At 36.5% G+C, this 58,266-nt stretch overlaps 6 protein-coding genes across 10 annotated transcripts; 3 read left to right on the top strand and 3 right to left on the bottom strand.

Moving 5' to 3' along the window:
• Positions 1-1,243: 1,243 nt before the first annotated feature.
• LOC113735565 (uncharacterized) lies at positions 1,244-1,983 on the top strand. Its single transcript, XM_072082938.1, has 2 exons — positions 1,244-1,258; positions 1,549-1,983. Exons 1-2 carry the CDS (start codon positions 1,244-1,246, stop codon positions 1,981-1,983), a joined length of 450 nt encoding a protein of 149 aa, XP_071939039.1.
• A 13,004-nt stretch (positions 1,984-14,987) lies between these two features.
• LOC113735563 (UDP-glucose iridoid glucosyltransferase-like) lies at positions 14,988-17,270 on the top strand. The gene is made up of 3 exons (XM_072083231.1): positions 14,988-15,245; positions 15,368-15,983; positions 16,155-17,270. Exons 2-3 carry the CDS (start codon positions 15,488-15,490, stop codon positions 17,024-17,026), a joined length of 1,368 nt encoding a protein of 455 aa, XP_071939332.1. The 5' UTR covers positions 14,988-15,245; positions 15,368-15,487; the 3' UTR covers positions 17,027-17,270.
• A 4,297-nt stretch (positions 17,271-21,567) lies between these two features.
• On the bottom strand, positions 21,568-23,508 carry LOC113735562 (geraniol 8-hydroxylase-like). Its single transcript, XM_072083230.1, has 2 exons — positions 22,600-23,508; positions 21,568-22,325 (listed from the first exon to the last, which is right to left on the bottom strand). The coding sequence occupies exons 1-2, from the start codon at positions 23,167-23,169 to the stop codon at positions 21,714-21,716; spliced, it is 1,182 nt and encodes a 393-aa protein (XP_071939331.1). The 5' UTR covers positions 23,170-23,508; the 3' UTR covers positions 21,568-21,713.
• Positions 23,509-37,164: 13,656 nt separating this feature from the next.
• Positions 37,165-37,867, bottom strand: LOC113736102 (uncharacterized). The gene is made up of 2 exons (XM_027263037.2): positions 37,792-37,867; positions 37,165-37,712 (listed from the first exon to the last, which is right to left on the bottom strand). Exon 2 carries the CDS (start codon positions 37,675-37,677, stop codon positions 37,264-37,266), a length of 414 nt encoding a protein of 137 aa, XP_027118838.1. The 5' UTR covers positions 37,678-37,712; positions 37,792-37,867; the 3' UTR covers positions 37,165-37,263.
• A 2,156-nt stretch (positions 37,868-40,023) lies between these two features.
• On the bottom strand, positions 40,024-44,987 carry LOC113734878 (uncharacterized). Of its 3 annotated transcripts, XM_072082235.1 has the most exons (7): positions 44,590-44,987; positions 44,452-44,527; positions 44,330-44,364; positions 42,647-42,716; positions 42,473-42,564; positions 41,006-41,335; positions 40,024-40,903 (listed from the first exon to the last, which is right to left on the bottom strand). In XM_072082235.1, the coding sequence occupies exons 4-7, from the start codon at positions 42,675-42,677 to the stop codon at positions 40,253-40,255; spliced, it is 1,104 nt and encodes a 367-aa protein (XP_071938336.1). In that variant the 5' UTR covers positions 42,678-42,716; positions 44,330-44,364; positions 44,452-44,527; positions 44,590-44,987; the 3' UTR covers positions 40,024-40,252. The 3 variants fall into 3 exon arrangements, with proteins under 3 accessions (XP_071938336.1, XP_071938335.1, XP_027117440.1); XM_072082234.1 differs by lacking the exon at positions 44,330-44,364; XM_027261639.2 differs by lacking the exons at positions 44,330-44,364; positions 44,452-44,527 and having other exon boundaries at positions 44,590-44,986.
• Positions 44,988-47,018: 2,031 nt separating this feature from the next.
• LOC113734589 (UDP-glucose iridoid glucosyltransferase) lies at positions 47,019-49,313 on the top strand. Of its 3 annotated transcripts, none has more exons than XM_072082233.1 (3): positions 47,019-47,250; positions 47,685-47,987; positions 48,250-49,313. In XM_072082233.1, the coding sequence occupies exons 1-3, from the start codon at positions 47,172-47,174 to the stop codon at positions 49,119-49,121; spliced, it is 1,254 nt and encodes a 417-aa protein (XP_071938334.1). In that variant the 5' UTR covers positions 47,019-47,171; the 3' UTR covers positions 49,122-49,313. The 3 variants fall into 3 exon arrangements, with proteins under 3 accessions (XP_071938334.1, XP_027116990.1, XP_071938333.1); XM_027261189.2 differs by having other exon boundaries at positions 47,091-47,250; positions 47,354-47,987; XM_072082232.1 differs by having other exon boundaries at positions 47,096-47,250; positions 47,372-47,987.
• Positions 49,314-58,266: the final 8,953 nt, after the last annotated feature.

Raw genomic sequence — 58,266 nt, 5'->3', positions numbered from 1 at the left:
ATTTGTCTTTTTACTTTATGTTCAACCTGCTTGATTAGTATTTTGTAGTGATTCCAATTGAATAGTATAATTATTTCTATTTTTGATAAAACAAATTTATTAATTTAGCTACCTATAATTTATTTATTGGGCTTAGTATTGAGCTTGGTGCGGCGTACCTCAACTATCGATCATGGATTTGGAGGGGAACTCTTTAGTTAAGAGAGGTAGTACTACCAACCAAACATGTTAGTGTTAGAGATGGGACTCATACTTCATTTTGATGTGATTATTAGCATATTATAGGTCCCTCATATAAGCATTTTTCTAAGAAGTTGCTACTCTCAAAGGCAACAAAGATCATACAGTGAATAAGTTTATCGTTGATGATTGTCAAAATTGCTTATTGATAGGAAATTCAATACAAATGTAAAGAAATTGAACGAGGCGAGAGGGAAAGTATAAATGAGAGATTCAAGATTTAAGTCATCTTAATGAGTCGTCTTAATTACACTATAAAAAAAATGGAGGCAACTCTAGTTCATAGTTTATAGGCAAACCAAGTATTGACTATTAAGAATGTGGATTGCACGTGACGTTGGCGCTTAGACTATTAAATCTGCAATTACAATCTTGAGACGAGGAAGGCTAGTAGAGTAAATTTGTAGGGTTGTAAATGGACTTCATTCGGGCTCAAAGCCGATTCATTGTTTTGGATACTGAATACCCTCTAGATCTATTTATCCGAATACAACCCAAATCCGATTTATTTTTTATATTCTAAATAGGGTAGAATGTAAGTTTACATTTTTCGACTTGTTTTGGACCTAAATAGAAATATATAAAGAGTTGAAAGCATTAAACTTCCCGTAAACTTTATCCTCAGTTACACTTTATACCTGTCATAGGCAGGCTGAAGTTTGTATGAGTATGACTTATCCTTGAATTATTTCTGTGTAGTTAGGGTTTACGCCGCCATTTCACCGAAATAATAAGCATTCATTATAAACTGTTACTAACCATTTGTGTTTTTTTTTTTGAAAAAAATGCCATATTAATTAAGTAATTATTACTCTCTAGTGTAGGGCTTCACCATTTGTAGGTGCCTTTTCTCTCTAGTGTAGGGACCATCTTACTCGGCTGGGTGTTCTTCTCGAAGAACCCAATTTCACAAACTCAAAGACCTCAAATTCCCGCACCTTTCCTTTTCGTTTTGATTCCCTTTACTAACCGTCTCGATCCACTGTTAGTACGGCGGTAAGCAATGGTGATCTCGTGGGTTTGATGATGCATTGCTCTGCGTTGTATTCTGTGTGTCAAAAGGGGGATACCATGCTCTGCGGGATCGATCGTCACTAGCCAAATTGTAGATCGATTTAATTTCTATTTTGTCGGGTTAAGTCGCAGACTGATCTTTCATTTTTTCTTTTACTTTTGTCCTGGTTTGCGTGTCCAGTTTTCTTTGCTTTTAGTTGTGTGGTAGTGTTAGGTGGTTTCTCCTTTATTCCTGGTTGGCTGCTGTATTTGGTTGGATCTGCGTGTTTTTGTGGCCTCTGCCTCTTTTTACAGGTTCTGCTTGGTAGAGGATTTGATTGGGTGGTTAGTTGGGATTCCCTGCGGATAAGTCAAATGGCCGAGGAGCTGGAACAGATGTTGAGAAGATGTGTTCTAACTGATGAGGAAGCAAAGGATGTTCTGCTCAAGGGTAGAGATGCGTATCAGGAGGTGGCGGAATGTCAGATGAGTATTATAGGGAAGGTGTTTGGAGAAAAGAGTGTGAATCACTCAGGTATTAAAAGCTTTGCTAGCAACTTGTGGCCGTATGTTAAGAATCTGAAGGTGGTTGAGATTGGGATTAACATGTTTCAGTTTATTTTTAGTAATGAAAAAGATATGAATAGAGTGTTGAGTGGCAGACCATGGATTTATGATAATATGTTTCTAGTTCTGGTGCCATGGAAGGAGGGAGTGGAGCAGGATGAAGGGGCTTTTACCAAGACATAGATATGGGTCCAACTATGGAATTTACCAATTCATTGGGTGACAAAGGACGTAGGCAGAAAGATTGGAGGGGTCTTTAACAAGGTTATTGAGATCTTAATTCCGAATGGGGGAGGTAAAGATGGCAAACTCATGAAGATCTTGGTGGAATTGGATTTGAACAAACCTTTATTCAGAGGAACAACAGTGAAATTGAATGGGAATGCCAGGTAGATAGAGTTTAAGTATGAGAAGTGCCCCGATTTTTGTTATTGCTGTGGAATAGTGGGACATAATAAGAGAAACTGTAGCATGAAAGGCATTAGTATGGATAAGGCACCCCAGTATGGGGCCTGGTTGAGGGCGAGCAACCCTAGAAGCCCAGGTAAAAAACAGAACGTTGGGAGGAATTCGAGCCAGACTGAAAATGAGAGAGATGCCTGGAAAAAGGCAATGGAGGAGAGAACTTTAGAGCGTCTATTGTTGACTTGGAGAGTGAATGAGTAGCAGCAAGGTAACCATGAGAGAGAGGCAGAGGTTAGGAAACACGAGGAAACGGGTCAGGGGCCTAAGGGAGGTCAAGAAAAGAATAATATGGGAACTGAGCTAGTGCACTCGAGGAGGGAGCAACAGATTGAGGGGAGGGGTATTGGAAACACAGTGGACAAAACACAAAGCTCTACAACTGGTCAAAGCTTGGAACAGGCCAGGAGCTCTGAGCCACCAGTACATATGACTCCAAATAACGTAAGTTACGATACTATGTGGATTGATGAGGATATGCCAGAAAAGGTGGACCGGAGTGAAGGAGTGGGAAAGTGTACTAGTGGCAGAAAGGAACTTGATAGGACATATAGGAGGAGCAAGACATGGACGAGGTTGGTTTGGGAGGTGGACAAGAGAGTGTCTTTATTTGAGAAAAATGAAGTAATGGAAGTTGCAATTGGGGGGAGTAAAAAGAAACAGATTGCAGCATGAGGGAAGGAGAATGGGAGGGGGTGAGGGAGGAAGGCTTGGAAAGGAGAAAGAAATCTAGGATGATGCAAGGAGAGTTAGTTCTGGAACAGATGATCGAGGTGGTGGAGTCCAACCTTAATGGGGCTCCCCATTCTCAATGAGTGCTCTGGTGTGGAACTGTCGAGGTGTGAGGAGCCCATTGACAGTTCCCCAACTTAAGGAAGTTATTCAACTCCACTCCCCAGAGCTAGTTTTCCTATCCGAGACCAAAAACAGGAAGGATATTCTAAACAAAGTCAAACAGAAAATTGGATATGACAATTTATTTGTTGTTGACCCTGTGGGTAAGTCTGGTGGTATGGCTGTTTTATAGAGGAAAGAGTTACAGGTTCGGAGGGTACTTTTCACAGATTTTACTATTGAAGTGCAAATTCAGGGAGATAGGTGTAAGACTGATTGGTGGCTTATTTGTATATATGCTAGTAATGTTGATCATGTGAGGGCGCAATAGTGGAAAATTATAGAGGTGAGGAAGTGGTTGATAGTCGAGGATATGAATGATATTATGTCAAATGATGAGAAATAGCAAGGACTTAGAAGGCCTGAGAGGAGCTTTGACAGTTTTAGGAATTTTGTGAGCAGCAACCAACTTATATATATTGGCTTTGACGGCACTCAGTGGACCTGGACAAACAACTGGGAAAGAACTGGTGAAATCAAAAAAGAGATTGGATAGAATGCTTTGTAGTAGGCATTGGAGGGAAGAAAACGGGAAGGCAAAATGTACCCACATTCAGAATGAGGCATCTGATCACCTGATGCTCCTTTTAGACACTGAGTCGAGAGAAGGGGGATGGAAGAAACAATTTTATTTTGATAAGCGATGGCTGCAACATCAGGAGGTGGAAAGTATTATCTGCAGAGCTTGGGAGCTACAGCAAGAAGGCTCCAGGTTCTTTCAACTGCACCAGAAGATAAAGACTGTTACGGGGGTTTGATTGGATGGAATAAACAGAAGAATGTAAATGCTAAATGGAAGATTCAAAGAGTAAAAAAAGAGACTGTAGAACAACAGAAAAAGGGGAAAACTAGTAATAGGGGGATAATTAGGGAGTTGAAAAAGGAATTGGCAGAGGTGTACAGACAAGAAGAAATTTACTGGCGGCAAAAAGCAAGAGTAAACTGGCTAAAGGAGGGCGATAAAAATACTAAATATTTCCATGCTGTAGTGGAAGGGAGGAGGAAAAGAAATAATATATCTGGATTATAGAGAGCGGACGGTAGTTGGTGCAGCTCGGGGGTGGAAGTTGAAGGGGAAATATAGAGTTACTTCCAATCACTCTTTACAACGAGTAACCCCCAGCTATCTGACTCCATCTTGCAGGGAATCCCTAGGGTAATCACAGATCTAATGAACACAAGGCTGATCAGACCTGTATCAGATGTGGAGGTCAAGAAGGCTGTTTTTCTTTGCATCCTAATAAAGCTCCGGGACCTGACGGTATGACCCCTATTTTCTTCCGAAAGTATTGGCACATTATTAAAGAAGACCTGATAAGGGCCATATCCAGTTTCTTTCACTTAGGGAATTTACTTAGTGCTGTTAATGAAACAATAATCACCTTAATTCCAAAAGTTGAGTCTCCTGTTTTGGTGTCACAATTCAGACCAATTAGTTTGTATAATATTACTTATAGAATCATATCTAAATTCTCGTTAATCGAATAAAACCTCTACTGAAGCTTTGCATTAGCCATAACCAGTCTACTTTTATCCCCGACAGACAAATCATTGATAATGTCACTATTGCCCATGAGTCCATCCATTGCTTGAATAGTAGGAGAAGTGGATCCAATACTTTTATGGCCTTAAAGCTTGATATGTCTAAGGCTTATGATAGGGTTGAATGGCCTTTTGTTATGACAATAATGGAGAAAATGGGTTTCTATCAACAGTGGAGGGGGTGGATTTGGCGATGTATGTCCTCAGTGGTGTATTCTTTTAACATAAATGGTGAGAAGAGAGGATATGTGCGGCCGACTAGAGGAATTTATCAGGGAGATCCCCTTTCCTCTTATTTGTTCTTCTTGGTCTCTAAAGGTTTATCTAGCCTACTGAAACAAGCTATGTAGGATAAGTGCCTCTCAGGGTTAAAATTTGCTAAGCATAGCCCTACGTTATCCCATGTATTTTTTGCAGATGATACGTTGATTTTCTGCCAAGCTGATGTGTGGGAAGCTGGGCAAATGAGGAGGATCTTGGAGCAGTATGCTGCTGCTTCAGGACAGATTATAAATGCAGAGAAATCTTCTATATTTTTCGGCAAGAATACGGAGGGGCGGCAGAAAGCAAGAATTTTAGGTATGTTGGGTGGTATGAAAGAGGTCAAGCAGAGTACATATCTTGGGCTCCCAATAGTGATTGGTAGGACAAAAAAATAGGTTTTTAGCTATATCAAAGAGAGAGTTATCAGAAGGCTAAGTAACTGGAAGGAGAAATTATTAAGTAATGCAGGTAAGGAGGTACTATTAAAATCAGTGGTACTTGCTTTACCTACTTATGCTATGAGCTGTTGTCGGTTGCCAAAAAGGTTGTGTGTGGATTTATGCAGAGAAATGGCGAAGTTTTGGTGGGGGGATAGTGAGCAAAATAAAAATATTAATTGGATTGATTGGAAGAAGCTCTCAGAGGTTAAAGGCAGAGGGGGTTTGGGTTTTAGAGATCTATAGGAGTTTAATGTGGCTATGCTAGCTAAGCAGCTTTGGAGGGTTTTAACCAAATCCAAACCTATTAGTTAGTCAAATTCTGAGAGGGAAGTACTTCAGGGGAGCTTCAATTTGGAGGCTGGAGGCTAAGGCTGGGGATTCATGGGTATGTAGGAGCCTATTAAGTTCAAAGGAGCTGTTACATGGAGGGATTAGGAAACTTGTGGGTGACGGACGAAACATAAATATTTAGGAGGATAACTGGGTTCCTGATATGGGGAATGGGAGAATTAGGACCAGGATGCCTCAACATTGCCAACTAAAATTTGTCCATGAATTGATAAATGACGGTGGATGGAATGAGGACCTGCTCAGCACCTTATTTGAGGAGGAGGATTGTAGGAGGATTAAGACAATTCCTATTAGTGAACACGGAGCCAAGGATAGGCTGGTGTGGGTGTTCTCAAGTATTGGCTGATATACTGTCAAGAATGGATATGCAGTGGCAAAAGTCATGCGTAGGAGAACAAAGAGGTCTAATCTTCAGAAGGGTAGTAGCAGTAGAAACATGGAGGACTCTGGTGTTTGAAAATTTTTGTGGAGTTTAAGGCTCAAACATAAGTTGAAACACTTTATTTGGAGGTGTCTACATCGAGTTCTAATAGTGAACGAGGCAGTGAAGTATAGGAGGAGGGAGGGAAATGACAGATGTCTGTGTTGTGGTGAAATGCCAAAAACGTTGGAACACATGTTGTTTTTTTGCCAGCATGCAGAGCAAATCTGGAAGGCAGCTCCCATCTGTTGGGACGGTCTCAACATTTATAGGAATAATTTTTGGCATTGGTGGACTACTTTGGTGGCTAAGGCAAGAACGGAGGGTAGGACCCATATTGAACTGATGGTTAATATACTGTGGCAGATTTGAAAATCCAGAAATCAAATTCAGTTTAATAATGATCGGAAATGTCCTAGAATTGTGGTGGGTAAAGCTATGCAGGAGTCGCGGGAATATGCTGAGGTATTCAATAAAGTGGATGGGTAGGAGTATGATGGACAGGAGGAAGTCTATGGAGCTAGGAAGTGGTCACCGCCACCCCAACACTTCATTTGTCTGAACACTGATGCCGCGTTGAGTCATAAGGATGGCAAAATTGGTTGGGGTGTGGTAGCCAGATGTAGCAGGGGTAAGCTACTAAGAGCCTGGGCAGGGAGTGAACAAAGGTGTGGGGATCCTGCGGTGGAGGAAGCTCGAGCTATTAGGAATGGTATGTCCATAGCCATGAAGAGTGGGTGGAGGGACATAATTATACAATCCGATTGTAAAAGTGTGGTTGAGAAGATCAAATTGGAAAGGGTGGAGGATCCTCGGGCCAGTGCTGTGTTATTTGATATCCTGCATCTGAGGGAAGAGTTTCGGAATTGCACTTTTTCTTTTGTCAGACGGAATGCCAATGTGGTGTCTCATTCTTTGGCAAGGTTTGCCTTAAACTTAGTCGCTGATATAGATTGGAGAAATTCTTTTCCTAGCTTGCTGCTTCGGTTAGCCAACATTGATGTAAGGGCAGTTGCTCCGAGTGATGTAAACATTTTATGATTTTAGTGGAATCTGTTATCGGTTGAAAAAAAAAATTAATTAATTATTGAAAATTTTCTCATTGTATTTGTACGCATGCTATTAGCAACTTTTAAAAAAAAAAAAGAAATACTAAAAGTGTTGAAATAATTGTATTGAATTGGTTTTACGAATCATATATATATATATATATAATATATAATGGATCGGAGTCTGAAAAAAATCAGATCGGAAACTGCATATTAAGTCCCGTAGAATACAAGGGTGTGGATATGAAAGAACGCCTACTAACTGGACCGGATTCGGAATTACCAATTCTGCATGAATCTGACTGTTTTTACACCCTATGATAGGTATAAAAAGCGTATACGGAAAAGTTGGTACACGGCGAGGTCCTTTTTCAAACTATGATTTCTTTGTGGGAAAAAGAATTTTTTTTGAGACAAAATTGAAAGCAGAGGCTGATAAATTGGATAAAAGCTGTGCAAGTGAAATGTGGCTCAAAGCAGCAAATTGCAGATTATGCGGTAACACAAAAGAGAAAGCTAAGTACCCATCATTTGACAGTTTTCATTAAATGGAAGAAAAGAAAGGAAAAACGAAAGATTTGGGGAATGCACAGTGCAGCTATATATATAGTGGCTAAAATTTTTTTGAATATGTATTTTAATTTTTATTTTGTCCCGGATAATTAAAATCGCTAGCTATTGTGGCACTTATTCTGAAAATTGTTTGATAAAAAAAAAAAAAAAAAAACCTCAACGGCTATGCGAACTTAATTATAGGAGAAGTCGCAGTTGACCTCAATGTCTTTAAATTTCATACCTCAACGTATTGCAAATTTTAAAGCCAAGTTTTGGAAATGTAAAATTCCAATTTCCGGAAACGCAGCAAGAACCGCGAATCTCTTTAATTTTATTTTTTAGATTAAAACACGTACGCAAATAGTGCCTAAAGTAAGAAAGTATCATGTTGGCCTTTGCTACACAGATACTTAGCCTATTATTAGACTCATTAATTAATTAATTAATACTCGTTACTTCTGCAAAACACACACATTATTGTGCAAAAACGCGTACATGTATACGATTAATCCTCCTACCTCCTCTCCGCTTCTTACGTTCTGCCCCTATCTCGCTGGGAAATAGAATTTTTTTTAAAAAAAAATTTAAGGTGTACATGTGAGTAATTGATACAACACACATATATAGAAAGACAAAAAGAACAAGAAATTCTCTTCATTGAATACAAAGACACACAATCTTGCATAAGCAGCTCAACCAAAAAACAACATGAAAGAAAGCAAGAAAAAACCGAAGAAAAAAGACGAGTACTTGAGCTAGCAAGCTTAATTGCTCTGATATCGGCAAGTTAAAAAAAAATGAAAGTGGAAATTAATGCATAGGCAGGCAAGCTAGGCATATATGTTGGTTGGCAATCACTCTTCACCATGTTCAAACACCCTCACATACCCCCGCTTGGCATATTACTTCTTGGCTATCTTGAAATGTTTATGGTTGCTGCGGAAGGACGCCAGGTTGTTGTTTCGTAAGATCAGAAACGGGAAGTCCTGCAGGTAGCGTTAAATCAGCTGCAGTTTTTTGCAGTCCCTCACCCAAAAGAGCTTATGCAATCTCAAATCTCTGTTTGGGTTGATCATTTTATGAAAATATATACAATACTACAGTAATATATAAACAAAAACAACTTTAAAAATATCAAAAACACAAAAAAAGCAACCTAAAAAATACAAAAAATAACATCAACAACATAACAAACATTAAAAAAAAACTTCAAAAACCACCAAAAACACAAAAAATAACCTAAAAAATAATCTCATCTAGAATAAAAAATTTTCACTTACATTGCTATAGTAAAACATTTCAAAAACACCCTAAAAAATAGTCAATCTAAACAAAGCCTATTATACATGCATGGAAGATAATTCTTTTCCATCTGGGATTAATTAATCATCTTGCCAATGTCATGTCTTAAGCATTATCTAGGCTAAATTGGAAGTGGAGGAGCTAATACGTCTAACGGGCCAGCAATAAATCCAAAACCAATTCGTTTCACTTTTCTTTCATCCTTTGTTTTTTCCGTTATTTTGATGAGTTTTGATGGACTACTACTAGTCAGTCTCCAACTTTGCAAAATGTGATTCCTCCTCTACATGAAACACGCCATGTCCTATTAAAACGAGATGATATACTAAACTTTTAGCTACCTTGTCGTAGATTCGTAAGATCGGAAACGGGAAGTCCTGCAGGAAGCTGCGCAGGATCGGTATCGGGAAGTCCTCCTGGTAGCTGCAGAAGTTTTCGTGGGATTGCTGTCTTGAAAGCTTCCACTGCCTGAGTTGCTTCTGACTTAGGCAATGATACCGCTGCATGCAAATTAATCATTCACTTATTAACGTCCATCCACACACACACACACACACAGAGAAAGAGAGAGAGAGAGAGAGAGAGAGAGAGTTCAAGCTACCAATAGCAAAGACGAAGAGCATCAGGACCAGAATGGGTTGAACTGATGAAGTCTTCACCATTTTTTTCCCCTTGCTGATTGTGATATTATTCTTACCAGAAACCAGTACTTGAATCTATTTGCTGGGATATGAATACGCCGTCGCAGTTGAATGAATGAATTTATAGGCATGAACTCAGAGTTAAATATTCTGTTAAAAAATTAATAAAGCTCAGAAATTAAGCACCATAATTAATATTGTTGCATTATTTCTAAGACAGGTCAGCCCATGTGAATTAGCGGATCTCAATATCTCACATTGTAAGTTCTTGACTAACCTAATTAAACTATTAAAGGCCCGAGCTGCAATAACAAGAGATTAACAAATCCTCGGAGAATCTACTTCCAGGCTGACGAGCTAATTGATATAGTATAATTTGCGTATGTAATTCGACAGACAGTAAATGAATAAGATAAATACTATTAGTTGTTGTTACAAAGCTGTAATATAAAATTTTTTTTATGTGAAGGAATTTACTCATAGTACGCAATTTAGGGTTTGTCTAACGAGTATTCAATGATGTAGTTTAGGTGTTAAATTTATGAAAAAGTAAAGTTAATAGAGAGAGTCTCCTCCTTCTCTCTAGAACTCTTTTCTCCTCCTTCTTTCTAGAACTTTTTCTGTCAAAATCTCCTTCATATTTCGCATAGGAGAGAGACCAAATTTGATTTTTCTCCATGGAAGGGAGCCATTTCTTTAGTTTTTATTTTTTTCTGTTTGAATAAATTCTCTTCTAAAATCACCTAATGAGAATTTTTTCTCTCCTAGATTATTCTAGTGAGAGTTATATTGTTTTCCGGGTTTTCCCTTATGAGAATTTTCTTTTTTAATTTTGGTATTTATTTTTTTATGAAATTTCAGGCTTTGTATATATAGGAGATATGCAATTTCTCCATTATTGTCAGATCTAAATTTCTCATTGGACTTGAATCAGTTTTAATTAGATCTGACCGTCAGAAAACATACACAGATGTATTAGGTTACAATGATTCAATCGGAAAAGAAGATATGTAGGAGTATCAATGTTATTTTTATTTGTATTAATTTCTTAGATCTATCGTATTTATTGATTTCATATCTATATGTATCCGTGTCATATTTGTTTGATGTATGTTCTACAATTAATGCAAATTTATTGAATGAACGATTTTTTCTATCGAAAAAGAGAGTGTGTGTAATTGTAGGAGAGAGTAATAATTGTTAATGTGTGCATTCACATGATAGGTTGGGTACGATTTAAGTATGTTAATGAGTATACCCATGAGAAAAACCCTTTAATTTTAATGCAGTTCACCATATAACCTAATTGAATTAATAATTATATTGTAGATTAATGATTCAAGAATTACGCCTAACATTAAATTTCAAGTAGATCCAAAGTTGGAAAAGTAGCAATTAGTAGATCCAAAGTTGGAAAAGTAGCCCATAACTTGTGTCACAAAATGCCAATTCCAGATGTTATAGCGGTAATTTTGTACAAAATCACATTCATAGGGTACACCAATCGCTTCAAAAAATTGGTAGGCATGAAAATTTCTAGGTATCACTCATATGTTAATCCAGCTCTTGCTTTTTTATAAAAGAATTTATCTAATCGAGCCGCATGGACGGGACCAATGTTAATTAAAGCGCAAAGTGTCAACTTTCTTGAAAATGGGAAATAGAATTTGCAAAGTGACTACAATAGGGAGGGGATCTCGCAATTAAAGCTGCTACTTGACTTACTTAATTAAAAAAATATGAGCAGAAATAATTTGAGATTAATTGCAGAATTATCATTTCATTGACTGGATCTCGTATTAGTGTATCCCAATCCAGCCACTTCCAGTTAAACGAGCGGATTGATTACTAAAAAGACACTTTTTTTGGGTTGTAGCCAACAGGGTAGATAATAAAGTGATGAAGATACTTTATTACTCATAAAGTGGTTGTGGTTTTTGAGTTGTACATAAATTAACAATCCGGAATTGTCTACTTGCTTTACGCGACTTACACAAACATATATTGAAATAGGTCAAAAGTTAAAAAAATAGCCAATACAATGTGTTAAAAATCGTGCATTGCAATTTTACATTGTAATCTCATGCACAATCACATTCATAATGTACTCCAATAGTTCAATTAACTAAAAATTAGTAAGTAAGAAAACTGTCACACATTTATTGATTTTTGTCTTTTGGAATGACTTTTTCTACCATATGTCCTGGCATATAGAAAAATTTGGGGCGGGGGAGGGGAGACCCGTTATTAAAATTTTACACTACTTTCCCATAACATATATTTTTATTTTAAAAATTTAAATGTTTGCAAACAAAAAAAAGTTTTTTTTTTCAAACAAACAAACAAAAATAAGTGAGTCCCCACCTTACATTTAATCAAGGGCAACATGCAGTTTATCCCGTCGTAGTTTAGTGATTTTTTACATAATCCCTATATTATTTCAAAAGTTATGTATAACCCTCTTATAATTTGAATTAAAGTGTTAAAATGACAAAATTGATTATTTGTAACAGAACTCATGAAAATGATCATTGACCTAATGCTGAATGCGAAGGGAAAAGTTTTTTTTTTTTTTTTTTTTTTTTGCATTTGTGAAATTAAATTGGCAAAGTGACTAAATAATATGTAGTGCATATTAATGAGTGTCCATTGAGAAATATCTTCTTAAATTTTTCGATGAAGTGGAGACTCGAGTAGTGCATATTGATAATATGTAGTGCATATTAATGAAGCGGAAAGTCTGGTTGTGAAGACTGATATTTACAACTAATTGATCTCCTTGAGAATTGCCTTATGAATTCAAGCTCTCTGAAAAATTCCAAGAGAGAGAAATTCATCTCAATAGTTTCTGTTTGTTGTTGCATTGTATTTGTAGAAAATGTGGAAATGACACATCCTACTCCAATAGCCACAGTTCTAATATGTATCCTGAGGATTTTGTTCTGTCTATGTGCATTACTGTTTGCTGGTGTTTTACTGCAGAAATTTCCATGTGCATTATACTTCAAATCTGTTCATTCAGTAGAGCATTCAGGTCAAATTTTCAGTACAGAAGACCCTTTGGATTCTTCAGGAAACAGTGCAAGAGCTCTACATTGATTTCAGCACTCATCTTGGAATTGGATTAAGTAAGAAGTGCCTTGAAATTGATGTTCATACATTTCTTTGACAGCTAAGCAATTTTTTCAACACAAGTAAGCCAAGTATTTCATCGTCTTCATTCTGCACAAGACAGATTAGAACAGTTCCAAATTGTTCAAACAAACTCGTGCTTATGTTGATCCAGAAGACTATCCAATTTTACATCCTCATAGATATATCTCCAACGTTCTGTAGTCCTAAGAAATGTGACTCTGCACTAAGGGTCTGGATTCTAGGTAGTCTAGGTAATGAAAAATCCTCAGTGTTCTTCTAAATACTAGCAGGGATTTATTTTTTCTGCTTTCAGCTGATCTGATTTTCAAGTAATTGAAAGGAATCTGCCAGTAAATGAACTCAAAAAATCTTAGTTAGAATCAAGACTATACCGCAAATCCACTTGTTTAAGTCTGCTCTTTTGTTCTTTCTCTGTTTGGCTGTAGTCTGAGGTAGATTAACTTCTAAGAGACAACAAGCACAACTGACCACTAATAAACTTGATTGAAGATTAACTTTGGACGTCTGCATATGAGATTTAACCAAACTAGTGCCCCTTGATATTCTCCAGTCTACTTCAAGAACATATTGCTGAGATTAAGTTTCATAGCTCGCTAGCGTGACATCTTTGCTTAAACAGCCAATTGTTTGCAAACTGTTTGCATATTAACCAGAATACTGAGAGTAATGCTCTTGTTCTTTGATATATAGATCAGAAAGAGGATAAATAATGAATCCATTTAGGGTCAATCATTCTTTCGCTCCTTCTCATCTCAATTATTGAGACTGATTTGTAGTACTATGTATGGTTGTTATTGATAATTTTGCATCTGCTTCGCTTGATTTAAAGTAGATATTGAAGGTGATTTGACAAAATTAGCTACCTTTAATTTTCACAATAAATTTTGTTAGAGGAAGAAAATTCACAAAGCCTACCATTAAAAAAAAAAAAAACCACAGGTTCCTGTTAACATCTTTGAAGCTGTAGGATCAATAGGTCACTATTTTTAAGACGTGGATGATGAGCCGAAAATTTGCAATATTCATATTGACTTTGTTATTGTCCTCATTGCTGAATCATTACAGTGACTATTTATATCTATACATTTAAACACTTTTTTTTAAAAAAAAAAACAAATAAATCCTAGCTTGTTGAGAAATAAAATCAACCTTGCAGAACTGGATATTCAGATCAATTAGATTGTTTTCTTAGTTCTAAAGTTGTAATTGATTTTAAAAGCTGTTTGTTTGAATGATTGTTCCGGACTTCTTGTCCTCATGATCCTGATTCATTTTCTTGACTTGTAGTTGGCTTGTAAATGGCAATGCCATATGGCCATATCCCAGCTATACCTGACAAAAACAATTCAAGACAAGAAGAAAGGTAAGAATCTAAGGTAATTGCACCCTTTTTGGAATTAATCCCATCTCTGTCTCTATCTTTTTTTTTTTTTTTTTTTTTAATGATAAGGACTTCGTAGCAAATAAAACATGACAAACTTCATCAAGTTTGCTTGTATTGGTCAAGCTTGTCGGTTTATGTTTGTCATGTTTCGATCTATTTCCCATTTATATCATTGATGGGAAGCAATTTCCACCTAAAAAACATCAAAATGGAGGCCGGCCAGCCCACTCAATGGGGAATCTTGTATCATCCACATTGGATGCAAGACACAAGCCAAGGGTTCCAAGGATTAAATTTTTGTGATGAGATCTAGAAGATGATTTTCCAATTCTTTTTTTCTAATGATAATCCAATTCAAATAAAATATGACCTTTTTTTTTTCAAGAGCGTCTGAAACAAAATGTAATTGAAATGATTGCTGGATTCTCTGCCAACATAATAGTACATCCAATGATTTGATTCTCTTCTTTCTTCACACGGATAACATTTGTACCCATTTTCTTCATCTTTCAAAAGTGAGAATAAGAGGTTCTTTATGACATTTGTGCTTAATCTTACGAGCAACAATGCACATTTGTACTTGGACCCAAAAAAAAAAAATGCACATTTGAAGTCAAGCACAAGACTGCACATCTCATAGGGGATGAAGTGAATATTTACGCAAAATTATAATTTTATCATATGTGGCTGCGTTTGAGTCGAGTGTAGTAACCTGAAGTTTTTTTTTTTTTTTTTTTTGTCTATTTTCCACTTAATATTACATGTGAATGCATTTGATTCATTAGTGCAGATTTATTAAATGAAATGATTTTTTTTTTGTCAAAAAAAGAGTGCTAATCACTGCTGAAGAATAACAATTCCTGAAAGGAGAACTATTAATATAAAGTCATGAAAAGCCAACCACATCATGTTTCAGAGCATCAAAGAGATGGTGGATGCTATTCTCATGCAGGCAATCAGCTTGTGGATCTAGAAAATTGTCAGGTAAATAATCCAATCCGTAAGTTGTATATTGTCTTACAATATTTCATGTGGATCAAGAAGATTAAGAAGACAAAAAAAAGAACTACTATATTAGTGTTCCAAAGCTAATGCAGCATTAACAGGGACCAGCAAGGCAGCGGTTGGAATATCGTCATCTTTTACAAGCTGTGGTGACATTTTAAGCATTTGAAACTAAGCAAGTCAGAGAACTTCTATCTAGAAAGAAGAAATAGGTCACGGATATGGAGAAGCTACATGCAAAAAAATGTCGTCGCGTGGTGCTAGTTCCATTCCCACTCCAAGGGCACTTGAATCCAATGCTTGATCTAGCCAACATCCTTCATTCCAGGGGCTTCTCAATCACAATTGTGCATACCAAATTCAACTTTCCCAATCCTGCTGACCATCCTGACTTTCAATACGTGCCAATTTCGGATGGTATATCCAACTGGGATATCTCCGCTTCCAATCTTGTTCGTTTAGCATCCACTATCAACACAAATTGTAAAGATTCATTCAGGAAATGCTTAATTCAAATGATGCAGCAGCAGCAGCAGGAAGAGAAACAAAATGATCAGGTTGTGTGCATCATCTATGATTTTCTCATGCATTTTGCAGAAACTGTAGCGAATCAAATGAGTCTTCCCAGTATCATTCAAAGAACAAGCAATGCCGCCGCATTGCTAGCCTTCTGCAAACTTCCCAGGCTTAGAGCAGAGGGCTACAACTGCTTGCAAGGTATGCAATACCAAATAAATTTCTCAATTTAAGGATGAATGCAACATTTATTGATGTTTCCAATGTAGTACTAACAGTAAACAAATTATGCTAGATAATTCTGAACAGAGATAGCAATGTCATATTACTAGTCTCTATCATATCATATTTGACATGATCTCTTTGTCACAGATTCTACATCAGACGAGTTGGTTCCAGGACTTCATCCATTAAGGTTCAAGGATCTACCAACTGCCACCATGGGCAGCTTAGATAACTTTTTACAATTGATTGCAGTTGTATGCAACACAAGAACTTCTAGTGCCATCATTTGGAACACTACCGACTGCCTTGAGCATTCCTCATTGACACAGCTTCAGGAGCATTACAATATTCCATTTTTCACATTAGGCCCTATGCACAAGATGGCTCTTGCAAAATCAAGCAATTTAGTCATCAAGGATGACAACAACTGCATTGAATGGCTTGAAAAGCAAGCTCCACATTCAGTGATTTATGTAAGCTTGGGAAGTATCGCAACATTGGATCAGAAAGAACTAACAGAGATGGCAGGGGGTCTAGCTAACAGTCACCAACCGTTCCTCTGGGTTATCCGGCCTGGCTTAGGCAGTGGCTCAGATGCACATTTGCCCGAGGCGTTTCAAGAGCTTACCGGTGATAGAGGCTGCATAGTGAAATGGGCACCCCAAAAGGATGTCTTAGCTCACCCTGCTGTTGGGGGGTTTTTGAGCCACTGTGGTTGGAATTCAACTTTAGAAAGTATAAGCGAAGGAGTACCAATGATATGCAAGCCATATTTTGTCGACCAAAAGATGAATGCAAGATACCTGACCCATGAATGGGGCATAGGCATAGAACTGGATGAAGTGATGCAGAGAACAGATGTTGCAAAAGCTATAAGAAGAATCCTAGTTGAAGAAGAAGGCTCAAGAATGAGGCAGAAAGTGACTGCTCTCAAGGAACAGATCAAACATTGCATCAAGGAAGGTGGTTCTTCTTACAATTCTTTGAATGAGTTAGTGCAGTTCATATCATCTTTCTGATTTTCATACCAGGGCAGTGATAGCTAATAAAGATTTAAGCCTACTTTGCATTTCTTGATGGGAAGGGGATTTTCATTGGTTTGGCAGGGAGCCAACATTTTACAGATTTATCGAGTTTTGGATTAACAGGATATTGGATTCTCTATTGCACATGAATTGGCATCAGATGCCAAAATTAATTACTGGTTAGAATCCCTATCGAACTCCCTTCTTCAGTTTATTGAGCAATTTGTACTGGACTATCTCAAGCAATTTCAATAAATTTCTGTCTCGTTATCAGAATATAAATTTAAATTGATAAATATGAACTAAATATTAAATAGCAATATAATTGTCACATCATTAGTTTGTCAACCGTTGCTTAACCTATAATAGAGGTTTAAGAAATCCAGAAAGAAAATGAAGTTTAGAGCTTGAAGAATAAAAAATGGGTGCCTCAGTTCCAAAATTTAGAGTCCTTTCCATCGGCTTGAGTATTCAATCTTTTTATTTGTAATTTTCTTTTTGGCATTGTCCATACTATTTTTAATTTTCATCATATTGGATTCTAGAGTGCCCCACCCAAGTGGCACTTAATCCCAGCAAAAACTACACCTCTTTAATTTTATTTTCGAATCGAGACATTTAAGTAAAAAGTGCCTAAATTAAGAGTTATTTGGCTCATTATATGGGGTATATATATATATATATATATATATATATATATATATATATATATATATCACAGCCTAGGGTGTTTAGTAAATTGGTTTCAATCCTTACTACAAATTTCACATTTAATAATACTCATACATGGTGTTAGCTAGGGATTTAGTGATTAACCACCTTTGACTAGTCTATCATATCAATAGTGATGGTGTTTTGTTTATCCAATAGTAAAATAATTTATTAGTATTTAGTAGTAAAAGAAAAGGTGCAACTATGAAAATTAGTGCTAGCTAATATAAATGCTAAATGGGTATAGAAATCAGTGGAACATTTTTCTTATGGATCCCTGTTCAATAGCTTTTGATGTTATTAATGTCATATTGACTTTTATGTTGTATTTTAGGAATTGAATTCTATTAGAGTGAATTTCCAAATTTGATTTAGAACGGAATTGCACATGGATGACCTCTGAAAAATTTAATGTTTTGTTTACCCAATAGTAATGAAAAGAAAGATGCAACTAACCACTGAGCTTGGTTTAGTGGCCGCCAAAAAAGACTTACTCCTCTTTGGACTGTAGGTCAAGGATTCTTCACTTAATCGCAATGTTAAAAATTTAAAAGATGTGTCAAAATACTCCTTTGGTCTAGTAGGTTCTTATACTTATTAGTCCTAGATACATAGCCTAAAAAAAAAGAAAGATGCAACTATGAAAATTAGTGTTAGAGGAACGTTTGCATAAAGATAACTTAGCAAAGTATCGGGGGGCATTTGCCATTCACACATTCAGCCTCTCATTTTTCTCAATTGCTTTCCTTAAAATGTGCTAGATAATTTGCAAAATTCTTTGCAGATGGTTTTTAGTAAGTAAATTGACTCTTTTTTTAATAACTCTTTTGAAAAGAAACTGTATAGCATAAATATATATATTTCTTTTCTGTGGAAATTGTTTTAAGCAAAATGTTGGTTTATCTTGTTCAGATATTGCCACTATTTGGCAACAAAGAGAGAGCAGACCTTTTTAATTTCCATCACCTTTTTTATCTTAGTTCGACACTATATAAAAAACTTCTATCATTTTCAGGTTAAACTTTTCCTACTTAGGCTATTTTATTTTTTCCAAACTTCAACTTACGAGTTCAACATTTAGGTTTAGGACTTCAAAAGTTTAAAGTGGAGCAAATCTTGTGCTCCATCTTTTCATCGATACCATTCAATGTTGAACAAGAGTTTTTGCTACTGCCGCTCTTGGCAAATAGAGTATTTGCTTTTTTTTTTCTCTTAAATTTATTTAGTGTAGTAAATGGTATATTAGGATGCGCTTATGATAAACTGTTATGGTCGTTCATCAATTAAACATTAAACAATTGTTATTTAATTGTTAAAGTAAATCTATATTTGATTAATGTTATACAATATTCCTCGATTGGTTATAAGATACTCAGTGCCATAAAATGTTTTTCAATATAGAAATTCAATATTGATATTACACAGAAATCCTCAATAATGTTAGAAGGGCATCAAATATATATTAATATACATATTATAAAACAAAATTGAAATAAGTATATTTATATATATTTATAAATATATATAAATATATTTTAAACAAAATATTTATATTTATATATAAATATATATATTTATTTCAATTGATATAATATATATAATATACATATTAATATACATAATTGAAATAGACATATTAATATATATATATTAATATACATATTATAAAACAAAATTGAAAAAAAAAATATTATATATATAAATAAATAAATATTAATATATATATTATAAAACGAATTTGAAATCAAAAAATCTGATTCCTATTTCTGATTTCAAAAACTCCATTACCGAATTCGAACCAAATTCGCATAATTCGAAATCAAAAATTCCGATTTCAGTACCGACTTCCGAATTACCGATTTCGAAAATTTCGAATTCAATTTCAATTTCAAATTCGAACGGTAAATCAGAATTTTTTGATTTTGCACACCCCTACCCCCTTACCTCCTTCCCCCCAACCCCAAACCCCTCTCCCGCCCGTGGGTGGTGGCTGCGACTTTAGCCACAACCACGACCGTCTTGGTCACGGCTTTTGGTCGCGAGAAAATTTGATCATGACTAGGAAGGTTGCGGTCAGTCGAGGGAAAGGAAATTGGAGGGCGGGGAAAGGGAAAGAAGAAAGGAGGAAAGAGAAGAAGAGAGAGGAGGAGAGAGGGAGGAATTGGAGTGGGCAAAAAAAGAGAGGAGAGAAAGTCGTGGGTGTTGGGGTGGTGGCAGTAAGGTAGTGGTCATGGTGATGCAGAGTGATGGGTAGTTATATATATATATATATATTTTTTTAGATATTTAGAGTTGTTTTTGATATATTGTATGGATATGATGTTTTTAGAATTGTTTTGGTTTGTGTATTACTGTAGCATTGTAGATGAAAAAATTGTTTTTCAAAAAAGTCTAAATCCAAACAGAGCCATCAATTCACCCTTGATTGTACCACTCTTGCACTGCGCGTGTTGGCGAGTGTGTACCAAATTCTGTCAAGTTCAATGATATCTATCCATATTCCAGAATAGTCCAAAGTATAAGGAAGTTGTGCAGGTGTTTTAAACAATGAGAGCCCCTCAAAAAAAAAAAAACAATGAGAGGGTAACCCGAAACCACAAGTGGAATTTTTCATATTTTACGCTAAAAAGAAAGCAGCGGCAAAAGAAAAACAAAAACTCTAGTACAACCATAACTTTTTTTACGTGGGTGCATAAAAAGTCTATTATTCGCCAACCCCCATTGGCAGGTGTTTTTAGAACCAAACTAGATCAGTCAGTTCTACTAGTTCAACCGCGGGCTTACCAGGGCTTCAGTCTGATTCATCTAGGTAGCCGGAAATAACAAAAAAAGGTAAGATCTAGAAAAAAACCGGTGAATCGTACGAAATCGGTTAAATTGATCAGATCCAGCGTTATGTGATTTTTTATTTGAACCCATCCAATTCTTCATTTTGTGAGTATTGGGCAATTGCATTTGTACTATTGGGCTGCAAAAGCCCAAAATACATGTTAACAGCTTCAATATTTAACTTTGTGGGCCAAAAATAAAAGACCCAAATCAACTACAAAAAAGCAGCGAAACCCTCAAATCTCATCAATTCTTCCATGCTCACTCAGACCACCCACAACATCCAGAAGCCATTCAAAGCCACCTACAATGATCATCTTCTACCTTTATTTTCTTTTCTTCTAAATATTCCTATATTTTATATTTATGTGGTGTTAAAATATACAAAAAATATAGATCTGAAAATTTTTTTTTAGCATAGAAGGCTTGTAGACGATGATAAAGACATGATTGAAAATGGAAAAGAAGATGTTGATGAAAATTGGTACTTTAGAGCTTTGTTCTCTTCCATTTTTTTTCTCTTTTCTTTTTGGAGTGATTATCTTGTCGTTTTGAGCATAAGTTTGAAAAATGTAGACACCAGATTATTGTTCAATTTGTGGTATCGACAAATTTTTTTAAAATTTTTTATAACTCCTCAATTTTTTAGTTATTATACAATGAACCTTTTCTCTTTCTTTTTTGAGATGAATTGCATTTTCCTTGTTTCTTTGAAATCTTCCACTATTTTAAGAATTTCTTTCCGTATTGCATATAGTTTCTCGACGTTCTTAATTTTTTATATTTAAAATAATTAATAAATCAGAGAACCTTTGAGCCAGCCGGTTGAACCGATTGGATAGAAAATAATTAGAACCGGACATTCTACAAGTTCGTTCACCAATCCGAGTTTAAAAACATTACCCATTGCTGAAAATAAAGCTAGAAAATAAATAGCAATCTTTTCCCTGAATAGAAATCAATCTTGATCATTTTATTCACATAAGGCTCTCGTTAGCCATTAAAAGATACAAAGCTAGCTTGCTTAGCAACAAATTGATCTATGATCAACTTCAACACGTACGTTTGAAAGGACATCGACTGGGACACACAGATATACGGGATTCCCCAACCGGACCCCAACAATCCGATAAAGAAAGCTTCAACAATTTGAAACTCTCACAGGAATAGCAGCAAGAGGTTCAGCTTTCTCAAGTGAAAGCCCAAACTTATCTTTCATGTCCATATCTTTTGGTTTCATACCATTAGGAAGTTTCCAATCAGAATTATGTACAAGAGTAGCCAACAACAATTTCACCATTCTCACTGCCAGCGGCAATCCAGGGCAAATTCGCCTTCCAGAGCCAAAAGGGATGAGGGATAAATCCCTTCCCCTGAAATCAATGTCTGAATTCAGAAACCTTTCTGGTAGAAATATGGTGGGATCTTTCCAGTAAGCTGCATCCCTCGTGATCGACCATGCGTTCACCATTACCTGAGTATGTTTTGGAATGACGAAACCACAAAGTTGCACGTCTGTCTCGGCAGAATGGATGAGAAGTGGTGTTGTGGGATGGAGTCTCATTGTTTCTTTTAGGACTGCATCTAGATAATGAAGTTGCATGATGTCTGCCTCCTTGACACTAAACCCTGAGCCAACTTTTTCTACAATTTCTTGCTTTACTTTTGCCATTTTCTCTGGGTTGTGAAGAAGCTCTGCCATTGCCCATTCGATTGTGGCAGTAGTGGCATCTGTACCTCCTATAAACAAATCCTGTTGGCTGCACAGAAATATTGTCAATATTCACAGAACAATAATAGGGAAATGTATGGATTACATAGGAAAGTCAACGTCAAATATATCTAATGTCATATCTCATAGTGATAAATTGTAGATACATAGATAAGAATTATGCATTCAGGGTAACAAAAAAGGCTAGTAGATGAATGCAAGGTGCAATTTAAGTTACTAATCTTGTCAAAGAAGATCAAATAAAAAAAAAAGAAAAAAAAAAACAAGAGTAGTGGATGAATGCATCACTAATTACCATGAGCAGTAGTCTAACTTCGGGGAGATCCAGTTCATCCGGGCCATATTGTTCACTATGATCAAGAAGAGCGTCCAAGAAATCTCCTGATCTTTCTATGCCAGAAGCCCTTTGCTTCATCCGGCGATCAATATTGTTCTCAATTAGCGAGTGCAAACCATCATAAGCAGGCTTAATATCTCTTCTAATTCCCTGAGGATCAAATGGCTTTAGAATAGGAAAAAAATCAGCGAGATTTGGCTTGCCAACAAGCTCCAAAATCCTCAGAATCAAATCTTTTAGTTCTTTAACTTCTTTTGAATTTGGATCAAGTACGTCAGCTGAAAATATCATGTTGGACAATAAGCTCAAAGTTGTACCGAACACTAATCTCCCAATATAAATAGCTTCTCCAGCTTCGAAGACACGTTTAAGCATGTTTTCCATCATTTGGCGCCGTAATTCTTGCAATGCATCCAATCTTTGTGAGGTAAAAACTCGACTGTTCAAAAGCTTCGGAAGCTTTTGCCATTGTGCACCTTGTGAAATCCAAATTATGGAACGTTGGATCAGTTTCTGCAGTTGCTGCATCCACGATTGGCCTCATCCAGAAAGCTTGATCATTCTTTTGGAGAGTTTCTCTAGCCATCTCAGTCGAAGATGCAACTACAGTTGTGACACAGCCAAGTTTGATTGTCATGAGTGGACCGTGAATCTTGGCTAACTTGGTTAAGGACTCGTGGGGTCTGTCACCTAATTTGAGGAGATTCCCAATAATTGGGAGGCCTTTGGGGCCCGGAGGAAGCCTCTTCTGCTTGTTGATTGATCGTTTTGCCATGTAAAGCAAGATGGAGGTAATGCAGAACAAGAGAGGTGACAGGAGAAGTAAACTCTTAATCTCCATGGCCAACTTTGAGGATACTAACTGGAATATTTGGTTATGCTATTGCTAGTTGGGTGTCAAACCAAGGCCTTAAATAAAAGATGACATGAAGTGTTGATTGGTTATTTTTTCCTCAAAGAAAGAAGGGCCTGATCCAACCACCGGGTGCTTGCTTGCCTCATTTCTGGGTCTGAAGGATGCTTTCTAAGACCGGACGAAGACAAAATTAGAGAAGTTTAGCAAGTTAGGTGGGTGATGGCTGTTTCATTAGCTGGGGAACAGCAAAGCAATACGAATGATACCAACAACTATGTACTATAGAACAAGGATGCAAAACTTAAAATACATGAAGTTACAAAACATGCATATAATATAAGGGCTTAAATAATTGGTGACATACTTTTAAGATGATTGTTCAACACTCTTTCAGTGCATATATCTGTAAAATGCACACAAAAAAAATAACAAAATTAATAATGCACTTCAAAATTTACGTTCAGTTTTATCCATTGAAAGAATGAGTGTATAATCAATTGTTTGAACCACCACAAAAAAAAAAAAAAAAAAAAAAGCTCTTACTCCTGTACCCAGAATTTGCAATATTGTAGCACATTAGCCTATGTCTCTATATGTAGCTGGCATCTTTCCTTCTGAGTTCTGGCAAACCGAACAAAGCGTGTTATAAGTTTCATTAGCAGTACTGTGTGTAGTGTGTATATTGTGGTGTTCAGCTCTAGAGTAGTAAAAAGGTGTCAAGGGATTTTTTTTTCTGGGCCGGGGGAGGTGTTGAAGATGATAGAAACCTCATTAGGGACAATTGTACATAGTCTTCAGCACAATAGGGTGATTGATATATTTACAAACATCGTCATTTCCTCATAAGATAAGCAGGGGTCCGATAAAAGATATTGGGATAGAACACATGCGGGCAATATTACACTTAATTTCTCTGCCTAAATTCCAAGTGACAATTGGAGAACATGGCCAGGAGCTCCAAATGTTTTAACAGGCATTTTTGGGGCAAGTCTTGTTTGGGAGTGATTGAATGAAGTGCAAGCCATTTTTTTCCAAAAATTTTATATTTTTCGTGAACATATTTGTCAATCGCATTTTTATTTTACACATATCAAATCATTACAGTATATTTTTTTATAAAAACTTTAGAAACTAGCAGTCCAAACGGGTTCTAAACATCTTAACTAAGCAGCCTTTGTTTCGGTAGGAAAATTTATATTAAAAATTCTCCGCACAAAAGCGAGTTTTTCCTTGGGGGAACCCTTTTTAATTAATGGCGGAGGAAGCATCCTATTTAAATTAGAGCTAAGAGCGGCTATTAGGGATTCATGCCTATTTATTAGTCCTTCTGTCTAGGCATCGAGTCATAGGAAATCTCATCCTGAAAAGGAAAGTTAGGAGTTTCACCAAGGCGTTACTTACTCTTTTTTTTTTTTGTGGGAAAATAGAACTAAAACATAAAGATCCTGGACCTTGGCAAAGTAAATTTCTCAATGATTTAGTGATTTAGTTTTCTCTTTCCAATAATACCCTTATTACATATTTTCTTGACTTCATAGTACCTTTTTTATGGATGCCTGTTCAATATCTTTTGAGGTTATTTATGTAATACCGATTTTGATGCTGTATTTTAGGAATAGAACTCTATTAGAGTGACTTTAACGTTTTGTTTACCCAATAGTAAAGTAATTTATTAATAATAAAAGGAAAGGTGCAACTATGAAAATTAGTACTAGATAACATAAATGCTAGGGGGAGGAATTAATGGGTTAGGTGGTACGGGGGAGGGAGTGTAAGCGTGAGGTCTCGGGTTCGACTTCTCTTACTTACACCATATTAAAAAAAAAAAAGATAACATAAATGCTAAATGGCTGGAGAAATTAGTGGAAAGTTTGCATGAGGACAACTTAGTGAAGTAATCAAGGCCATTTGCCATTTGCCATTCGCATGTTTAGCCCCTCAATTTTCTCAAATGCTTTCCTTATCAGGTGCTAGATAATTTTGCAAATTCTTTACAAATGGTTTTTAGTAAGTAAATTAACTCTTGTTTTAACCTTTTTCAAAGAAACCTTAACGCATAAATATTTACTTCTCTTCTGTGGGATTTTCTTTAGCAAAATATTGGTTTATCTCATTCAGACATTGCCACCGTTTGGCAATAAATAGAGAGCAGGCCTTTTTTTTTTTCTTTTTTATCTCGATCATCTTTTTATCTTGCTTTGATGTTGTATATAAAAATTTTACCATCCTTTTAGGTTAAACTTTTCCTATTTAGGCTATTCTGTTTTTTCCAAACTTTAACTTATGAGTTCAACGTTTAGATTTAGACTATCAAAAGTTTAAAGTGAAGCGAATCTTATGCCGCTCTTGGTAAATAGAGTAGAATTTACTCTTTTTGTTTTTCCTTAAATTTTTTGATGCAGTAAATGATATATTAGAATGCATTTATGATAGACTTTTGTGGTCATTTATTAAATGTTAAACACAGTTGTTATTTTAATTGTTAAAGTAAATTTATTTTTGATTAATATTATTCAATATTCCACGATTGGACATAGTTTAGTGTCATAAATGTTTTTCGAATATAGAACTTCATTATTGATATTACAGAAAAATCCTCAATAATGTTAGAAGGGCATTAAATTTGGATACACAACATAATCTTCATTATTTTATGATAAGGGTATTGTTAGAAAAAATTAAAACACTATATATCCAAATCAAAATTGCTCTTCATTTTCCATTGTTTCATAGGCAATAATGACCAACCTATGTCAACCTTGTATTTCATTATTATAGACTCTCTATTTTTTTTTTTTTTGGTAAAGGAAAAAGTTTAGAAAAGGGGGGAGATTACCCTATCCAGAGCATGTCATTGGTACACTTTTTAATGTTGATTGGGTTTTACAATAAACTACATCAATTGTCAGACCTTGACATAATCTAACAATAAGGATGAGTAACCAATAGGCTTATTTATGAAATATTTTGTATAAAATGAAACAATCTCAACTCTCAAGCATGGTTTCTATATTGATATTATCCCTTGATATTGAAAACGGAGAGCTACTCCCACCCTAAACCAATGGTGGGCATTAACAATGTTTGTCTATCTCTGAAAATGAAGAACTAAAGGTTTTGGATTTTGATTTTTCTTTTTCTTCTATTCGAGACAAAGATTAGCACTACTCAAGATTAGGAAGACCAAACTAGCTACAAACAAATATCCTAGAAACATAGGTTAAAAGTAAATTCAATCATTTTTCCTTCTTTATTAATCTCCAATGATTTGCATGCAAAAATAACTTTCTTATGTTGTTAGACAAGATTATGGTCCAAATTATTCAAATTATCCAGCAAAATAATATGCAGATGAAATTTCATAAAGATGCATACTTGTATGTTATTTTCCTACAACCTTACATGCACTTTACTGTTATTTCCTCATTTCAAAATTTAGGAAAAGCAATTAAACTTATTTTGTTTGATATCAATAATAACTTATAGAATGTATGAATTAGAATTGGTAATAGCTTTCTCAATTGATCTTCTAATTACAAATTCTTGGTTTTGAATCTCTCTCTCTCTCTCAATTCCCTTTTGTTTCTCTAGGAGCTTCATTTTTGGCATTATCAATATTAATTACTTATATTGGCTTGTGTTCTTCTATAAAAATAACATATTGCTTTTTCATATGGATTTGAATTAATAATGATGAATCTGCATTTAATTTCCTCGTGCAATATATGATTTGTAATGAGATTATGAAATTTCCTTATGAAATGTTAGGTTTGGAGTAAGTTATGCGAATGTTAATTTCTCAAAAAAAAAGAAGAAAACTAAACAAGAGAAAAAAAATACACGTTCTTTCCTTAAATCAAATTGCAAACAAATTTGTGAAGTAAACCACAGTTCAATGCCCAATAAAATAATGTAGTCAACTTTGATATTTAAAAGATTGGTTGTTTATACTACCCAGAGAAACTAACTCTATCAATGCATTAATTGGGGTCAAGTGATAAAAAGAATAACTCGAAAGCAATGGAAGAGCAAGGGAGTTTAGAGGAGGAGAAATTTAGAATGTGAGCTCAAAAGATATAAAGAAACATAACTGAACAATATGGAAGTTGAAGAACAGAAATACTAGTTCACAACTTTCATCTTCTTCAAAGTTAGTAACCTATTTTATGTACATTTTTTATAATTTAAAAAAATTTCAAGATCAAAAGTCAAAAGTTGCACCAATTCCTAAGAGTTCATATTTCAAAATATAATAATAAATAACATTAAACACATTTGGCCTAAATCCATAGAGGTATTATTTTTTTTAAAACTTATTAGATTTTGTGGCTCTTCAATTTCTTAGATAAAGTACATTCTTAAAAACAAATAAATTCGTACAGACATGACCAACAACGTGGAAGGCACGTGTTCCCGTACTAGTACTCCAAAAGCTGTAAAAAGTGGCTACTATCCAAAGCAGGTATTGATTTCTTTTTTCTTTTTTTTTTTTGCTTTTTCATTATGATCAGATTTTCAAGTACATGAAATTAAGGAATCTGGAAGTAAATGAACTCAAATTATGTTGAATCAAGACTATACCAGGAATCCACTTGTTTAAGCCTCGCTTTATCCCTCTTTCTCTTTCTAGATGTAGACTGAGGTAGATTAATGTTACGAGGTGTTTACTTTCCTAACAAACCACACATGTAATGGCACTAGTAAGCCACGCTACCAGTCAGCCTACACAACTCACTTACACACAAGTATTCAGAACGTAGAATACTTAGGCAAAATAAAGGAACGCATGCACAAGTTACAGCCAACACGGCCAATCCTGTATTTCACAATAACGGTTACAAGGAATTTCTACAAACACCTGGCGTGCAGAATATCTAAGGGTGATTCTTACTAATTGAGAACTCTCTCTCCTTTAGTCTCTGCCTAACCCGTTATTTATAGGCACAGTTACGGTTGACAAAAGACCCAACCGCTGGTCTTATCTGAACGTCCACGAAGTTAGGAACCTGCTAAGAACGAGGCTGAGTTGACTGGTAACCGCCAGCAACTCCCAACAACTACCAGCAACGGTCAGCAACTGCCCAACGTTCATCTTTAGCGCGCACAGGCAACCGCCGCATAATTCCGCTCGCCCCGTTTCCCGCCATTGGCAACGTTCCGCGCCCAACTTGCCCCAACACTTAGCAATCTTAGGCACTGTGGTTCCTAACCCTTGGAACCACCCGAAACAACCCACTGAGCTATAGTTATTCCGTGGCCTTGGGCCCTAACCCTTGGCCTTGGCTTGGCTTAGTCACAGTTATTCCTCTATATATATGTCTTAAGGGAAAACTTACAACCGTTAGTAGAGGCACTACTTTTTCCCCAACTAACTTAGAGACATCTGACGCCTCTAAAACTTTCCCCAACCCATACTTAGGTTAGGAAAACATCATCAAACACTGATCCACTCGTTTCCAACAAGTTAACCTTTCGGCCTTCCCACCTAGGCCATGGCTGACCGAACTTGGCCACGGCCGCGTGCGTTCCGTTTGAACCGCGCCCTAAGGGGCTAACAAACCACCCCCACTTGAAGAGGTTGGCGCCTTTCTCAACTTGGCTTGCTTCCGCACGTTCTTCAGGTACTCAGCAATTTTGTCTTCGAACTGCCACAAGGTCACGTCCCGTTCCCAAGTAGCGTCCAACTCGGTCTCCCTCTTCCACTAGACTAGATAATCTGTTCGTCTATTGTTTTTGTTCTGTCCTATGGTTCTGTGATTCAGCACTGCCTCCACATCTTTCTGGAATTGCTTGCGGATCACCGGCGGAGCACGTTTTGCTTGCTTCCGTCCTTCATCCATCTCATCCTGGTTGAAGGGTTTTAGGAAACTCACATGGAAGGTCGGGTGGATCTTGAATCTGTCGGGCAGTTTCAATCGATAGGCTGCACGACCTACCTTTTTTATCGCTTTGAACGGTCCATTGTACTTTGGAATGAGTCCACGATGGACTATCTTGCTGCTTACTTTCTTCCAAATCTGGAGAGTCAATTTTAGCATCACTTGATCTCCCACCTGAAACTCCAAGTCCCGTTTACGTTGGTCCGCATACTTCTTGATGCGTTGTTGCACCACCGGCAAGCTATCCCTCGTTTCGTCCACCAGTTTGTGCTTAGCAAGAGCAAACCGGTGCGCTGCTGGGCAACGACTCCAGCCCTGAAGTACAACTTCATGCGGAGTCAGAGGTGGTTGTCCATTCACCAACTCGAGCGGACTCAGTTTTGTTGCGGATGACTTGTGCAGATTATAGCAAAATTGCGCGGTATCCAGCAACTCCACCCAATTCTTCTGACTTGCCGTCACGTAATGCCTTAGGTATTCCTCCAGCAAGGCATTGATTCTCTCCGTTTGTCCGTCGGTCTGAGGATGGGCGACAGTAGAGAACTTAAGTTCGGAACCCAACAGTCCGAACAACACGGTCCAGAATCTCCCCGTGAATCTGGTATCCCTATCACTTATGATGTTTTCGGTTAACCCGAAGTACTTCACAATATTTCTGAAAAATAGCTCAGCGGCAACATCAGCCGGACATGCCTTCAGCGTACCGATAAAGATAACATAGTTAGAAAATCTATCAACGATTACAAAAATAAAAGCCATACCATCGACCTTAGAAAATCCCGAAATGAAGTCCATTGAGACCGATTGCCATGATCGATCAGGGATTGACAAAGGCTGCAACAAGCTTGGCTCCTTCTTCCTTTCCACCTTGTCTTGTTGGCACACAAGACACGTTTTCACATATGCTTCAATATTCTCTTCCATCTTTGGCCAGTAGAAGCTCCGCGACAGCAAGACCCGCATTCGTTCCACTCCTGGATGACCAGCCCAGGGAGTGTCATGGGACTCTCGTAGTAACTGTCGCCTAAGTCCCCCTCTTGCTGGGACATAAGCTCTACCAACCTTGGTAAAGAGTAAGTCGTCTTCAAGCCAATAACGACGAACTTTGCCCTCACTAACTTGGGTCATTTGAACTTGTTGATATCCCGATCGCAAGTCAATTTTGGTGTGAAATCGTGCCTTCGCCAGACTGTCGAGCAAGACACGATAATCCACATAAAATCTCCACGTTCCGTCTGCTTTCTTCCAGAACAACGCTGGAGCACCGTACGAAGCACTAGACGGTTTTAGCGCTTGGCTATCTAAGAGCTCGCTCAGTTGGCGCCGCAACTCCGCCAACTCCATCGAGAACATGTGATAAGGAGCTTGGACAGGGGGTTGGGCTCCTGGCACCAACTCAATTATGTGCTCCACGGCACGTCTAGGAGGCAGCGCCTTGGCAACTCTGGAGGCATCAAGTCTGCGAACTCCTCCAATACATGAGCCACGGCATCGGGCACTTCCTGGTACATGTCGAGTTTCATTTCTACCAACGTAGCAATGTACATCACTTCGTCGCGCCTAAGGCTGGACTCAATTTGTACCGCCGACACCATGTTCTTTCGTTGGTTGCTCTTTTGTTTTGGCAAACTTACTGTAGGAACAAAGCGTCGATTTTTGTCGTCATCCACCATGACGCCGTCCAAGTGCGGAATTGGGTAGATCCTGTTGGCAACCATGAATTCCTTGCCAAGAATCAAGTCAAAGTCGTCCATTTGACTGGCCATGAGGCTGCACCATCCCTTCCATGGCCCCAACTCCAATTCTACCGTTGCTACGCCCAATACTGGTTTGGCTTCAGAGTTGACAGCCTTCAACTTGAAGCTCAAGTCTTTTAACTTCAACCGGAATCGATTCACCACGCGTTCTGTCACACAACTGTGCGATGCTTCCGTATCCACCATCGCCAATATCTGGTTACCATTCAACGTAACTTGCACATACATCAAACCATTGTAAGTAGTGCGACCATTAGTACCTGTGATGGCGTTCACGAACTGCATGGGGTTGACTCGTGCATCCTGCATCTCGAACTGGTCACTATCATTTTCTGCTACCAAGGCACTAACGTTCTGGTCCTTCTTTTTGTTGGGACAATTGCGGGCTAAGTGTGGTTCTCAGCAGTTAAAGCAGCCATTCTTCTTCGGATTCGGTGCTTGCTTTTCCTTGGAAGAAGAAGCATCGCCAGTTTTTGTCGTAGCCACCGACTGTTTCTTTTTCTTTTTCTTCGCGAACGGTCCACCTTTCAGGTCCTTGCCCTTCTTCTTCTTTTTGTCATTGGATCCTATGGACCTAAAGTCTATCAACTTCTCCGCCGCTGCGAGTGTTTGAGACACGATCTGAATATTTTGTCTCCGTAACTCCATTTGTGCCCACGGCTGCAATCCACGGATGAAGGTGTAGAGCCTGTCTTCCTCAGATATCTCCTTCACATCCAACATTAGGGCCTAGAACTCAGCAACGTACTCGTGTACGCTCTTACTCTGCTTTAAGTTCCACAATGCGTCCCGAACTTTCCACGAAACATTCGTGGGAAGGAATTACTTCTTCAATTCCTTTTTCAGCACATCCCAAGTCTCAATCTTGGGTCTGGTGGGGTCTGACTGCATCGTTTTCAACCATATCTTTGCATCACCGCTAAGGTACATTGATGCAATGGATACCTTTTCTCCTTCTGAAACGTCAACAGCGTTGAAGTACTGTTCGACATCCCACAAGAAATTTTTCAAATCCTTCGAACTCCTACTCCCCTGGTACAGTTTCGGCTTTGGGACTTTCACTTTCCCCTTCAAAAATTTTTGAACGGTCTGTGTGTTAGAAGAGCCAATCGCCTTCTTCAACAAACCGATCTCCGACTGTAAAGCCGCGATCTCTGCATGGGACGAAGCCACTTCGTTCCTCAACGTCACAACATCCCCAACGGAAGAGACCGTCTGCCTGGTTTCCTTCATCTGCACTGTTAAGGTGTTGCTCATCTCTCGGGTCTGCAACAGAACTTCCATGACGTTGAATCCCTCTGGAACGTCTCCCAGACGCTGCATCAAGTTCTCGAAAGCAAGTTCTTGACGTTGCAACCGGTCTTGGACAGTATTTTCATGTCCAACCATCATTACCTACAAAAGAGACACAACAAAAGCATGGTCTAATGGATCAAAGCCTGGCTCTGATACCACGCTATTACGAGGTGTTTATTTCCCTAGCAAACCACACACGTAATGGCACTGGTAAGCCACGCTACCAGTCAACCTACACAACTCACTTGCATACAAATATTCAGAACGTAGAATACTTAGGCAAAATAGAGGAACACACGTACAAGTTACAGCTAAAACGGCCAACCTTGTATTTCATAATAACGGTTACAAGAAATTTCTATAAACACCTGGTGTGCAGAACATCTAAGGGTGATTTTCACTAATTGAGAGCTCTCTTTTCTTTAGTCTCTGCCTAGCCCGTTATTTATAGGCACAATTACGGTTGATAAAAGACCAAATCACTGGTCTTATATGAACGTCCACGAAGTTATGAACCTGTTAAGAACGAGGCTGAGTTGGCTGGTAACCGCCAGCAACGGTCAGCAACTGCCCAACGTTTATCTTTGACGCGCACAGGCAACCGCCACACAATTTCGCGCGCCCCGTTTCCTGCCATCGGCAACGTTTCGCGCCCAACTTGCCCCAACACTTAGCAATCTTAGGCACCGTGGTTCCTATCCCTTGGAACCACCCGAAACAACCCACCGAGCCATTGTCATTCCGTGGCCTTGGCCTCTAGCCCTTGGTCTTGACTTGGCTTAGTCACAGTTATCCCTCTATATATATGTCTTAAGGGAAAACTTACAACCGTTAGTAGAGACACTCCTTTTTCCCCAACTAACTTAGAGACATCTGATGTCTCTAAAACTTTCTCCAACCCATACTTAGGCTAGGAAAATATCATCAAACACTGATCCACTCGTTTCCAACAAGCTTCACCTTCGGCCTTCCCACCTAGGCCATGGTTGGCCGAACTTGGCCACGGTCGCGCGCGTTCCGTCTGGACCGCGTCCTAAGGGGCTAACAATTAACTACTAAGAGACAAGAACGACAATTGGCCAATTAATAAAATCTGATTGAATATATAATTTCTTGAAATCTCTCTTCTAATTTGAAATCATAGTGTAAGATGTATCTTTCCCTGTTCTGAACATGGAATAGATGAAATAAATTAAAATTTGAATTTTGTTCAAGAATGAAATCTTATTTGAACTGTCCATATCCGGTTCATTCTTTGGAGCCATTTCACATCCTGGATCTAATGAAATAGGATGAAGTGAGATAAACACCTGGATTGACTTTGAAAGTGCCCAATAGCTCAAACGCTGGCGTCTACATTGAAATTTAACCAAGCCAATTTCCTTGACATTCTCAGTCTTATTCAAGAAAATATTGCCAATTTTGGTTTCACAGCTAGCCTGACATCTTTGCTTAAACACAGACTACTGCAGGGTGCAAATGGTTTGTAAATTAACCAGATTATTGAGAGAGTAATACTCTTTTTCTTTGAGTAATGAAGAAGAGGTTAAATCATCTATTTAGGATTAATCTTTCTTCTGTTCCTTCTCTTCTCAATTATTGACTACCTTTAGTTGTCACAAAAAATTTTGTACTCAGAGGGAGAAAAATCACAAACCTTTCGTGAAAATACAATTAAAAAAATCACTAATTACGATATAATTTTTGTGAAGCTATAAAATCAAGAGTGCAACCAACCATTTTAGGATGTGGATATGAGCTCCAAATATCTCAAACTAGTCGTCAATTTTGTTATTTGCGTTTAGTCCATTTTTTCCAATAATCATATTGAGTTTGTTTGTCATTATGTTATTTTTTGCTGAATCACTATAGTGATTTTTTCTAACAAAGAAAAGGCACAAGATAAATTAACATAATGTAAGCCTAGATCATTCTTTATTTGATCTACCAATTTTCATGCACATTAATTTTAGCAATCATGCAGAATGATAAGCTTCTATTAAACCCTTTTTAATCAGACGGGCAAATTACACTTTACCTTCCTGTAGTTTAGTGTTTTTTTACATAACCCCTTTATGGTTTAAAAAAGTATACATAATACCCTCATGATTTGGATTAAAGTGTCAAATTGATCGAAATGATAATTCATAACGGAGTCACCTAAAATGTAAAACATACTCTTATGTAAAGTTGAAAATTATTTATTAACCAAGGGAAGTTATGTGTATATTTTGAAAATTATAAGGGAGTGATATGGTAAAACATTAAACTATAAGGGAGTTATTTGGTAAAACATAAAATCATAGGGGGTTAGTGTGTCATTATAAGGGTAATTTCGACATTTTCAAAAGTTCCATTACGAATGATCATTTCCGTCACTTTGACACTTTGATCCAAACCATGAGGGGGTTATGTATTACTTTTGAAACCATGATGATTATGTAAAAAATACTAAATCACATGGGGGATAAAGTGTAACCTGCCCTAATCAGAAAGACAAAGAAAGAGTTGAATGATAAACGTATAAAAACCTCTGTTTTAAAACTCGGACCGGACCGGCCGATCGAACCGGAAACCGGCCAGGTAGCCGGTCCGAGTCATATTTAAAAACCGGAAATTTAAAACCCGGTCAAAAACCGGGTTTGACCGGGAAAAAATAGATTTTTCCGGTTCAACAGTAATTTTTTAAAAAAAAATTCAAACTTTTTAATATTATGTTTTGACCCCCTAAATTGTTAAAACTTATTGATATACCTCAAATATTTGATACTTTATAAATATTGTCCTAAAATTTGATGTTATTTTTCAATTAAATTCATAATTTTAATTCTAAACTTGTTAATATTTATTAAATAATATAAATTGCTACTTGATTGTTCTAATTTCTTTGTATTTTCTTGTTAAATATATTTGAAACATCAAATATATATGAATATATCTTTATTAATAGCAATATATTATTAGATATTATATATAGGGTTAAATACCAAAAACCCCCTTGTGGTTTGCCTAATGTTCACTTTACCTCCCCATGGTTTGGAAACCTACAATTTGACTCCCTGTTATTTCAATTAAAGTAAAAGTCTAACGGAAAACATCTAAACTAACGTCTGAAAGGAAAATGTCAAAATTGCCCCTCTATAAGGGTTTTGGGTTAAGTACCAAAAACCCCCCTGTGGTTTGTTAAATGTACACTTTACCTCCCTATGGTTTGAAAATATACAATTTAACTCCCTGTCGTTTCACCTAAAGTGAAAATCTAACAGAAATTCCGTTAAATACACTTTAGTTAAAACGACAGGGAGTCAAATTGTAGGTTTCCAAACCATAGGGAGGTAAACTGAACATTAGGCAAACCACAGGGGGATTTTTGGTATTTAACCCTTATATATATAATATTTTAATTTTTAAATAATTTTTATTTTGACGTCATCTAGTTCGACCCCTATCGACCCCCGGTCGAACCCATTGACCCCTGACCTCTGACCTCGGCCGAGTCACTATCCGGTCCGGTTCTGAAAACATAGATAAAAACTCTCCTTATCCTTATCCGGAGGTGGTACTGCCAAGAAAGTCTCTCGTTTCCTTCTCTGTTAGATTGCTGTAAAATTGAGTAGTTCAGAAAATGATAGCTGCAGATAATATACATGAAGAAATAATTGTCTTAGTTTTGAGTATGCAACCAAGAAAAGAACACGACAAGCTTCGCCGAGCGAACAGATAAACAGGGTTACCAATTCTGACCAGTAATCCTAAAATCTGTGATTAGCAACATAGATCAAGTCCATTAAATTTGGATAACAACTTGAACTATTCTTTCCAAAAGTCCAAAAAAAGTGCTAATCACAGCTGAAAAGCCTACCAGAGCATGAAATTAAGGAGTGCTAATCACTGCTGAAATCTAACAAGTACCCTCAAAGGAGAACTACTAATACAAAACATGAAAAGCCCACCGGAGCACATTTCAGAGCATCAAAGAGATTATTGATGCTTTTATGATGCAGGTAATCAATTTGCGGATCTAGCAAATTCCAGGTAATTAAGTAATCCTAGAAGTTCTATATCCTGTTATAATAAATCGTCCGGATCTATCTACAAGAATAAGAAGACCAAGAAAGCATTACCATGTTATCGCCCAATGCAAATAGAGCATTAACCAGCATGGCAGCTGTTGACATTTTGACTTGTTTCACAAGCTCCATTGTTTTTTCCGAGTATTTAAAACTAACAAATTAGAGAACTTCCAGGCTATCTAGGAAGAAGAAGCAGAGAGCGATATGGAGAAGCTACAAGTAGAAAGATGTCGTCGTGTGGTGCTAGTTCCATACCCAGTTCCAGCTGGGATGTCTCCCCAAAGAATCTTGTAGGTCTAGCATCTACTATCAATCTACAAAGAATCATTCAGGGAATGCTCAAGTCAATTGATGCAGCAGCAGCAGGAGGAGAAACAAAGTGATCAGGTTGTGTGCATCATCTATCATTTTCTTATGCATTCTGCAGAAACAGTGGCGAATCAAATGAGTCTTCCCAGTTCCTGGCTCCGTTTGGATTAGCTGTTTTTGGGGTTGTTTTTTAAAAACAGCACTATTCATTTTTTGAAAAACACTCAATGTTGTTTGGATTAGTTGTTTTTCAAAAACAGAGTGTTTTTGAAAAACAAGCGTGTATGGATTCACTGTTTTTGAAAAACAACATTTAATTTTTTTTAGGGCTGTGTTCGAAATACTGAGTGCCATTTGCACTTAAACAATTATCAATTTTTTAATACATAGACGAGACATAAGTGTACAATTTATTGGGCCTACTATCTGAACAAATAATGACAGGAGATGTTCTACTGGTGCTGATAATAGTACATCATATCGGCTATTGCTCTCCTACTTTCATTCCATTCAGCAATTCCTGCAGCCGACATATCTGGTCCTTGTGCTGCTGGCATTGGGTTGAAGGGGTTTATGTTATCTGCCAATGCTATATCTGCTTCTTCTTCGGCAAAATATGCATCATTTGGAACATACTCGCGCATGAAGTTGTGCAAGGCCATACAAGCCAGGACAATATTATTTTGCGTAGCCATCATGTAATTCTGCATAGGGCCCTTAAGTATTGGAAATCGTTTCTTCAAGACGCCAAACGTACGTTCTATAATGTTTCTTAACGATGCATGACGTTTGTTGAAAAGTATCCTCACTGCCCGCTCTTGCGCGGTTCCCCGTGCACCTTTAAATGGAGCCATAAATCCTGTCATATTCTGGTAAGCTGCGTCCACCGCATAATACTTCCCTGGCATAATGAAATTATATTTATATAAACTTTGAAGACGCATTGCGGAAAGGAATTATGTGATTTAATCTGGACTAACCTGCTGGTGGCCACGGAAATGCACAATTAGGATCTTGTATGACTTCTTGTAAGATTCTAGAATCATGTGCGCTACCCTCCCACCCTACCCTGACATAAGTAAATCTCATGTTGTGATCACACACGGCTAGAACGTTTTGTGATAAGCTACCATGCCGGTTCCGGTAACGTTCCCTGTCTTCGGCTGTACACCAGGCCGAAACATGTGTTCCGTCAATCGCTCCAACGCAATCCTAATAAAAAAAAAAATTCTAGACATAAGTTGGTCACAGCTGTTAGACAAAATGAAATAGTAATTTGACATAGTAGCTCATAACCTTAAACCAGGGCCAAAACAAAGCACTGTTCTGTATTCTTGGATGGGTTGTGTGATAATCTACCGGTCGGACCAGGTCGCGTCCCAATCGAACGAGAGATCTAAGGCAGCGTCGTAGATGGCGGTCCGTTGTCTCGGGAGAATGTTGGAATCTCTCGGCAAGCACCCTATGTCGCTCATTATGGCTCAAACACAGCAGGCATATAGCAACGGACTCATGAATCCCCACCCGTTGTGTCGGGTGGGGCACCCAATAGCCCCTCTGAACCAACAAGTCACACAATTGGAGGAAAAGGGGAGCTTCCATTCGAAGGTTGTCGAATATTCTGTCTCGATGGCCGTTTATCAGCTCGATAACATATTGAGGACCTGACTGTGCACTATCTCGAATTCTTCGCCGCTGGCCCGAGTTGATGTACGGGTCGAATAAGGCCAATCCAGCAAGAATAAAGGCAGCGAAGGCCAACATGAGCTCCTCGTCGTCCGAGTCATCAGATGAGTTCCCACCATTCACATAACCATCATACTCCATTTCGTTCAATCTGTGCGACTGCGTTGGACGTGAATCTGAAAAAAAAAAAGGAAAACAGAGATATCATTCAAAGCCAATCTTAATTTGCCAAAACAGAGTAGGAAATATAAAATTCAACATATACATGGACCAAAATTGAACAAAAACCTATTGGCCAACAAATTTATAGCCAAGAGGATAAGTTCTTGGTTTGTAAGACAAGAGGATTGGTTTGTAAGCCAAGAGGATAAGTTCTTGAAATATATAGGCTATTCGATTGGTTTGTAAGACAATACGATAAGTTCTTGAAATAGCCTAGAGCCTTCGCCAACCAATTTATAGCCAACAAGTTGAGGAATCCAGTAGAAGTTTTGCATCGTACTTCATAAAAAGAATCTTACATCTTCTTCAAGCAAGTCACGTATTCTTGAAAGAATTGTCCAAGTAAGACATATTCTTCAAAATAGTTGTTGAAGTAAGTCATATTCCCTACTTAATACTTGCTCTAAAAATGATCATCATACCTAAAAGCACCTATTTTCCTTCCAAAAGTTGCTTTTTTCTTGTCCCTTACTTCAATTTTGAATAAGTCTTTGTTGAAATGGACTTTTGTTGAAATGGACATCCATTTCAGCGGATGTTGAGATAAGTCTTTGAAATGGACATCCATTTCAGCGGATGTTGAAATTGATCTGCCAATTAGTTGTTGAAAGACTTTTGTTGAATAAGTCTTTGTTGAAATGGACATCCATTTCAGCGGATGTTGAGAGGAATTTCAGGCCAAGATAGATAGATCATCTTTGTTAAAGTAAGTAAGGAATTTTCTTTATTCTTTATTAAGATAGATCATCTTTATTCTTTATTCTTTATTCTATCTTTGTTAAGATAGATAGATAGATAGATTATTCTTTATTCGAAAATTCAGGCCAAGTAAGGAATTTTGTCCCTTACTTGAATTACTTCATATAATTCTTGAAGTAAGTCGCACAATTGAGCTGCGTGGATGAAATTAGACATATTCTTGAAATAAGTGACACATATTCTTTACTATATAAACTGTACGCCAAGTAAGGAACGTTATCCGTTACATCTTTCTTATTATCCAACTCTTACAATTTTTCTGAACCTACTATTCCTGACATTCCAACAACAAACATAGCAATAAGTAAGGAAAAAACTGCCCTACGTATTCCTGACATTCCAACAACCTGCATGGATGAAACTATCACTCTTAATAAGTATCACTCGAAACAGACATAGCAATAGCCCAACCAGTACATTTCCTAAAAAAAAAAATGCGATCCAACAACAGTCATATCACCATGATTTGTTATATCCAACCTAATAGAAACGAACACAAACCAGTTTTAAATGAAACAAAAAAAAATCTTCAATCCGCAAACCAATTCTTAAACAAAGGCATCATGAATTTAATTACTCAACATTCATCCGCAACACAACAACTCAACAAACCAGTATTCATCCGCAAATTCAAATATACAAACCACAACACTCAGAAAGGATAAAGTCCAAGTTCCGGTAGCAAATGCTACACCTAACAGATCTCAAATACAAACAAACATTAGGCAACAACTCAAGTTTCAAATAAATGCTCCTGATGAACAACGAAAGCACCTAAAAGGGGGGTGGGGGAGGGGGCTCCTGAGAGTCAGGGGGGAAACAGCCTTTTAGCTTCATCCAAGTGATGCGGTCGGCGTCACTTGCAGCTAAATTCCAAACATCCAGCTCTTGTTTATCCTTCAATATCTCAGCTGCCTTGTATTTGGCCATGAAATTGACGTTCTCAATAAGTTTAAGTTGATCCATGGCAATTTCATAGTCGGTTTTCTTCGATGGATCGCGGCCAGAACGATTCTTGTCCGGAGAACTAACTGAGGCACTCGTGCTGGAGCTCTTCTTCCGACTAACCAGTGACTCGATGCTTTCACAGACCCTGAGATATCTATCGGTCACTGAGCCAGAAGCGGTGGACATGGGACTACAGCCAGAGCCATCACCCGACTTCCGCTTTCCTTTCCCCCCCTTTCCTTTCGCTTCTTTTGGCCCCCGTACCTCAATTTCAGCTTCCTCGTCCCTGCTGGACCTTGATCCCTTTCCCCGTGCAAGCCGGGCAGTAGTCTCCATTTCTCGCTCATCGGCTGAAGTACGGAGCTCGTTCTCGAAGCCAGAACTGAAGTCTCCCGTCGCTCCTTGGTTGACGAAGACTTCCTCAAGCAAATGGTAGACGGTGCAGTCATTCCGAAATTTGCCGTATTTTGGGTTGACCTGACAAAACAAATTCAGCCAAAACAGGATTTAATGGAATATTACACGTATGAAATGACAAAACAGTTTATATAAAAAAAAAGGCACAGAAAATGTGGATACCTGCTCCATCGCGGCCCATTGGCTATCATCCATAAGCCATGTAAACTTCTGGCTATCCCAACCCATTCCCGTTCCGCGCCTCTTAAAGGAAATGTACAGCTTGGTCTCCCCGCGCAATGCATAGTACTTGCCCCTTATACTATCCTCAGTAAACGAGGTGCCGTACTGCCCGTTTAACCGGCGCTGAATTTCGGGAACCACGTAGGAACTAATATTGTCCCTAATTTCACCCTGTCTATGCATCTCAACAAGGTGGTTGGCAAACTGGATTTCGTGCTGCCTAGAGTAATTACAACGCTCCTTCTCTGGATGGCGCCTTTGTTTTCTCATCTTAATAAGCCATACACAAATCCAGTTGAAAAAAACAGATTGTAAGCAGCTTTTTAGAAAGGAAAACAGATTGTATTGCATAAGCGGCTAAATTTTATTTAAAGCCATTTAACACTTATGTGGATAACCCAAATCTGTCGGCCATTAAATACACTTCTTCTATAACCAAAAAATCATGAGGATGTAATGAGGATCAAGCCAAATCATGTATTGTAATGAGGATCAAACCAAATCTGTTAACAAAATGTAAAAAATCTAGAACTAAAAGTTAAATTGAGCACTCATCCAACATAACACTAGCAAATCAGCACTGTTCTGTATTTTGGTAATGTGAAGTTTCGCTTTAGTTCGTAAGCTCCTTAACTCTGTTTTATTCCAATTTAAAACTTCAAAGTTCTTTTCCTTCCACATTATCCATATAAAGAGCACCCAAATCCAAAAATGCACATATAACTCTTTCCCACATAAAGTCAAGCCAAGAAAGAAGACTGTTCCAGTTCAAGACAAAAGTGATCTCAAAAAACAGGTGCTGAAAGCTTCTTCTAATAGTAGACAGGATGTAAATTAATAGTTCTTTTTTTCAGAAATTTAGACCAGTTGACACATGCATTTTTCTTCTCCGAAATGCCACCACTGTCCAACCAAATGGAAAGAGCTTTCCAGGACAAGTAGAGTACTATTTCTGGTAGAGGAAGTTTTCCATATTTGTTCCTCATATATTGATTGAAACACATTGGACGATAGCTTATGGCTTAACAGTACATATACTACACATCAATATTAACATCCTGTCAGTGTTACTTTGAACAATGGAAATAGTCCCTATCATGTCCTCCTCACAGCAAGGCTCTGTTCTTAGCATGGACAGCCAATATTAACATCCTTTCGCTTTAGCAAATCAGCACTGTTCTGTATTTTGGTTATGACAAAAACGAACTAAATAACAAATGCTACCATGCATAGTGAAATCCGACAATAATATTCAAGGCAATGAGGTAAAAATGTTCGATTTTGCTGTTTCGTGGGACAGGGAAGAAGGTCCAACTTTAGAAGAGTCAGCCCCCTAACATATTATGACTAAAATGGTGTTTCAGACACATAATAATGGAAAAAAAAGTACAGGAGGTACAATGGTACCTTGTAGTAGTTAGAAAGGCACTGCCGAATATCGTTTTCCGCCCAATCAGACCTGGTTCCAAGAGATTTCTGGATCCCAATCGGCTTCAATGCTGTGTCAACAACAAGGATCGTCAACTACTAGACAACCATACTATAGAATGCACTGAACAAAGGGGAAATTGGCAAATATACCTTTGGCAGCACGGCGGGTAACAGGGGGCATGAAATCCTAGCCAGCGGCAATATAGAGCGATAAACCACCCTGTATAAGCAAATGGAGAGCAAGGAGAAGTTAGAATGCTTTATAAATTCAGTTGCTTTTGGGAAATCAAACTGCCCTAAAATTTGACTCTCGACATCTCATCGCGCAAGTTTGAAGTAATAAAATAGCTACATAAATATTTGGAACATGTAGCAACAGCCGTCGAATATTCTGTCCAGGTTTCAATCAAGAGAAAATATTATGCGACAACCGAAAGTTTCAGAAGTAAGCAAATTATAGACAACTAAGGAACTCAAATTGAGTTAACTTTCCACATCCACAAAAGAGAAAAAGAAAGTGCTAATTGAATCATCAAAGAGGGAAAAATGGTAAGCTTTTTGAAGTAGAGATCAATCTGGATACTATTCTTCTTGATTTAGTTAGAGTTATGAGTGCAATCAGATCAGTTGTCCTTAACTTGTTGAGTGCACACACAGATGACAAGAAATTGAAGAATAAAGATGAGTTCTCTACAATCACATATATACTGCTCCTGCAGATTCTCCTGAGATTAATCTAACAGGTACACAAAAAAGTGATGCAATACCACCAATATCAATCATACCTCCTATCAAAAAATTGATAGAGAATGTTGACATGACAAACAGAAGGTACCTGATGCCAAAAACAACACCTACCAAGCATCTTTACTAAGAAGAATAATAGGAAAGGTCTAAGCGTACTGAAATGGTGATTGTTGATGACTACAGCCAGTTCAGTCTAACAAAAAAGCGGTTTACAGGGTGATAATGAGACAGGTTACATGTTGGATTAAGAGGTACAATGCTCCCTTTGAACTTCTAAATCTTTGTAATCCTACATGACTTCGCATAAGTTTTACAATTTACTTGTAATCTAATAGATGAAAATGGACATTAGAGCATCTTAAGCCAAACCCAAGACTGTAACGTAAGCTTTAATTTGCATTCAGAAGAGAAAGTGAACATTTCTAGACCAAACTTAATTAAAAGTAAACACCACAAACAATTTATTGGGATTTGCTGCATGTCAAACTAGTTAGGCATTCATTGCAAGCACGACCTTCTGCAGCTAAAAATTGGTACTTTGAAGTATTCATTAATAGCTTTCTATGGAAAAATTTACATGAAATTGGTACAAGGCCGAGCTAACCACAATCACATCATATAATTTACAGTTTGGACAAGACCAGGATTTCACCTCGAAAGTTATCCAGAGAGAAAATAAGTGATATAATCTGAACGATTCTCTATTTTGGAAGGGGATAAACAAATCAAGCAATTTCCAGGATTTGTCCATTCGGTAATAAAGGTATATAATCTGAACGATTCTCAATATGATAGATTGAGTACTGGTAGGAAGTAAATCAAATTCAAAAACAATGGACTTGGTGCTGTTCCTTCCATTATTGAAATCTCAGACCAATACCAAGACCAGGACAAAGTACAGGACAAGAAAACTTTAAAAAGAGCTCCCCATCTGATATGGGAAATCGCTCCGACACAGAAAGCATGATACAGAGCTAACAAGCTCCCCTTCCCCTTCCCCCGTTTTTCACAATTCTTCGGACAAATGCATCAATTCGACTGACTATGAGAACCAGTAAAACAAGCAGAATGTAATTTACTGCGTACCATCTTAAATTAGCATCCAAGATTTCCAGGAAGGCCTGAATATAATGGATTTTACTTCAGTTATTACATACAGAAAATGATATAATCATAGGGGCGAAGGATTTGATATCTTTGTTGCTGACCTAAAGATTTCAGACACCCAACAGACTCATGTTCGTGTGATAAGCTTCCCCAAGGTCAAAACGCAACACTCCCACCCTGGTTTACCTCATATAATCAGCCCTGGAAAAGGTAAAATAAGCAGGGAAATCAGAGCTTACCTTATTCGACCTGCACAGCGAAGATGCTCTACCGTCGGTTGCTTTTTGGAGCTGAAGACCCGCCGTGGTTAAGTGTCTCAATCGTAGGAAAAGGGCTGTGATCGCGGCGTAAATGGGCTCAGATTCACGTCATTGGTTGCAGATCCGGTGAAATTTTGCAGATCTTGAATCCACTATGGTTTGCTTGTTTTTTTCAAGAGAAGCGGCTAGAATGTTTGCTTGTTTGGGAAAGTGATATGAGGGTTGAATGGGTGTCAACTGTCAACGATAGATGCAGTCCGAGAACAAGTCTTTTGGCAATTTTTGTCAAAACGACGTAGTTTTGTCATTTTTTAACTGTAGACTTTATTGTAACCAAAATACAATTAGTGGTTGTTTTTGAAAGACAAAAACAGTTTTAGCAAAAATTGACAATCCAAACGGACCATTCAAATTTTTGTAAACTTGTCAAGCCCATAAATGTGGCTCCGCAGTTGGGATTAACTTCGGAGTTTGGACTGCCTATTAGCTCAAGCACTGGCGTCTGCACATGAGATTTTAACCAAACTAAAGTCCCTTCATATTCTGTAGTCTAGTTCAAGAAAATACTAGCCAAAGTCAAGTTTCATAGCAGGCCTGACATCTTTGCTTGATATTCTGTAGTCTAGTTCAAGAAAATTCTTTGCAAACTAACCAGATTATTGAGAGTAATGCTCTTGTTCTTTGAGTGATCAACAGGAGGATAAACGATGATTCTATTTAGGATCAGTCCTTTTGTTCCTTCTCTACTTAAACATTTTTTAGACAAATTAATAGTTGGGTTAGAAACACTTTACCACCCTAAACTTCAAAAATATGCATTTTGCTTTATACTTTTGATTTTGGCAAATCCATATACATATTTTTCTTTCCAAATAACCCCCAGTCTTCTTATTTTCTCAATGGTAATTAACTTTTAGCTTGTTGCATTTTCTCATTAGATATTCATCAAAATATTCTACTACGACGTGATGTAATATTGGACAGTAGTTTAATTAAGTTATTGTGTAGATTTATGTATAATTTTGCATTGGTTTAGATAGGACTCCACTCGCATCCTGCCCCCGCTTTATATACAATGTATTATAGGACTAATATGTATGTATATATTGTAATTTAAAATTAACAAAATAGCATTCTGGTGTGATAAAAATGTGCCTTTTCTTGGCAATTTTTAATGTTGCACATTGTTATTGGTGTTATATGTATATTTTAAAAAATTATGTCAAAATAAAAAATAGTTGTGGTCACAATGAGAGCACCCACAGGGTAGTGGAAGAAGGCGGGGATAAGGCGGTAGTTAGGAGAGTTTTTTTTTTTTATTTAATTTATACTGTAATCTAATATCATAACATGTAACAGCAAAATATTATGGTGAATACATAACAGGAAAATACAATATAAAAGTTGACTATTCAGATTTTAGGAAACTTGGGGATAATTTGGAAAGAAAAGAGGCACATAGGCTAGTCAAAATTAAACTACAAAACATAATTCATTTGGGGGTATAATGTTATATTTTTGAAATACAGGGTAGTAAACTATTACCGTCCCATAGGTTCAAGGGGAAAAAGTGTTATTAATACTTTCTATGGAGAAATCCTTTCTAGAGTAATTCAGTACGGTCATTACTGCTGCACTTGAGTTGAATCTGATCTTCAAGGTGATTTGAGCATATTAGATGGCTACCTTTACTGGTGGTCACAATAAAGTATTTGGAAGAAGAAATTTCACAAATCTTTCAATAAACAACAAATAAAGGAAAACCACCTGATTGCTGACAAAATTTGTGAAGCTGTAAGATCAATGGTTCAACCACTTAAAGAAGTGACCTATGAGCTGAAAATTTGTCAAACTAGATGTCATTCTCATGTGGGCATGGTCCATTTTGCCTGTATTTATATCGAATTTGTTTGTTAGTGTTGTCGGTGCTGAAGCATTACAGTGATTCTTTCCAAAATGGAAAAGACAAAATAAATTCTTTGTTTAGTCTACCAATATCCACACACATTAATCTACGTGACACGCAGAATCATAAACCACTATCAACCCTATTTTAATCATTCCTTCAAAAAAAAAAAAAAAAGCCCTATTTTAATCAGAAAAGGCAAAGAAAGAGTTGAATGGTAAGCAGATGAAAAACTCACCAAATCCTTATCCAGAGGCAATAGTATCAAGAAAGTCTCTTTTTTCCTTCTCTATTAGATTACTATAAAATTGAGTTGTTCAGGAAAATGACAGCTACAGATAATGTAAAAGTTGAAAGCCACCAAAATATTAGGTCACAATTTTGATTATGCGAACCAAGAAAAGAGGACAAAAATTTTCCACTAGCTAACTGACAACAAGCTTACCAATTCTGACCAGCAATCTTAAATTTAATGATCAGCAACATTGTGCAAGTCCATTGAATTTGGACAACAGTTTGTGAATTATGTATGGCTCCGTTTCTTGAACGATTGTTTCCTAAAGTCAAGTCCAAAAAGGGTGCTAATCACTGTGGAAGACTTAAAAAATCCTGAAATGAGAACTACTAATAGAAAACATGGAAAGCCAACCACGTCATGTTTCAGAGCATCAAAGAGATTGTGTGGATGCTATTCTCATCCAGACACTCAACTTGTGGATCTAGAAAATTGCCAGGTAAATAATCCAATCCCTAAGTTGTATATTGTCTTGTAATATTTCATCTGGATCCAGAAGAATAAGAAGACACAGAACGAATTATTTTGTTGTTGTTCAAAAGCTAGTGCAGCATTAACAGGGACCAGCAAGGCAGCAGTCGGAATACTGTCATCTTTTACAAGCTGTGGTGAAATTTTAAGTATACGAAACTGAGCAAGCCAGTGAACATCCATCTAGAAAGAAGAAACAGATCCGGGATATGGAGAAGCAACAAGCAGAAAGATGTCGCCGCGTGGTGCTAGTTGCATACCCACTGCAAGGGCACTTGAATCCACTGCTTGATCTGGCCAACATCCTTCATTCCAGGGGTTTCTCAATCACAATTGTGCACCCCAAATTCAACTTTCCCAATCCTGCCAACCATCCTGATTTTCAATTTGTGCCGATTTCAGATGGTATATCGAGCTGGGATGTCTCGCCTTCCAATCTTGTAGGTTTAGCATCTGCTATCAACACAAATTGTAGAGAACCTTTCAGGGAATGCTTAAGTCAAATGATGCAGCAGCAGCAGCAGGAGGAGAAACAACATGATCAGGTTGTGTGCATCATCTATGATTTTCTCATGCATTTTGCAGAAACAGTGGCGAATCAAATGAGTCTTCCTAGCATCATTTTTAGGACCAGCAATGCTGCTGCAATGCTTGCTTTGTGCAATCTTCCCAGGCTTAAAGCAGAGGGCTTTAACTGCTTGCAAGGTATGCAACACCTAAAAAGTTTCTCAAAGCTATCGGGGATTCCAATGTAGTACTAAAAGTAAACACATTATGCTACATAGATCTGTATGCATATAATAATGTTATATCACTAGTCTATATTATGTCTTACATTTGATATGATCTTTTCTTAGGCCTAGCCTCCAGATGAATGAATTCATCAAAGTTAATAGCAGCTTTTTCTTGATAAATTCTATTTATAAGATGCATTATTGAATCAGAATAAGACTAATCTTTATCACAGATTCTACATCGAACGAGTTGGTTCCAGGACTTCATCCTTTAAGGTTCAAGGATCTACCAACTGCCAGCATGGGTAACTTAGAGAATTTATTACAACTGGTTGCAGTTGTATGCAACATAAGAACTTCTAGTGCCATCATTCTGAACACCGTGGACTGCCTTGAGTATTCCTCATTGAGACAGCTTCAGGAGCATTACAGTGTTCCACTTTTCACATTAGGCCCTTTGCACAAGATGGCTCTTGCAAAACCAATAAATTTAGTCATCAAGGATGACAACACCTGCATTGAATGGCTTGAAAAGAAGGCTCCAAACTCAGTGATTTATGTAAGCTTGGGAAGCATCGCGAGAATGGATCAGAATGAATTAACAGAGATGGCATGGGGTCTAGCTAACAGTGATCAACCGTTCCTCTGGGTTATCCGGCCTGGCTTAGGTGGTGGATCAGATGCACATTTGCCCGAGGGTTTTCAAGAGCTTACTGGTAACAGAGGCTGCATAGTGAAATGGGCACCCCAAAAGGATGTCTTAGCACACCCTGCTGTTGGGGGATTTTGGAGCCACTGTGGCTGGAATTCGGCTTTGGAAAGTATAAGCGAAGGAGTACCAATGATATGCAAGCCATATTTTGTCGACCAAACGGTGAATGCAAGATACCTGACTCGTGAATGGGGCATAGGCATAGAACTGGATGAAGTGGTGCAGAGAACAAATGTTGCAAAAGCTATAAGAAGACTCCTAGTTGAAGAAGAAGGCTCAAGAATGAGGCAGAAAGTGATTGCTCTCAAGGACCAGATCAAGGATTGCATCAAGGATGGTGGTTCTTCTTACAATTCTTTGAACAAGTTAGTGCAGTTCATATCATCCTTCTGATTTTCATATCAGGGCAGTGGTATCTAATAAAGATTTAAGCCTACATTACATTTCTTGATGGAATGGGGATTTTCATCGGTTTGACATGGAGCCAACATTTTACAGATTTATATTTTGGATTAGAATCTGTACTGCACATGGATGGCATAAGATGCCAAAATAAATTACTGATTTGAATCTGTTTCAAACTCCCTCCTTGAGCTTGCTAAACAATTTGTGCTGGACTATTTCGAGCAATTTTTGATAAACTTCTGTCTTGTTATCAAAATATAAAATTAAATTGATAAATATAAAACTGAATATTGAATAGCAAGATAATTGTCGCATCATTAGTATGTCAACCGGTGCTTAACCTATAACAGAGATTTAAGAAATCAAAAATGAAAACGAACGTTAGACCTTGAAGTTTCAAAAATGAATGCCTCAGTTTTTCCAAAATTTAGAGACCAAAATTTTCATCGACTTGAGTATTCAATCTTTTTTTTTTTTGGGCACTGTCCATACTATTATTTAGGAGATAACAACTCCTTCATCTCACCAATAAATTAGGCTGATCAATTCCCATAATCTTTTAATTTTATTTACCAGTTTATGTAAAATTTATAAGGAAAATTAAATGTATAATGCGGATTTCAACATCTTTAAGGTAATTAAAATATTGAATTGTTTTGCTGATTTAAACCATAACTTTGTGTCTTTAAAATGAAAAATGCTACATTTAAGCTCATATTTAGATCAGATTTATAACTACTTTTTACTTGCACCGTCAAGTCATAAAATTTGAGTTCACTAAATTGTTGAAAATCTTGAACCTTATAAGCGATTTATAGTTTTGAAAACATTTTTTAACTCATGGTGGTAATTGAAATCGAATCCGCTCAAAATTTTTCATATAAAAAAAAAGAAAAAGAAAAAATTAATACTATTTGATGGTTGTCACATCACATTTGCCTATTTGTACCCACCTACAATCTATTCCCTTAGGCTCAAGGTCCCCTCAGCTTGATTGGTCTAACCAGACCCTTGCTTTTCCCCAGCAAAAGTAACCTCCATTAGAAACAATTAAGCTTTATATATACATATGTGTCTATATATGTATATACACTAGCAGACTTCAGGCTGTGCTTAGCAGTTAGCACAGCCCATGCCCACTTAAAATTTCAAGAACAATTAAGTGGAAATTATTCTTTCGCATAAAATCAATAGAAGACAAAAGTAGAATATAAGCCCACTTATGTATATTACTAAATACAAGAATAAATCTTAATCCTATCACTAAATATTAATTAGTAATTAGCTAAACTAACTATAACTATATTTGGAGATAAAATTTTAATGGAAGTTGATACATTGGAGTTTAGCTTAACAATTAAGTTTGAAATTCTTATTTATTTCAATATTGTTTAAGAATTGAGATTATGAGTTAGAACTTAGGGTTATGAACCTTTTTTTTTGCATTTCATATTTGTTTGAGTAAGTCGATTAATTTTGTTGAAAAACATATAGGATATTATTTTGTCATAAGAATTTTTTTAGAGCAAATTAAAATATTTTAACTCACTACTGATTTTCCAATCCAATTTATCAAACTAAGATTTGGACTGTAATCGGATATTGGACTTAAAAAATCAATTCCAAAATTATCAAAACTTTTTTATCGAATTTTTAATTATAGATCGATGAACACCCATAAATATAAGGCCAGACTTGTTTGATTTTGCATGAACGAAAGGCCAAAAAAAAATGTGCAATAGCAAGAATAGCAATGTGCAAGAAATATTAGCAAGTCACTTATCAAGTTATTAAGAAGCCACGTGACAAGTAAGGAGACAAAGTACTAAAGTTCACTTCTTTCTTATATAATAGGCAGATATATATTTAGAGAGAGAGAGAGAGAGAGAGAGAGGACATGGGCCAAGGTCAGGTTAAAGCATCCTTTCAGAATCCAAAAGGAACGTTTGGGCCAAATCTATACGGAGAGCTTGGGAGAACGAAATGGTGAAGCAGTGGAAGTTTCGGCCATTGACGTGCTTTGGATGATTGAAGAAACAAATTGAGTCCAAAAGTGTTTTGTTTTTTCATGGATCAGCCTACTTCAATATCCTGTAAGATGTTTTTATTTATGCACCACAACTAAAGCGAGAAGGGCCCATAATTTTCTTAATAACTACTTCTAAGATTGATTTTAATTTCTTTAACCGAAAACATGACATCATAAATACTCATTGAGGTGGGATAATTTTTAAATAAGCTGTGGCCACTTATATTAAATTTATTACACCTATATTGATTGTCTCTCTTTTTCTCTTATTAATTTGTTATACTACAAGTACTTAACTTTATCCACCTCATTTTCAGCGGAATTTTGGATTATAAGTCACCAAAAGACAGATAAGAATTACTAGAACGAAAGAGATTGATAATATACTTTTTGTAAAAAAAAAAAAAAAAAAAACCGCCAAGGGAAAAAAGAAAAAGATAGATAGGAGAAGAAGGATAAATGACACAAATTCTACAAGTATGTAGGTGCCTAAATAGACCAATTAACAATTACTAAAGTCAAAGAAATGGAAAACTTAGTAGTGGGATTTCACACATTGGGAATAATAATAATTTAGGGTGACTTTTGAGGTGTATTGGTAATTAAAAATTGTTACTACCCGTAAAGGCAGGGAAGTTTGCCGGTTAATTCCTAATTGTCAGAAAGTATCGTCAACTACTTGTCTAGAGCCCAAGAATATTCCCCCCCCCCCCCCCCCCCCCCCCCCACACTCCTTCCCATTCATAGGCTTCTTTTCAACCCTTATTTTATCCTTTACCTTTGTAGTGCTACACAATCCATGTCTCCACTTTACTTCTCTCAAAACAAACAATAGAAAATTGCATTGACCACAAGAAGAAATAACTTAGCTCAAATTTCAAGGTGCTACATTATTGAGATTAAACAATGGGATGATTTTTTTTTTAGTCGGTTTTTGGATAGATAGAGGTGAGTGGTAAAAGTGTAAAGTGCAATATCATGTGTTGCTTAAGTTGTAATAATTTTTTTTTTTTTTTAAAAATTTTAGTGTTGTAACAACATAAAGTCCACTAGTTTATTTTTATCCCTACCAAGAGCAAATTTTCAAGGCAGCTTGTGCAACGTAAGTTAAATCAACTAGGATTACAGAGTTTTATGAAGTAATTGGTGTACTCGTAGGAAAATGATCGAGTTACGAATATATTTCTCTGCTATCCAAAGAAAAAGTAGTATTCTTTTTGCTAATGAAGAAAGAGGGGGTGTAGTTATTGTCTAGTCGTGCCATGTCCTACGCTCAATTATTATTAATTTTTTGTTCCCTCATAAGAAAGTTCATTATTTGCTAATCATGGTGTATTAGAGTCTCAATCAACCGAAGAAGAAATTGCTCCAAATGCATGGCAAGGCTTTTGTAGAAGAAGAAATAGACGTAGCTTGCCCATATGGGCCTACTCGTAGCTTGGTTTTGTGTAATAGCCTAATATAGCTGGGGGTAATCGGTAATTGGGTTCGGGTAAGGTTTGTCCCTAGCAGTTCAAGATCAAGACTGGCCCACAATTGATTTTTTAATATGTGGACTTACAATTTCGAATTATAAATCGAGTCCCAAGTTTTTGTGTTGTCTTTTTTTTTTTTTTTTTGGGTTCAAGGCTTGTAATTTTTCACATGAAATGGATTCTAATATTTACATTAGAGGATTTAGATCCCATTTGGATTATTATTTTCTGAATATTTTGTAAAAAATGTACTATAACCGTTTGATATGTGTAAGATAAAAAAATAATAACGAAATGTGTTCATGAAAAAACGTAAAGATTTTTTAGAAAAAAATGACAATCCAAGCAAGGCTTTAGTCTTTAATTAGTTTTTTAATTTTAGAATGTCAGATATGTAGAAAACTATGTACACTGAGTGTTTTTTATTTTTATTTTAGAACATCAAATATTTGCATACCTTTTTGCTTTTATTAACATAACTATGTATATTGAGTTGAAGAAATTAATTACAAACTCTTTTATCATAAAGAAATAATTACAAAAGCATTTCATCAAATCGCAACATAATTTAGCAATTACGAGAACTTCCAATTCTGATGAGATTACCATTTCACATTAAATCGTGCAGCAAGATAAATCATCCACCAAAAAAGTTTTCAAATTTTAAAAAAAAAAAAATCAATTTTTTGTAAAGTTGTCTGAACATTTACAAATCTCATGGATTTGATTAGAGCTTAATTTTTTTTTCTCCTGAATAATTTACAAATCTCGAAATTCGGATACATAAATTGGACTTGTGGAGTATCTTTCCACACAATTGGTTAGATAGTAGAAAACCTACAAGTTCACTTTGCCAGTAATTATCTAAGTTGATAAAGAAAACTTATATAGCTTTTCTATAGCTTGTGGTTGAGGCCTTTTCCACTTTGGCATTTTTGAAAGACATCTCAAATTGAAATATTCCTTCCAAGAAACCTCAGATTCCCTCCATCCATTTTCATTTTCAGACAGTAAGAAATTAATGCATTTCAAGTTCTTCATCAAATACATTCATCTATCAAATTTTAATTATGGATTTTTAAATAAAAATTCATTTAAGCCTGACACATTTGTCGCTTAAGTTAAATTATATTACATTAAAAAAAGTGGTTAATTAATTAACCTTAATCATTAAGCTCCTGCTGTCTTTGATTCCTTCAAGGCTTTGATTGGAAGAGACTTCCACCCTTTTTTTTTTTTTTGCAGATTTTAATTTTAGTACTGTATAATCTAATGGAAAAATGTTAAAAGAACTTTAAGTGTCAGTTACCAACTCTCCAATATTGTTAAATAATTATGCATTTACCTCGGTTTTTGTGCATTTTGACCAGTGAGAAGGCTACACTTGTCCATATGGATTTTATTTATTTGGTCAAATATAGGAAGTTGCATATGTTGGTGTGTTTCAATGATTGATGGTCACGTTAGCTCTGTAGATATGTGGTATTTATTGAGGACTTGAATTAGGTAGGGTTTGGTAACAAACAAGTTTTCTTTTTTGGAAAAAAAAACTCAAAATATATTGCTTTTTCATTTGTCAAATTAGGTATATATTGCTTTTCTCTTATTTTCGGCATTGTAATTCATCTAAGATGATAATTGCGAACAACATGAAAAGAGTCAAATCCAAACCACCAGCCTTTGGGTTGGTGGCCACCACCTAACTTGGTGGGGTGGCTTGCCTCTTGTCTCCCACCAAAATGTCACATTAAAGTGGTTTGCTTCAAAAAATTTAGGTGGGTGTGTTGTACATCCGTTTGGTCCGGTGGTGGTTCAGTCCTATCCGGGTTATTCCTGGGCCTCCTTAGCTCTGCATTCTCCCCCTTAGTTTAGAATATATTAGGTTATACAACTGTTGTCGTCTCCGAAAAAGAAAAAAAAATGAAAAGAGTCAAATCCATATATATATTAGCAACCAGAGGAATACCTATTCTTTTTGGTAATTCCAATCAATTTTGAAGAATGAAAATTTTGAGAGCTAAATTGAAGTTTTCCTTTCATGTTTTCTCTTCCTTTCTTTTTTTTTTCTTTTGCTTTTCCCTTCAAATTAAGTTTCTCTTTGACCTAATATCAATAGATTGCTTTATAATTTGATATTTACTCAACCAAGGCATCAATACCCATGCAAGAAAAATATACTTATTTACCAAAAATAAATGAATAAACTCACTTACTTCATAAGCAAATATACATCTAGGCCAAAAAGAATTCCTCATAACTTTCAATATATATCTTCGAAGAAATGAAAAACCCTTTAAAACTTGTTCATTCCTTCTCTACCGTGGGAAAGATATAAATGGCCTCTGCTGCCGACATAGACAGAAGCATCTTTGAAGCTTGAAGTTGAAGTGAATAAATTAATTAAATCAGGGATGCATGAAAACCATTTGCCAGTTCTTTCTGTGTACTTCTTCATTATTACATTACATTTGGGTTTTATACACACACACACAGTACACACACTATACAAGCCACCGATGATGCTTATTCAAATTTGCATATTCTATGCATTGAGGGAGGGGGCAATGGACCAGTAGATAGAGGGCGGTGGAAGAGTGTGGCTGGCTAGCTAGTCAACAGAGGAAAGGGAAGGAAAGAGGTGGCAGTAGAGTGATATTTAGGAGGTTTGTTAGATCGTGCCTTTATTATATTTGGGGAATTTGGACTCATCTATGTATACCTACATGCATGCATGGATTTCTTTGGCATAAATTATTTCTGGGACTGAATGTTTTGTTCCTATTGCAAATAGCTCCAAATTCTTCCATCTTAATTTTGTAGTTCTTTTTTTTTTTTGCCTTTTTTTTTTGGGTGGTCTATTTTGCTTTCCTTCTCTATGTATAGATTTGCCAAAAGTAGAAAAAACTTGGGTAAAATTTCAGAAGTATTAATTAGCTTTCTGAGTTTAACAAGGAGTGTTGGTGCTTTACCCGATTTTGAACTCTGAATTCTTATGAGTTTATGCTAGTAGACAAAGGTAATTTACATCTAAGCATATAAAGATGTAACAAAAGAAATCATCCATCTAAAGTAGAAGGGAAATTTAGTAGGGTTGCTATTGTAAATAGTAATTAGAGGCATGGATTTTGGATTTTCAGATAAAGAAGTCATAAGCGCATATAATGTCTGACGAGAGTTAGATTGAATAGTAAGATGGGAGGAATTATGATCTTAAATTCAAAACCTCCCATTTTAAAAAACTGTATACAATGTCTTATTATGTCCAATTTCCAATGTGGTATCGGGCTCTTATATTTTATATGGGGTCACTCTTTCTGCCAAAAAAAATGTTATTTTTTCTAGAAAATAGCTCCAAATTTTCTGTTGGTAAATGAAAAAATTGTCTGGACCAATGAACTTAGCAGGGCTTAATCGAGGAGTGAATGGTAATTTTGAAATTTTATAGAAAATTTATTTCTTTTTTTAATTTTTTATCCAGTGCCATGATGGCTCAATGCAGAGAAATATTGCTATTTTCAGATTTAAATTTCCATTGAACAATTGTCTTTGGCTGTCTCGGTCTCTTGTATTTTCTTAATCAACCTAACAAAGAAACTTGCCACAACTAATTTCTTAGATTTAACCTAGGTGAATGTTCAAACTCAATAACTTTTCTAAAATTATTACCCAAGTTCTTAAATTGTTTTTCTAGCTTGAGTATAAAGTTTTTTTATATATATATTTAGAAGAAAATCATAAGATATTAAGGCAAAATTGAAATGTAATTATTGTACGGAGATTTATTCCTGATTCTGTAGGGTCAATTTTGGTTTGCAAAACTTTGTTAATAAATAAACGACTGATGCATGTGATATTAATATATATATCGGACCTAAATTAGTTGTATTTGCTGGAATTGACTGTCATGTTGAAGAAGTACACATCTTAGAATGAAAAATAAAAGCAAATTCCTGGTCTTTCTTTAATTATTTTTTTCCCTTTGGATCGGAGATTAATTAAGTAAAACAGAATAATTGACCAAGTTAGCTAAGAATTCATAAGGTCAGACATCTAAAACTTCATTAAGAGTCTTACTTGGATTAAAAGATATTATCATCTACGATATGCAATTCCTTGTGAGGTAATTGATTGTTTTGCATTATGAAGTACTTTTTTTTGAAGTAAATTTTTTTTTTTTTGTGTTTTTTACATTATGTAGTAACTAATATTCTCTCACAAATATATACAACAAATTAAATTAAATTAAATTCTCTGAGTGATATGAACACTTAATTATAAATTTGAATTTAAGGCTCATAAATTTGTTACTTCAATTTTCTTTCTTCCATTTTTCCCTTATATTGAAAAATTAAGTTAACAATCTTTTGGACAAATTCTTGAAACTAAAGCATTTACAAGCTATGGTCGATTGTGAGCCATTAATTCTGGTAGATTCTCATTCTCCATGCAATACTTCTTTGAATCTCTCTATTGATTTGGTTCCTATTGTAATAATGTAGATATTATTAAGGTTTAATGACTTTAGATTACTCCAAATTAAGTGGCCACATTTATCATTTTCAACTTACATGGAAGCTTTATTCTGAAAGCGTTATACTTTTAACTTTTGAATGAAATAGAGAGAGGAAAAAGGAAAGGTTGTTAATTGTTGATGCTTTTTCCTTTCAAAGCTTTCCACTTCATCAATTGGTATCCACCACGTATTGAAATTGGATTTGTCCAGCCGAATAGGCACCGACCTCAAGGGCACCAAGTGTTAGTATGTTGAAAAGATAAAGTTATATTGAGTAAAAGAAAAAAAATACAATTATTTGAGAAAATATTTAAATTTAAATAAACAATAAAATTCGAGTGTGAAATAGTAAATTGTGCACAATAAAAAGGCAGCTATTTGGCACTTGTGTGACAAATTCTTACTATTACTTGGTTAAATTTTGTGTATTATTCAGTTAATAGTTATTCGATTTTAAGGAAATAAAAAAGAACTAAAATATGATGTTCATAAAGAAAAAATTACAATAGAATAAAAAGTGGAACAGAGAGTAGAACAGAAGATCCGTTGTGGGTCAAATTGGCTAAAATGGGAGCGATGCGTACATTTTTTTTTACTTTAAATTATGGTAAAATCACAACCGTCAAAAGAACTAAAATGGCACTAACTCAAAATCAAGAAAACCAAGTGCACTTTATCTTTACAATAACAGAAAGAATGACACTAATTTTAAATTCTAGTTGTCCTGAACCAAAAGTGATAACTACTACTAGAATGCAAATCAATTTTACAAGTATAATATTTTTTGTGCTTTTCCAACCATCAAAACTGTTGCAGAAAGATTAAAGATTTCTTCCAAAATGCCCAGAAATCGTTAAAAGTGGCTTCAATCCTTTTTCAAAGTCGAGAATAGCATTCCCTGATTCATTCATTATATGATGTAGAACAGCTGCATCTGATCAATCCGCGTAAGAATCAAATCATAAATCAACGTTTTGGCTTCAATTTCTTGAGCTTGCCGACTGACTTGCCGACCCGACACAAATGTTATTACTCAGAATTTCTTGAAGAAGCGTTGATGTTTCCTGGATGAGGGGCCTTTGCAGTTGAGTGCAGGTGTAAATAGATTGCAAATTT

This window comes from Coffea arabica, chromosome 3c (genome assembly GCF_036785885.1).
Source record: "Coffea arabica cultivar ET-39 chromosome 3c, Coffea Arabica ET-39 HiFi, whole genome shotgun sequence".
NCBI lineage: Eukaryota > Viridiplantae > Streptophyta > Magnoliopsida > Gentianales > Rubiaceae > Coffea > Coffea arabica.
The sequence above is the reverse complement of the archived record's forward strand: the minus strand, read 5'-3'. Positions and strand labels throughout refer to the sequence as shown.

What these genes read in the sequence shown, in the direction of transcription:
- LOC113735563 (XM_072083231.1), top strand. Translation starts at nt 15,488, where the DNA reads ATGGAGAAGCTACATGCAAAAAAATGTCGTCGCGTGGTGCTAGTTCCA. An exon ending in GGGCTACAACTGCTTGCAAG is followed by an intron (nt 15,984 to 16,154) that starts GTATGCAATACC and finishes TCTTTGTCACAG; the next exon opens with ATTCTACATCAGACGAGTTG.
- LOC113735562 (XM_072083230.1), bottom strand. Translation starts at nt 23,169, where the DNA reads ATGCAGCAACTGCAGAAACTGATCCAACGTTCCATAATTTGGATTTCA. An exon ending in AAGTTAGACTACTGCTCATG is followed by an intron (nt 22,326 to 22,599) that starts GTAATTAGTGAT and finishes TGCAGCCAACAG; the next exon opens with GATTTGTTTATAGGAGGTAC.
- LOC113736102 (XM_027263037.2), bottom strand. Translation starts at nt 37,677, where the DNA reads ATGACAGGATTTATGGCTCCATTTAAAGGTGCACGGGGAACCGCGCAA.
- LOC113734878 (XM_072082235.1), bottom strand. Translation starts at nt 42,677, where the DNA reads ATGCCCCCTGTTACCCGCCGTGCTGCCAAAG. An exon ending in TACCCGCCGTGCTGCCAAAG is followed by an intron (nt 42,565 to 42,646) that starts GTATATTTGCCA and finishes TTGTTGACACAG; the next exon opens with CATTGAAGCCGATTGGGATC. An exon ending in AATGGGCCGCGATGGAGCAG is followed by an intron (nt 40,904 to 41,005) that starts GTATCCACATTT and finishes TTGTTTTGTCAG; the next exon opens with GTCAACCCAAAATACGGCAA.
- LOC113734589 (XM_027261189.2), top strand. Translation starts at nt 47,492, where the DNA reads ATGGAGAAGCAACAAGCAGAAAGATGTCGCCGCGTGGTGCTAGTTGCA. An exon ending in GGGCTTTAACTGCTTGCAAG is followed by an intron (nt 47,988 to 48,249) that starts GTATGCAACACC and finishes TCTTTATCACAG; the next exon opens with ATTCTACATCGAACGAGTTG.